This window comes from Podarcis gaigeae (genome assembly GCF_964106915.1).
Source record: "Podarcis gaigeae genome assembly, chromosome: 3".
Classification (NCBI taxonomy): Eukaryota; Metazoa; Chordata; class Lepidosauria; order Squamata; family Lacertidae; genus Podarcis; species Podarcis gaigeae.
Window position 1 is genome coordinate 20,089,251 of NC_139680.1, and position 72,089 is coordinate 20,161,339.

Sequence of the window (72,089 nt, forward strand, 5' to 3'; positions counted from 1 at the left end):
CAGGGTGGTTGGGTTTTGCAATACAATGAGACGCAGCTGTGATTCGCCATGAATAGTTTCTGAGCATCGAAGCACCTATGTCAATACTGGGAGATGTTATATATTGCTTATTTTACAAGGGTAAACTGTAACTGCCGTCAACTCAAAGGTCAGAAACAAAAAGGTGAAATTAGCTTGCGGGGAAGGGGACCTTTGTGGAAACATCTGCTGCAGGCAGCATCACCAAACCTTGCATTTCAATGGATGCACCTGCCCTGTGATGTATAGATTGTCCTTTAGAGCCTGATCTTTCTGAACCGTCATCTGTCACCACTGCTGTAAATGGCCACTTTGCTTATTTTACATACATTCTCTCTGAGTCATATAGTCACTATCCGTCTGACTGGTATTCAATTTCTCTCTGACCCTGCTGCTCACAGCTCCCTCCCCTTGCCACCCTATACAACCATGAATCTATACACCTGCCAACTTAGGGTAATAATCCTTTATGCATTGGTTGAAGTGGACTCTGGTCTGCAAAAGTGCATGGCACAATCACACATGCCAGTCTTTAAGGTACCACAATACTCATTGTGGGTTTGTTTTTCTTTCATAGCAACACACTTACATGGCTACATGGCTAAGAAAGGGCTCTGAACCACTCAGAAAGACTCCCGTGGATTTTAAAAATTGAATTTATTTGTGAGTAAGTGTGCTTAACATTGCAACGGTGGAGAATGGTCTTCTTATGAATATTTGCTGCGCTACAATGGCAGCTAATAGCAGCAGCATAAGGCATATATTGGCAGTGGTTGGAAAACTTTGAAATATAAGTGCAATGGAGAGAGAGGGACAAAAATGGGAAGCCCTCCAAGCACTTGGTGAATCAGCTGTGGTAAATAGAAGCTTCTCCCTTAGTGCCTCTCCCTCACCCTTTATTTGACAACCGTATGCTTCTGTCATCCCTGTCTCCCCCTCTCACTCAGAAACTCACAGGACATTGGTCCAGGCAACGAGATGCATTATAACTCTGTGCAGAACTGTTTCCATGTTTTGTAACCATGCAACCTCTATTACCCGGTCTCCAGATCGGGGTCTCTATTGCTATTTCTCCTTATAAGTGAAGTGCAGGGGAATGCTCAATGAAAACGTTGCTGACACATTGTCCTGATCCACAGGCCCAAAGGAATTTCCTTGTGAGAGGTTTGATGCAGGGATACTGAAAAAAGGGATGTCAAAAAACACCAGATTGATCCGTTCTACCGCTGTATTGGAAGAAGGTGGAAACTTACAAGGAAGCCTGCAGAACCTTGCTGCCATTACAGACTCCGGATGGATGCTGAAACAGCAAGTGTCCACCATGACTTTTGTGCAAAAAGATAATATGATAAGCATTGCTTATACAAAAAAACAAGCTATGGAAGCTGGCATCAATAGCCCAATTAACTCACCTCTAGGTTAGAGGCCCCTTCCCAGCAATCATCCATCTCTCAGATAAGGCAGCCAGTGTGAGAAGCCCTCCCTCTCCCAACAAGCTAAATTAAAACCTTCAAGCAAGCAGACAGGCAAATGTGAGCTTATTCTTGCAGCAAATAACACTTAGCCCCAGGGTTACCTTGACTACCAAGATGGTGCTTATAGGCCTTCTGGAACATTTTCACCTTTTGGTTCTAAATATGTCTCTACTTGCATATTTGCATGCATGTAATTTCACCAGTGGTCTGATTCCTCTGCAAATTGTTAGTCACCTTCTGGCTGTTCAGTTGCTGCCCTTCACTCCTCTGAGCCAAATACCCCAAACTAAGCAGTTCCTCACTGGAGAGGGCCATAACAAAACATTTTTCTAGCACTCTCTTTGGAACCACTTATACAGTGGTACCTCAGAACTCGAACGGAATCAGTTGCAGAATTCTGTTCGACTTCCAAAATGTTTGGAAACCAAGGTGCGACTTCCGATTGGCTGCAGGAGTTTCCTGCAGCCAATCCGAAGCTGCGTCGTATGTTCAGGTTCCAAAGAATGTTCGCAAACTGGGACACTCACTTCCAGGTTTGTGGCATTCAGGAGCCAAAACATTTGAGTCGCAAAGCATTCATCAACTAAGGTACGACTGTACTTCAGTGGGATCTGTCTCGTTCTCTCAGAGCTGAGACCCAACGAGGACTTTGCTGAAAGGATTTAGACAAAGCCAGCACCTTGCAAGAGAGAATTTGCACGCTACAGAACCATGTGAGGATGGTGGAATCAGCGAAATCCCCACATGCCATCTGGAGTCTGCAGAGGACCCTGAATGCTTCTCCACATAAACAGCCCTTTCTGGCTCACCGAATGCTATGAGATTGGTGGTCCCCATTGCTCACGACCACTCTGAATGCTGCCTGCCTAGAACGTCACTGCAAGGGCTGTGCAAATTGCACCACCTAAGTCAGGGGTCAGCAAGGCTTAAGCAGCCTGGGCCACTTCACTTCCCTGGAGATCTCTCCATGGGCCGGATTGTACGTGCGTTCCGGTGCGGAGGAGGTGTCTGCATGCGTGCACACATGTGCAGATGCTATTTCCAACGTGGAGGAGCTGTCTTCAGGAAGCCTATAGGAAGCCCCACCAACACCGCAGAAGTGAGTCCCCGAGCCATGCTGCGCCGGTTTAGCACAGCAGGTGGGGACTTGCCGAGTAGGCTGCAGAGTTGGGGGCAGCTCGGGGGCTAGTATCTGGCCCCCGGGCCTTAGGTTGCGAACCTCTGACGTAAGTGCATCACATACCATTGAAAGCGACACTCTAGCACTGGTATCTCTAAGTGTCTTACTTGGGGAACAAATGCTAACATGCCTTACTTATACAGTTCTCTGCATGGATTGCATGTACCACATGGGGGGGGGGAGGGAGGCAGCAACTGAGCATTCAATAAATCTGCCAAGCAACCTTTAGAAGGCTTTTCTCCAGCCCTCAAGACTCAAAAGCTCCCTCTCTCTCTTTCACCGACAGATGTCAGTCCAGCGAAAGGTATTGACTTCCTTCCTATGTGCCTTTCATTCTTTGGGACTGGCATGGCCGTGGAACAGCATGGTGTACCCCTACTGTGCAAAACATAGGGTATTAATCCAAACCTGGGGGGGGGGGGGAATGAAAATAAAACGAGAGAGAGGGAGAAAAATCTGATATTTTAGAACATGTATAATTTATAGATAAACAGTAGAGGGAAAGCAGGAGTGTTTGCAGCATCTAAGTAAAATCTAATTACCACTTTTCCCCTTTCTTTTTTTTCAGGAAGGAAGGAAGCAGACAGCACAAAGCTACCCAGCTGTGACTAATTTGGGAGTCCTCTGGTAACACTTAGGATGTTTTGGATATGCCTTCCATTTGTGAGGCAGAATATATTTGTGGCTCTCCCTGGCCAACACAAGGGTAAGGGGTATATTTCTGAGCAAGATTCTGATGTTTTTCATATATCTGCTTATGCTGTTTGTCATACATAACCTGACAGAAGACCTCCTGTATAAATGGCTCAGAATAGTATACTTAATGTTATGCTTTAACTTGGGTCATCCCTTCCTCCCAAGATATATCCTCTGTGCTCTGAATTAATTGCTTTTAGGAACATTAATTAGACAGAAGGCAATTAATGTGCATGTGATTATGGTCCGTAACATATGGAAATAGCTTCGCTTAGCCACAGGTTAAATCTCTCTTCCACCTCTTTTGATTTTGACAGGAACTAGGAGTTTTCTGATTTGGTTGGAAGTCTTGACCCATGATAACAAATGTGAGTGCCTATATCTCAGATCTCTTTCTTAAAAATGTCCAGCAAAACTAAGCTATTTTGTGCACTATCCAGAGGCAAGTCTGGGTTTGCCAATGAATGCCCACTCAACTGGGAGCTCCCAAACGAGTGTGCCATATCCAAACAGGTTCACCATAGTCACACTATACACTTGTAGGTATGCATTTAAAATGTCTTAGTTCTTCTAAAAGTTGAGTGTCTCAAGTGGCCTCGATACACTGGTTTTTAGCTGATCTCATCTCATGGAGTTGTATCCATTTAAGGTTGACTCAGAGTAAACTCAATGGAATAAATGGTCCTTGGTTAGTCATCTTCATGAATTTTGATTGGTCTGCTCAAGAGTATGAGGAACAGATACAACCCATGTTTCCATATAGTCAGCCACCGTCCGTTAACATTTAGCATGGGGTGGGAAACCTTTAAGCCCAAGAGACACAATCCCTTTGAGAGCAGCTTTGGTTAAGTACAGTGATTTAATTTACTGAAATTGGGAATGGTTAAATGCATTACTGTGTGTTTAATTCTGGAAATGTTTCCCAGTAACCCTCGTGTGATTGGTTAACTCTGGTCACATGGGAGATATATTTTTACAACCTGCGTTTTGTTTTCTGCATGAGTGACTTGACTGTAAGGGCTGCATGTTAGATAACTGTCTCTAGGCACAATAGAAGAGAGGAGTGCTAATGTTTCTGTGTGAATGAACATGACAGAAAGAAGTACAGAAGTTGATGTTCTCCAAAAGAAGCAGTAAGGACCATATAACACAGTAAAGATGGGTGGGGTATAAATATATTATTATTATTATTATATAAGGAGAAGTCTGCTGGAAAGAGAAAGTCGAAACCTCTCAGAAGGAACTGAACTGCATGGCCTAGCTGGGTAATGTCCAGAAGGCTGAGTACAAGAACTGAAAAGAGAGAAAGACACAGTTGAATGTTCATGGAAGAAGCTGTATTATCCAACTAAAAAAGAAAATAAGCCCATGGTTGGATAAAACTGTGAATGTAAATACTTTGCATATATTCTTTTTTAGCTCTGTGTTCTGCAAGTAAAAGCTTTTTGACTATTCTAACAAGTCTTTGAGCATTGTTTTACTTTCAAGAGTCAGCATTGCATAGGATGTTGGCTTCCTAGCTGCAATTTAGCTATTCTGCTAACAGCCTTTTGTGAGTCACATGACAGTGATAATAATAATAATAATAACAATAATAATTCATTATTTATACCCCACCCATCTGGCTGGGTTTCCTCAGCCACTCTGGGCAGCTTCCAACAAAATATTAAAAATACAATAAAGCATCAGACAGTAAAAACTTCCCTAAACAGGACTGCCTTCAGATGTCTTCTAAAAGTCAGATAGTTGTTTATTTCCTCGACATCTGATGGGAGGGCGTTCCACAGGGCGGGTGTTGGAATTCTACCTCGGTCAGAGGTATGTGCCATCGCTGTAGGCACCGGCTGAATTCCTTGTAGACCTCCCCCTGTGACTCCCGGCAGGAAAACTGGCGAGGTCTGTAATCGGCGATCCTTCCCAGATGTGAGAAGAACACACCATTCCTCCTCTCTCCCCTTTGGTATCCCCAGGGAGGGGAAAGAAACAGACAGAAATGTATCTACATGCTTTTATTTCTGTCTCTTACAGCAGTACAGAGAAACATGTCTGCACTCAACAGCAGAGAGAATAAACTCCACCCATGTACTTCCAGTACGGGTCACATGACACACACTGAGCTAACATCCGGTGCTCAGTACAGAATGGACTGCCCCTTTCTTCCCATGGCAACAGTCACAAACATCCTGTCTGGCTTTCCAACCACCTGCAGCTGACGAAGCTGCTAAAGCCTTTGCTTGCTGCCGCATTGGTCCTTTTTGGTAACAGCAGGTGCCACTACGAAGAAGGCCCTCTGCCTGGTTCCCTGTAACCTCACTTCTCACAGTGAGGGAACCGCCAGAAGGCCCTCGGAGCTGGAGTGATGGGCGGGGCCAAAGGCCAATGTGGGTGTGGCAATGGATCTGGCTTTTACCTTTGTAGAATAGGTTGCATTTCACCCATACAAAGTTCTAGGTTCAATCCCTGACATAGCCAGATTGGGCCGGGAATGTCCCTGGTATGTAATGCTGGAGACCTTCTGCCAGACAGTGTGGACAATAATGAGTCTATCTTCCTACACAGAGGAATGTCTGATGGTTCAGGAGGAATTTCTGTGGTCTGCTAACATTGCCCCTGTACAGCAACCCCCACTAGCATCTACTGTCTGAAGCAGCGTCCGCACTCTGCGTAATGGTAGAGCTGGCCTTAAGGGTCAGTCACAGAGAAACGAGTTAACTTTCATCTCATGGATTCACCTCAGTCATTTCTTTGTTATTTCTCCATCATTCTCTATTACTGGACTAGATCGTAAGCACAGCTATTTATCCATTTTAAATAAACAGAACAGTTTGCCTTTTCATCACAGTTCCTTTGACAGAGAAAGCATTGTGGATGGTATGCCTTTTTAAAAAGCAAAACAAATGTTTATTAAATTATCCAAAATATATACTTCAATACATAATAAATTTGTCTTTTTTTGAGTTCCCGCCCCATTTTCCATGGTGTTTTTATCCCTCCCCCTCGGCTGCACAATATCTTCTATTGGCCAAGGCACAGTCTGACCCCCTCCTTCTGTAATCCTCATAGAACCCTAGCCCAATGGTTGCCATTAATTTGACTCTGAATTGATTTTAGAATGCATTTCAATTCATTGATTGTGATTTTATGTAAACTGTGTTATTTTTACTGTTGTTAGCCGCTCTGAGCCCGGCTTCGGCTGGGGAGGGCAGGATATAAATAAATTATTATTATTATTATTATTATTATTATTATTATTATTATTATTATTATTATTTTATTATTATTATTATTTTAAATCATCACATCAATACCATATTCTTTCATTCTTTCCGTTGATCATATTTCAAATCCTGCTAGCTAGTTCAGCAAACTATTTCCTTAGATAGTCCCAAAAGTTCTGTTCTGGATGGTATGAAATTCTTGGCACTTCCCGAACCCTCTCAGTGTGAGCTAGAGCAGCTATTTATTTTAACAGTTCATTTGAAATGGTGCTCTTCTGTGATTGTGCCCTATTCATATGGCAATTCCTAGCTTTGATTTATAAATAAATAAATAGAAGCTTGTTCTTTTTTTTAAAAAAAAAAGATCAGTTCTCACAGGTTTTCCCTACTTTTTTCTTTTTCTTAATAAAATAAAATAAAACACTCTTCTGCCCGTTATACAATGCGATCTGGATAGAAAAAGAGCTTTGCCACCTGATGTCAAAATACATTAAACTATAAGAAAAAAGTGTGTGTGGGAGAGAGCAGGAGTGGGCGTGGGAATGAAAGTTAATGGTTCAAGACTTATCTTGAATTTTCCAAGGAAAGCCTGGATGAGCTCAGTTCCCCAGGGCTCTCCGTTCTCTCCATCCATTTAAACCTGATTTAAATACAGACCTCATTTTTAATGTTTGGATATTGCTAACATGAAAATCTGACTCCCTGCATTATAATTACGCTTTTAAAAGGCATCTGATTAAATTAGAGCACCAAACCCTTCCTCCTCACTTTAAAGCAATGGGAAGAGTGACAGCAATGGGCTCATCAGAGACGTGATGGCAGCAATATTCTGCATCAAGGCAGTGCAAAGGCAGTTAAAATAGCATCCCTTCCTGGTGAAGCAAAACAGAAACTACTCTGTTCTCTTTTAGGCAAAACATACCTACTGCAGAGTTGTGTCAGCCTCTGGACAGTCTCTGATAGGTACGGGCAGTTGGAGGATTTATTTGGTATCTACTAATCTGTGCCTTGTGGACGCGGGTGGCACTGTGGTCTAAACCACAGAGCCTTGTGCTTGCTGATCGGAAGGTCGGCAGTTCAAATGCCCACAACGGGGTGAGCTCCCGTTGTTCGGTCCCAGCTCCTGCCCACCTAACAGTTCAAAATCATGTCAAGTGCAAGTAGATAAATAGGTACCGCTCCAGCGGGAAGGTAAACAGTGTTTCCGTGTGCTGCTCTGGTTCTCCAGAAGTGGCTTAGTCATGCTGGCCACATGACCTGGAAACTGTCTGCTGACAAATGCTGGCTCCCTCGGCCTATAGAGAGAGATGAGCACACAACCCCAGAGTCGTCTGCAACTGGACCTAACGGTCAGGGGTACCTTTACCTTTAATCTGTGCCATACTGGATGGTAAGTTTCTTACACCCAGAGTAGGGGACCTATGTTCCTTTGGAGGTTGTTAGACTCCAAATCCCATCAGCCCCGATTAACAGGTCAATGATACAATGGGAAAAGGATTTGAGACATAATATTCGGACGGCAGATTGGGAAAGATTATGGAAATCAGATTTGAAATTTATGGCATGTTGTACATTGAAAGAAAATTATATGAAAATGATATGTACCAGTAGTATTTGACTCCCACAAAGTTAGCAAAAATGTATAGGACAAGTTCAAATATCTGCTGGATATGTAAAGAAAAAGAAGGTACTTTCTATCCTATGTGGTGGATTTGTAACGTAATAAAACCTTACTGGGAGATGATATATAATGAAATGAAGAAAATGCTTAAAATAACTTTTTTATTAGGAATTACAGGTACTGATATACCAGAGGAGCAGAAAAGATTTTTTATTTATTGAACAATAGCCGCCAGGATGTTATTAGCCAAGAGTTGGAAAAAAGGCAAAGTCAAAGAGAAAAATGGCAAATCAAGATGATGGACTATGCTGAGATGGCAAAGCTGACTGAAAAACTCAGAAACCAAGAGGATAAAAACTTTATAAAAGAATAGGAAAAATTCATAAGCAGATGGAAACAAGAGCAGGAGTTTGACTCACTTGTAGTGTAAAAATTATTATGGACAATAAGGTTTGATATAAGAACTGGAGTACGGATGAATATGCACTTGTAGATGTTTAAATAGAGACCCAAAGGAGGGGATGGGGGGGAAGTCCCAAGATTCAGAGAATCTCTTTATATAGATATGATTTTATTAGTTTGTGTTTATTTGTACTTTGTAGTTGTAAAACCAATAAAAATTATTTCTAAAATAAATAAATAAATACCAAATCCTGTCAGCCCCAGCCAGTAAGGCCAACTATCAGGGGTGATGGGACTTGGAGTCCAGCTTCACTTGGAGGGCTACCGTTTCCCTGCCCCTGTGTTATAACCTGGCAAGAGCCACTCCTTGACGTGAAAGCTGAGGGTGCTTTAGGTATGCTGCTAGAGCCCTCATACCACCTTCCCTAAGCCAGTATGCCCACGAAAGCACCTTTGTGGTGGTGGGGTTTAGAAATAAATAAATAGAGAATAGGTTTCCTTTGGTTTCTATTTATTCATTTGTTCCCTCCACACCAGCCACACAAAGCTGCAATCATACAATACAATACAATACAATACAATACAATACAATACAATACAATACAATACAATACGATGATCTTTATTGTCATCGGCCCCATACAAAACCATGAAACTGGAAAAATCTACATCAGACATTCAAAAATCAACAAGCCTGCTATCCCAGTTATCCCAGCCTGGTTAGCCCCCTAAAAATTCTGATACCCCATAATTAAATACAATATACTCCCACAGAGACTACCTTACATTGTGTTTAAAACCAAAATCGCATTTGGGTAGAAACTGTTTCTCAGGCGGCTAGTCCTAGTCTTTATAACCCTAAAGACGCCTGCTTCTTGGGAGAAAAGCAATGACAAACCTAGACAGCATCTTAAAAAGCAGAGACATCACCTTGCCAACAAAGTCCGTATAGTTAAAGCTATGTTTTTCCCAGTAGTGATGTATGGAAGTGAGAGCTGGACCATCAAGAAGGCTAATCGCTGAAGAATTGATGCTTTTGAATTATGGTGCTGGAGGAGACTCTTGAGAGTCCCATGGACTGCAAGAAGATCAAACCTATCCATTCTTAAGGAAATCAGCCCTGAGTGCTCACTGGAAGGACAGATCGTGAAGCAGAGGCTCCAATACTTTGGCCACCTCATGAGAAGAGAAGACTCCGTGGAAAAGACCCTGATGTTGGGAAATATGGAGGGCACAAGGAGAAGAGGACGACAGAGGATGAGATGATTGGACAGTGTTCTCGAAGCTACCATCATGAGTTTGACGAAACTGCGGGAGGCAGTGGAAGACAGGAATGCCTGGCGTGCTCTGGTCCATGGGGTCAAGAAGAGTCGGATATGACTAAACAACTAAGCAACAACAACCTTCTTCCTGAAGGCAGAAGCTGAATGTGATCATTTCCGGGGTGTGCACTATCCTGCGCTATCTCTGCAGCTTTCTTATGACACCTGGAAGCATAGATTTGATCCAAGGTGGGAAGAGTGCACCCAATTATTCTCTTTGCAGTCTTTACAACCCTGGACAGCATTGCTTCCCCGCTGACTGTGCAGCCCCCAAACCACACACACAGACAATAAGTTAATACACTCTCAACAGTACAATGGTAAAATGCCATCAACAGGTCCTTTGAGAGATTATTTTTCTGGAGGCTTCTCAGAAAATATAACCTCTGCTGTGCTCTCTTCATCAGGCCATGAGTCAAATGTTTTGGCTGCCAAACACCACAAACCTGGAAGTGAGAGTTCTGGTTTGCAAACGTCCTCTGGAACCCGAACGTCCGATGGGGCTTCTGTGGCTTCCGATTGGCTGCAGGAGATTCCTGCAGCTAATCAGAAGCTGTCCCTTGGTTTCCAAATGTTTTGGAAGTCAAACGGACTTCTGGAATGGATTCCATTCAACTTCTGAGGTACCACTGTATTGTAAATTGCTCTATGATCCTCAGATGAAGGAGAAGTAATAAAGAATAACAAGAACAAAAATAATAACCAAAGGCAGAGTGCCATGTAGCAAGGTGGAAAAAATAATTTCATTGTGTGCATAGGAGCCGATCCTTTGATAATTTATTTATTTTGCAACATTTACGTATATACCACTTGATTATAATAAAATCTCAAAATTAAAACAAAAATGATCAAACTATCAAAATTATCAATGAAACACAGTTAAAAAGAGGTATTTGAAAACATTCAATAGATAATTAAAATAACCATAAACAAAACAAGAGATTAAATGGTCCAACTGCATTGAAAGAATAGGCGGAAAGGTAGTATTGGATTATTTGAAGGGAAAAAATATATTCATGGACTGGGGATGCATCAAAAGAAATATATCCATTCCCTTTATACAGAGCAAATTCTCTGCCATCAATAAAAGCAAAGGTGTTGTATCTCTTTGATAGGGAGCATTCTTGTCTGGTAATAACTTTTGAAAACTGGAGTTCTTGAATATTACTATTATTACTAATGAAGTCTCTTGTCTAGGTTTGGCAGTTGCGAGGGCCATGCAAATGTAAGCTACTAATTAAACTGATTGTCTATTTGATGCCTGCAGATTCACTTATGAAAATCAGCTGCATTCCTGGCTTCATGATCAAATTTGTGCGGCATTGTGATTGCTGAGTGATGCTTGGGAGAAATCTGATTACTGCGTGAATGGATAAATAATGGCTCTGCCAGTTTTCAGAGGCAGCAGATATACACCTGACAAAGATAACAGGCTGGCACAGAAGAAGGAGGGTGGGTGGTCAAGCGATGAAGACTTAAAATGTGTGGAGGGCCTTCCCTAGCAGTGAATCCTGAAAACTATATGTTGTGCTGGAATCTTCCCCCAGCCTCACAAACATTTTCACAGGAACAGCTTCAAGGTTCTTGTAGTAATGTACAAAGTCCCGAATAGCCTATGTTAAGTTGTTGGTGCACATATCAGACGACACAGTGATTCTTCAAACAGCTCTTGTTTATTCACAGGCCCAGAACAGAACTGGGCTGAAGGGTTGGGCCAACCTGCTTATATAGAGCTCAACTACAAAGCAACAGTAACAACTTTCTGTAACTATCCAATCACTGAACATCACTTTCAATTCCTTATTTGCATATGTGGACCTGAGTGAAAACTATCTACAGTATCCCCCTGCTGGCCCAGTGTGAGAACTTCAGTACATAACAGCTTAGGTCCAGGATCGTCTTATCCTGTATTCCCCAGTTCAATCTCTAAGATCACCGATGGGAAATACTGTTAGTGTAAACAACATGTCTTGTCTTTGGTATTGTGGGCCCTGCTCTATGGAACTCCTGCAGGATGTGCCTACTGAGTTTCAAGTGCCTAGGCAAAACTTTTATATCACTCTGAATACTTCTCAGATGTTCTCTCTCTCTCTCTCTCTCTCTCTCTCTCTCTCTTTCTCTCTCTTCCTGACCTGGCTCCCCAGTTGTCAGGGACTGGCCACCTTCCCAAGAGCCCCCCAGAAGAAGAAGGTTTAGACCCTGATTCATGGTGGTGGGACACTGGGGAGCAGTCTGAGGAAGGGACAAGCTGGGAGGTGCTAGAAGCAGGCGGTTTGAGCTATCAAGGGTGGTTCAGAAGAAGGAGACCCTTCCAGGACAGGGTTGGAGGCTGAGAGTCTCCGTGTGAATGCAGATAGAGAGGAGTCATGGGCTGCCCCATGACAGTCCCAGTCCTGCTGGCTCCCCTCCCCTCTGACACCCCAGACAAGGAGAGCCCTTCACATTGCTGAGCAAGAGGCCAGACAAGCCCAGAAGAGGAGCCCCACCCCCTCGCCACAATCTCTGTTTGCTTGGGAGAGATCCAGAGTGAGCGGCGAGAGGAGAAAGGTAGGGGCAGTGGTCAGTTCCAGCAACATCTCCAGCTAGAGGAGACAAGCCAGAGGAACTCTGCTGTGCTGTTACTCTCTGGGAATAAAAGCTGATTGCATTTGCTGTCTTAAGTTCTTTCCTGCCCTGACAACTCCTTGACAGCAAAACAGAAGTTGCTTCTGATAACCAAGGAGATGGGCATTTCAAAACGGGGCAAGTGTCCTGAATGCTGAAGCTACTTAAGTTGGGATGGAACACACATGTGAACATTTAAATGATGGTTTGGTATAATAATAATAATAATAATAATAATAATAATAATAATAATAATAATTTATTTATACCCCGCCCATCTGGCTGGGCTTCCCCAACCACTCTGGGTGGCTTCCAAAAAAATATTAAAATACTATAATACATCAAACATTAAAAGCTTCCCTAAACAGGGCTGCCTTCAGATGTCTTCTAAAAGTCTGGTAGTTGTTGTTCTCTTTGACATCTGGTGGGAGGGCATTCCACAGTGAGGGCGCCACTACCGAGAAGGCCCTCTGCCTGGTTCCCTGTAACTTGGCTTCTCGCAGTGAGGGAACCACCAGAAGGCCCTCAGTGCTGGACCTCAGTGTCCGGGTAGAACGATGGGGGTGGAGACGCTCCTTCAGATATACTGGACGAAGGCCATTTAGGGCTTTAAAGGTCAGCATCAACACTTTGAATTGTACTCGGAAACGTACTGGGAGTCAATGTAGGTCTTTCAAGACCGGTGTTATGTGGTCTCTGCGGCCACTCCCAGTCACCAGTCTAGCTGCCACGTTCTGGAGTAGTTGTAGTTTCTGGGTCACCTTCAAAGGTAGCCCCACGTAGAGCGCATTGCAGTCGTCCAAGCGGGAGATAACCAGAGCATGTACCACTCTGGCGAGGCAGTCCGCAGGCAGATAGGGTCTCAGCCTACGTACCAGATGGAGCTGGTAAACAGCTGCCCTGGACACAGATTTGACCTGTGCCTCCATGGACAGCTGTGAGTCCAAAATGACTCCCAGGCTGCGCACCTGGTCCTTCAGGGTCACAGTTACCCCATTCAGGACCAGGGAATCTTCCACACCTGCCTGCCTCCTGTCCCCGAAAAACAGTACTTCTGTCTTGTCAGGATTCAACCTCAATCTGTTAGCCGCCATCCAACCTCCAACTATAGACAAGAATAGAACATACAGTATGTGTTAATCAGTTTCCCGAAGCATCTAATCAGATACAACTACAAATTAGATACAAAACATGCAGTCAACAGCCTCATACGGTGACTTTGATTTTGTTTGTGGAGAAGCAAATATTCCTCTACCACTTGCAGCTGAAAGGGTAGCTGTCCATCAACATTAACAGTAAGTAACACTCCCGGCCATCTTGATTGGTTGTTACTCTGATATCTATCGGTGAACCATTACTAAGAACTGCTATGGTAGCTGTAGTCCAAAGGATTATGGGTAATTTCAGCACATTACTGAAAAAGAGTTACTTGCCTGACTGGATTTGTGTTATATATTTATGACATATTGATTGTCAGCAGCTCTTACATTATATTCAAAGCTTATTTGCTTGATTTTTAGTGTCACTTTTTAGTGTGGCTTTATTAAATTTATTCAGAAAGCTATTAACCTCTAGAATGGAAATAAAGTTAGTGGGACTATATGATGTGTAGCAATAATGGATAAACAATTATATGTAAATGAATTCACATAGCAAAAGGTCCTGGAGTGGGAATGATGTAACCTCTGGAATAAATCTATTGCAATAATCTTTTTTAATAGCGAAACACATTTTAAATCCTGGTTGGCCTTTTGCCATATTAGAGGGAATGCAGGAGGACTACCAAGTGAGGCTTAAAACATGTTGATATTTAGATTTTTGTTACACCAAAGACTGGTTACGTGAAAGCAGCAAGGAACTTTAAAGAGGTTGATTACATACATTGATTGATGATTGGCTTCAGAATAATTTTCTATCCCTAGATAGGGGTGGGGGAGGCAAAAAGTGACAGTATTGACCCTGTTCATTCAATCAAAATGGTAATGCTACATAAAGCGGGGGTGCCTGCAGACTCCACAGACCAGGAGAGAATCTAAATGATGCCTAGCCTGTCTCTAATGTGTGTTTATGAATAAAATTGATTGACATTACTCCGCCCCTATCTCTCCTCCACACGCACACCCGTCTTATTATAACTGAACAAGAAATTTTGATTTTGAAAGCTGTTTCCCCTCACAGTTCCATTAGAATTATTCCCCTCCTTCATCCACTCCCTTTATTTGAATGTTAATATGGCATTGGTTGTAAAAAAAATAAAAATAAAATGGGGGGGGGTGAGAGAAGCAGATTGAATGTGAATATTATCCAAATGTTTCAGCTCCTGTACTCAATAAAAATTAGAGATGATTAAAAATGAATCTCATCTTTCCATGTATTTGAGTTTTCTGCAGAATGTATGGAAAGGAACCCCCTTCCACCAGATGTCACTGTAGGCACCATTCCTCTACAAAACAATTTTCCGTGCTTCCGCTCCAAAATTCTCAGAATTATGACTCTGGGTGGGAAAATCTGTCAGTTTCAGATTCTCATATTCCATTCTTAAGTTCAGTTTCTCACATTACCAGAATCGTATGTGGATTATTACTTTTTTAAAAAAGTGAAAATTCATTGAAGTTCATCAGCATTTCAGTGTGGCATTCTCTTAACAAAAAAGCTCAACAATTCTGGGGTGTTCTGGTTTTTAGTTTTTGAAATATGGCAATCCTACTTAACATACACATGCCTGTGTGTGTGTGTGTGTGAGAGAGAGAGAGAGTGTGTTTGTATGCTATTTCCCTCCCTAATATGTGTGTTTTTAAGCAAACATTACCCTAGTATATGCATTTTTGTATGTATAGCTTGGCTGGATAATTGCATTGCAACATCTGGAGTACATGGCTGGATAGGGGCCTGAAATTTGTGATTCAAGAACATTACAAATAAACATTTTGTGAATTTATTTGATTGTTGATCTTCATACAGTCTTCTCCAATATGCCAATTTAGATAAAATAGCTATACTCCATATTTATTAAACCACCCAGAGAACAGGGGATCTGTATTCCTTTTCCAATCAGGATTCCCCCCCCCCCCCCCGTATATGAAGGGGATGAAATGTGAAAGTTTGTTTTCCCTTGCTAAAGACTTTCCTGTAATCTAAGAGATGCCAGTTGTCTTTGTCATCTTGCCAACAAAGGTCCGTATAGTAAAAGCTATGGTTTTCCCAGTAGTGATGTATGGAAGTGAGAGCTGAACCATAAAGAAGGCTGATCGCCGAAGAATTGGTGCTTTTGAATTATGGTGCTGGAGGAGACTCTTGAGAGTCTCATGGACTGCAAGAAGATCAAACCTATCCATTCTTAAGGAAATCAGCCCTAAGTGCTCACTGGAAGGACAGATTGTGAAGCTGAGGCTCCAATACTTTGGCCACCTCATGAGAAGAGAAGACTCCCTGGAAAAGACCCTGGTGTTGGGAAAGATGGCAGGCACAAGGAGAAGGGGATGATAGAGGACGAGATGGTTGGATAGTGTCTTCGAAGCTACAAACATGAGTCTGACCAAACTGCGGGGGGCAGTGGAAGACAGGAGTGCCTGGAGTGCTCTGGCCCATGAGGCCACGAAGAGTCGGACACGACTAAACGACTAAACAACAACAAAGAGATGCCATAAAGTTAAAGGAAGAGTTTTTCAACTGCTGTAACTTGGCCATGAAATTTGGCCAAACTGTACAGTGTCTCGTGTAGATTCTACACACCAGGTGTTAAGATGGACAGGACAAATTGTTTTAATTTTATAAAGAGTAGGATTTTAAAACTTCAATATGGTGAAATGAAAGACATAACAACACAACTAACTTTGCATTAACTTAAGCAACTCTCTGTCTAAATAAGTCAAGCTTTCATCAGGTTAGCCCATAGGCAAAGAGACAACCTACTGCCAGTTTGGTGCCTTTTAAAAGTACCACATTAAGCTTTAAATGAGGTGTAGAAAAAGAACTCTTTGGGGCCTTGGAAATGTTTTTTTGCTTCATTGCTGCTTGGCAGGTAGGCTGGCTGGCAGGCAGCCTCTATGATCACTGAAAGCAGCAGAATCCCAAGCAGACAGTTCATCTAATGAGAGCAGAGATACATGATTACACACACAGACTGAGAATTTAAGATGAAATAGAGATTTCTAATGACAAAAATGTTTTACATGAAGTTATCTAGCGACTTCTTGACATTATAATACATTCATCCTGAATGGAAAATGAGTTAGGCCTCAATGAACTATGCCAGTATGGGTTCAATTTGTGTTGGAAAGTCCCATTCCGCTCTCAGCCACATGTCGCATTTAGGTTAGAGGTATATACAGAGTAATCCTAACAGGTCAGGTGAGGGAGTAGCTGTCAGGAGCTTGTCCTACACTCAAGTAGGACCCTGGTAGAGACACATGCCCGACTGGCATTTTCTCTCCCTCCTGGTCATTTGTTCGGGAGCTTCAAAAGCTTTCTTCAGCCTGAACATCACAGCGAATGATGCCAACAGACCGCAGCACACTTAGGGATCCACAGAGTGTTCGCAGTTTGCATAACAGACCTCAGCAACTCAGCATTTTGGCTAATCTACTTTATTTACATATAAACATACACGGAGCACTGCAACATGGCTCCCTCTGTCTCTAGCATCAGACTACAAAGAGAATGAAAACAAAGGACAATAGTCCCACTTCACGGAAAACAGTAACACAAACATCCTGTCTCCGTCACTTCCCACTCTGTGGAGTCAAAACATACACCGTCATGTGATAGACAAAAATCCCATGACTGCAATCATGGAGCAGGAATTCTAACAGTAGCTAGGGAGGATGAATCAATAAAATCCACAGCTCTCCTGGGCTTGCACTGATAGAGGTGTTCTTCCTTTTTCTTAACCCCTAAGTCAGTGCTTTTTCTTTTTTCTTTCTAAAGGTCTCCCCTCCCATTGATCCCAAAGGGCTCACCAAAACTCAGTTCCAGCACCTCTCAAGTGGGTGCCATTGACATTCTAAGAGAACAAGGGAGGTGTTCGTGGTAAGATCCAGCACCTCTTTTTCTAAAAAAATAGCAGTGCCAATGCAAAAATAAGAATGACTACAAAAGGGCTGCTGTTTACCCCCTCCCAAAATTCTGGAGTAATTTAAGTGGAGTGGCAGGATCTACTGGATTGAAAGCCTTCCCAAATCTTCCCCCAACACCCCATTCCCAGAAATACTCAGGTCGACCTCTCCCCAGGCCATGCCAGGTCGTGCAATATTTCCCAAGGCTGCAGAGGAGGAGGTGGAAGATAGCAGACAAAGGTAGGAGGGAGGGGGGAGGAAGTGGGTGAGCCAGTGTGTTGTGAGTGGGCAGGATGAGTAGGAGATTGGTGAGATGGTGGGGTGTCCCTAAATTTCCCTCCCAAAATGTGGGGTGGCGTATGCCTAAAGTTGATCTGAACAGCCAGTTTGTCTAAGGCCTCTCAAAAGCTATTAACTTTCCCTTTTTAGAGGATAAGTGTCACCGCACTATGAGTTAATTAACACGAAATGTCATTGACACATTATGTCATTGAGTCATTTTCATCTTCACTGTATAGATTTTTTCCCCTTTCAGTGAAAAAAACCTCCATACCCTAAATGGCAGTCATTTTTATACCACAAGCTGAGCAGATGGTGCCTTATGAACAACATCACTTTGGTTTGTTCACACAAAAGGTCCGGTCAGACCTTCATGAGTGCATTGTTTAGAGAAGAGGATATTGTTTGACAAATCATATTTATATATTTAAGCATGTAAAGATAGTTGTTTCATGATTAGCTTAATGATATTTACTGGAAGAAGAGCTGTTATCAAGACTTAGTTGAATGGCAACATACTCACATTGAAAGGTAGAAGCCGTTCTGGTTGTTCTTGAGCAGAATGAGAAGCTTAAATAAATATACAGTGGTACCTCAGGTTACAGATGCTTCAGGTTATAGACGCTTCAGGTTACAGACTCCTCTAACCCAGAAATAGTGCTTCAGGTTAAGAACTTTGCTTCAGGATGAAAACAGAAATCGTGCTCCGGCAGCACGGCGGCAGCTAAAGTGGTGCTTCAGGTTAAGAACGGACCTCTGGAACAAATTAAGTTCTTAACCCAAGGTACCACTGTATATCATGCATACAAGACTTTTGCAGCTTTCTCTAAGGAAACAAAACCCTCAGGTGTAAGGAGAACTTGAAAAGTAAACCACCTCAGCCACCATAGATCATATATGTTCCCCATGACTTATTGTTCGCCTCACCACACCAGAATGAAGACAGTTTTATTTTTATTATTTCTTGTGTCTCATCCTTCTTCATACAGAGGCAAGGGTGGCTAGCAACATCAATTAGTTAACGTGTTTATTCTTTTAAAATATCAAATCTCTTTTGTTATTGCTGGAAAGTTCTTTTGGCATACACAGCCACAGTTTATAGAAAACAAGGGGGGGGGGTCCTAAAGGACCGGAACTTTTTTCAGCCTGAGGGCCAAATTCCCTCTTGATCAACCTTTTGGGGGCTACATACCAGTAGTGAGTGTGGCCCAAAGTGGGTATTGCCAGGCACATACCTCTTGCTACTTCAAGGGGAAAAGATATAGGGAGATAGATACATTTCACCAGGAGTGGAACCATTAATTTGGATATTGCTCTAGAGAATTTTCCATGGCAACCTAGCAACAATCAGGACACTCCACCCCAGTTTTAGGCTCGTAGGATCACTTAACGCGCCCTCAAAATTCCTCAGGAGCTTTGTCATATTTGGGGCGTCCCCAAATTTGCTTCAAATTTTGATTGACACAAAATGTTGGTGGAAACCCTAGCATCAATGGAACCTATTTTTTTAAGGGTTTCAGACTCAGTTAAGTCTCTCTTCCATATAAAAGCAATTTTTGTTCATGAATGTTTCATGAGGCATTCACTACTTGATCATTTGCTTTCCTTGGTTTCAGACCAGCTGAATAGCCATAACAGCTGCATTGAGAAAAATATTCCTTCATCCACCAAAACCCAACCTCATTTGAGCAATGTAATAGTTAGGATATGGCACCTCCAGATAACCTGTTTATTGAGCATTCATTCTGAATTTCTTACACAAAGTTTATGCAGGGATTAGATTATATCCCTCTTTATTGAGCATTTGTTCTGATTTTTTTTGTGGGGCAAATATGACAACTATCATCCATCCAACATTCATTCAGATTTGTCTACAGAGTGTTTATACACCATCCTGTTATCCATTCATACCATACTCCATGCATTTCCCCATTACTTTCTTAACTTCGAAAGGTCCAATACTTTTTTAAAAAGTGGATTTGTTGCACTAGGGTGACTGGGAACTTTAATTCACAAGGCTAAATTTATGGAATGCCCTTGAATCCCTTCCTCAAAATAGTGACAGCCTGAAGGCAACCCCAAGATACTGCAAATAACCTATAATAAATGCAAAAAGGAAAAGAAAAAGAAAAAGGCTGGACATTGATCCAATAGTTCAGCCACTGAAAAGTTGTAAAAGCATAGCTGGTGAAAGTTTAGATGTTTAAGTGCAAGGTTTCTATTGATGATGAAATTTTCAGATCTTCTCATTCCAAAAAGTACAGCTTAGAATACTACTATTAAGCTCATTTAAACAATAAAACTATTCCATTATGAACACTCTCATTCAGAAGTAACGTTTTCCCTTGCGTATTATCTTGCCAAGTGCTAAGAAATGTGATAAAATGTTTGGTAAATGGTCACTTGAATGGGATCTTCATCTCCCTGGCTCCATTAGAGAGCTTTGAAAGCAACCAGTGAATTTTTTGTCCATCCAAATGAAAGTGAGCTTCAGTTTCAGTTTATTCAGATATTTTATGCAGGATAAGCAAGATCCTATTTACTAACCGCCTAGAACCTAACGATCTCTATAAAGATAGATTACTCATCCCTTCAGTGCATTGTTCTGTACTGTCAGGGGAATGGAAGATAATGTGACCAATTTTGCTGTCCACAAGATTTAATTTTTAAATACTCTAGATGTGCTTATGAGCTCCCCTGCCCAAGAGCACCAACAGGCCCCCAATCATATCACTTTCATACTTCCAGTAATTACACACAGTTTATTTGATCCTTAGAACTGACATTAAGCTTTGCAGCGCAATGAATGATAATGAATTCATTCTGGATACTTAAAAGGGTACTTTGACCTTGCAAAATCACAGTGCCATTTTTGTTGTGGTTGTTGTTCTGAGGCTTCTGAGCCATTATTCGAAAGAGAAGTGCATTAGCAAACATTTGCAAAATGGCAGGAATTTCAGGGGTTTATTTCTGTCCCAGAAATCTGCAGCTTGTTGTGAGAGTGCAACTGGGGGAAAAGAAAATTGTGGTGAAGTTCACAACAATCTTGAATTTAGTAACATGCTTTCTTTATCGACCTCTTTTGGAACCACCACCATTGTAGTGAAAGAACTTCCATTGCAGGGACTTTAGACAAATCATCTTGGCCTGAGGGGAGAGAACCAGAAGAAGCAGAAGTCTGTTAGCTGCCACCATCCAGGTCCAAAGAGTGGTCCTTCCTTTCTCCAGTTGCCACTGGAGAGGGTTCTGAAGAGCCACCCTGCCCAGAGGGGAGAGGAGGGAAAACAGCTCTTTCAGTGGCAAACCATTGCTTGTCTTCTCTGTTTTCTTGCACTGTGTTGGTGTGCATTGCTAAAATAAATTTTAAGCAAGCCATCTTGTGAGGGAAACAAGGACATAAATACTTTAAATAAAATAATGCTAAAGGACAGGAAAACCAGCTAAGTCCTTAAATGTTGCTGCTAGCAAATGATGGTGCGTCCAGGTCATATCATAACATCTTTCCTTCTATTCTTCTCTCCCTCAGATGTGGGGTTGACACAATTTCCCTTCTTGTTCAGGTGGATAGGCAGATAAACAGCATGAACAGACCTTTTGATTTCTTTTTACTATTACTCCTCTTTCTTGTTATCAAGCCATCAGCTGAACAAATAGCAGACATTAACCCTTCAACAGTAACAGGGATTCTCTGATAATTATATCAGAGGGCTCATGGCACAGTAAGATACAGCTCTCAGCAATGTCTTCCGTCCGTTGGCCCAGAGTAATCTCCAAGGTGGTGATATTGTTTACAGTTCTAGTTTCTGAAAGAGTCTAAACTGGCAGAGTGCAGTTCTGGGTCACCGGTCTTCAGTTGCTTTCTCATCTTCTCTCCTGCAGGTCTGAAACAGCAAAATGTCAAGCTTATTGAGCAGGCCAAATATCACATTAATGTCCTTTGTGGGGAAGGTAGCTTGCATAACCAGTCTCTAGAACAGGGGTAGGGAACCTTTGGTCCTCCAAATGTTGCTGAACTACAAGTCTCACACATTTGATAACATGATATCCATGAAGGATGCCATCCTATGGTCCATGGGGGGGGGGGTGTCCTGTGGGCCACAGGACAGATAGGATCTCCCTCTCCCCCCAAGGCCAGAGACAATGCTCTACAAGGTTTCAAACTGTCCTCTTCCAGCCCTACGTGGGAATTCCAGGGATTAAATGTGAGACCTTCTTCATGGAAAGCAGATGCCCACTCATTGAGCTCTGGTGCTTCTTCAACATAAACTCAATATATTTCAGGAAGTGGAGTCCTAAAATAATGTAACGTCAATCACAAAATTGTTTTCATCTGAAGTCTGAAAGTGTATCTGGTGCATTTTGCAATCCATTCATCACTGAACCAAAAGCAAATTGGAAGTCACTAGAACAAGATTTGGTCTCCCCCCTGCCCCCCGATTCTCTTCACAACTTCACTCAGCTTAAACAAGGAACTGTTTCAGAAAGCTGAAAGGTAGAATGTTTCTGCTTGATGAAACAGACATATACACACGTCAAATGGTTTCACCCAGCTGATAGGGCCATGATCTCAGACACACTGGATTTCAGTGACTGGTGTTGTGTCCCCTCAAAGTCATGAAGATACGTTGAAGTAATTGGGATATTACAAGGTGAAAATCAGGTTCCACACATCTTCACCATTGGAGAAGAAGCACTTTTCATTGTGCTGCAGAGTCCATGAAAGACTATCACACTTTCTTTCAATTAAACATGACAAGGACAGCACACCTCAAAAGAGTGCACATCTAATAGTCATCCAACCAGGTTGGAGGAAGCTCTGTGTGGGTCCATTGATGCTTCTCCCTTTGTGCCGCTGAGTGAAGAGCTGGAATCAAGACTCTTAAACAAAAGTGCTGAGAGTATGTACCATATGCAAATATTGGGCAGTGTGGGCCAAAGTTTGATGCTGCCTGAAACTGTCTGGCATATTAATAGGCCCCAGGAAAAAAATGACTTTGGTTAAAAATTAATAGCACATTGACAAGTATGATTTAAATCTTTCCAAATGCAAATGAGCCAGCACTGCCGAAAACCTTCAAACACTGAAGCACATCCCTTAAGGTCCCAGTGTCAAATAGCACTGTGAGGATTGAGAAGACAGTCTGCATTTTGTTCACATAGCGGGGTTGTCCTTGTGCTAAGAGCGAGCGAGCAATTGCGTTGCCCTTGTGTCTTTACTTAACCTCCATTAGCACTGCATATAGTAAAATGTTAGTGTTAAATAAACATTACTCCTTTGAAAAACAAATTAGATGTTGAATAGTACAGGGAGACCTGGCTGAGCCATTCTCTTCAGGCTGCTTTCAGCAAGCCTCTTGCTAGGAACACGTTGCTTCCCACTTTTTTCTTTATTTTATGGCAGCCAAAGAAATAGATTAACAGTTTGCTTAAGATGGCATTTCCCAACCTGGCACCCTACAGATCTTTTAAGACAGCAACTCCCACTATCTCTGATGGTTGGCCATGGTGGCTGGGACCGTAGGTTCAGAAAGGCTGACTTAGGGCCATACCAAGATAGGACCTTAATAAGTTCTCTTCAGTTTGAATAATGATATTGTTGTGTAGAGATGATACAGATGCCTCCTTGCTTAATTTTAACTTTTCTTAACACATCTCCCACGCTGTCACACAGATCAATCCATGATGATGCCATTTTGTGAAGATGAAACACATTGCGAGATTTGGAGAAACATACCCCATCAACAAAGGGACGTGGGTTAAACCACAGAGCCTAGGACTTGCTGATCAGAAGGTCAGCGTTTCGAATCCCCGCAATGGGGTGAGCTCCCGTTGCTCGGTCCCTGCTCCTGCCAACCTAGCAGTTTGAAAGCACGTCAAAGTGCAAGTAGATAAATAGATACCGCTCCAGCGGAAAGGTAAAAGGCGTTTCCGTGCACTGCTCTGGTTCTCTGGAAGCGGCTTAGTCATGCTGGCCACATGACCTGGAAGCTGTACGCCGGCTCCCTCGGCCAATAAAGCGAGATGAGCATTGCAACCCCAGAGTCGGTCATGACTGAGCCTAATGGTCAGGGGTCCCTTTACCTTTACCTTTTTACCCCATCAACAGATTTATCTCTAAAAGCTTTGCAAAGTAATAACTGATGGAACTACAACTTTCTGTACCAAATGTTGACATCACTTGATGCCAGATGATGATATAGCCATAAGTGTTAGCTAATTCTCAGTTGCTGGTCTTCCAACGATAATAATGGAAGCAATGGATAAATTATTTTGGGACTGTGGATCCAACCATAACTTGACTTTGAGGATCATATGGAAGTTAAGGTGTAATTTTACATCAGCATCACAGTGGAAGGATCGAAACATTGTGGCTGCAAATTACAAACCGTTCCTTCCAGAAGGTGTCCAAATAAAGTTGAAAGGAAGAGTAAGGGGTTTGAACTTAATCATTTGGTTCAGCAACATCTGCTTTGGGTTGCAAGTTCAAAATCTTAAGAACTCAGAAATACTGGTGCATGTGTGCACTAGGGTTTTACACCGGATTTGGCTGAGACATGAGTGCTGAGCCAAAAGAGGCTTACTGGAGTGATTTGGACCTCATTTGAGTCAGGTTGAAACAGCGCTGGATCGCTGCAGGCCAAGCTGAGTGGCCCAGAGTCATCTGGGACTGTCAGGATGTGGGGCAACAGGAAGGAAAGAGGGGCAGGTGTGGGTAAGAACAAGGCTGAGAAACTGCGAAAAGGAGAGACCTAGCAGGCAACAGAATAAGGTTGGGGGAGGGTGATTTCATGCCAGGCTCTTCCTCCTTCCCATCACTGCCAGGTTTCTCCTCTTTCCTGTTCTGGCCTCCGGATGCAGCACTACTCGGGATCAGAACCTGCACAATGTGGGTCACTGCACCCATTCTTGAACTAAAAAAAAAATCCTGAAAGACCTCCCCATTGCTTCAGGGAATCCATGGGTGGTGCCTGGGGTGGCATGGCATGGAGTCACAGATCAGGGTCATAGGTCAGATTGGTGTATTTGTGCGCATGCACAGCCCTGATGTGTGCACATATCTGTCTTCTTTCTGACAAGCTCCAAAGGACTTTTGTGTTCTAAAATGTTCTGAAACGTTAGCATAAGCAGATGCAAAGAAAGGCAGGAGTTTTGAATCTTGCAAGGTACAGTTCATAATGCAAGGGAAAGTATTCACTCATCTGCAAAAATGATAAAAGGGTGAGGTATCCTTCCCTTCTCTGTACATGGCTGCCCTATTTAAGATGGATTCAGTGGCGTAGTACTCTTAAATGTCTTTATAAACAAACATCTGATATCTTGGTACCTGATTTGAAGAAACTGAAATAGTCGCAACATAATTGTGGCCCCACTGGTGCTAATATGAAAACTGCATTGGCGTTTAATGGCAACCGTGTTTACTAGGAAGTAAAAAAATTCAGTTCAGTAGGATTTCAGAGGAAAAAAATAATGTTTGGAATCATCAGGCTGTTTGTTAGTGTTTAAAAAGTGCTTTAGAACCTTTGGAGGATAAAGGAGTCAGTTGAAGAGTCTGGAGGACTCTTATCAGCGATAGTTACTTCCATTTTCCTCTGAAAATCAATGAACTGAGCAATCTGAATGCTGCGATATTAAAAATTCAAATGCATTTAATATCAGTTTGAACAGATCCAGACTGAATAAATTAACTGACTCGTAGGGCTTTTTCTTTATTATTATTATTTTTGCTTAAAAGACCCACAATGCCTACAGCACTTCTTGGGTAATGCGATGTGGGGGCGGCGAGAGTATTGTGCCATCAAATATTTCCATAGAAAGAAAAATCATTTGCATTTCTCACATTTTTTCCTGCCAAGTTTTGTGTTTGAAGAGAAGAAAATCTATCAGGACTAGAGATCTAATTTATAAACTTAATTTAAATTGGTTGCTCCCTTTCAGTTCAACCCGTTTTTATTGAGTTTCATAATACAAGATAGGGAAATGCAAAGAGGTTGAAAGGGGATAATTATATACATGATTATTTCTTTATTGAACTAAAATAACAACAACAATGATATCATGGCAGAAACCACAATATGCGAGTTCAGAATATGCGGCCATTTCCATGGTGAGGGAAAGAATATTAAAATCAACCAGCTGAAATGTACCCATTTAAGAATACAGATAATGTTGTAGATCTATGCTGAGAGGCCTTTGCAGAAGTCATCGTATTAATTTTAAACCCATTTTAAATTCCATCAAAAACAGAAGAATGAAAGATTTTGTTCAAGAAGCTATTGATCTGACATAGGTCTGGGATCTGTGCATGAAAAAAGCATGATGTATGAAACTTGAAGAACCCACCCACCCCCAATAAAAAGTGGACAATGGTATGAAATTGGATTAAAAATCTTTTTTTACACACAATATTTTTTACACACTAAGAATTTTACCAGCATATTCTGGGAAGTTGTGTTGTGTAGTCTTTGGAAGTAGTAATGTCAGGTAGCAGTGTGTGGACAGCCGACTGAGGCCACTCTCTATTGTGCATGTGGGCAGTCCTAACTCCAGGTATCCAGCTTGGGGGGGGCGGCGAAGCCAGCTACCTTGCCAGGGGTCTAGTAGTCTCCAGCTGCCCGTGTATCCAATACCTGGTATCTTGGTGCCATCGTGTCCAGGTAGAATTGGATCTTAGCAGCTTTTCAAACTAAGCATAGCACACTAAGTTTCCAGTGGATTCCTGGTCTTTTGGGCCTGCCTTGGAGACACACCCTCCAGCCTAGAAAGTTTGAGTTCAAACGCCTTCACCAAAAGTGTCATGGACTTTGAAGAAGCATGAACTGAGGAAGAAAGGGAGAAATGAGCTAAGAGGAAGGTACTTTTGGCAAATCCTCACTGTGATCAGTTCCCACCTGGAAACCTATGCCCTCATTATGGAAGAATGTGCAGATCCAGAATTGGCCTCCACAGTCACTTAAGGACACATTGTTAAGACTACATTCATGGAAGACAATCTTACTCAGCTATGAGTGGAAGAAGAAGAAAAAGGAGGAGGAGGAGGAGGAGGAGGAGGAGGAGGAGGAGGAGGAGGAGAAGAAGAAGAAGAAGAAGAAGAAGAAGAAGAAGAAGAAGAAGAAGAAGAAGAAGAAGAAGTTATTATTTATACCCCACCCATCTGGCTGGGTTTCCTCAGCCATTCTGGGCAGCTTCCAACAAAATATTAAAAATACAATAAAACATCAGACAGTAAAAACTTCCCTAAACAGGGCTGCCTTCAGATGTCTTCTAAAAGTCAGATAGTTGTTTATTTCCTTGACATCTGATGGGAGGGCGTTCCACAGGGCAGGTGCCACTACTGAGAAGGCCATCTGCCTGGTTCTCTGTAACCTCACTTCTCACAGTGAGGGAACCGCCAGAAGGCCCTTGGAGCTGGACCTCAGTGTCCAGACTGAAAGATGGGGGTGAACATGCTCCTTCAGGTATACTGTGTCGATGCCATTAAGGGCTTTAAATGTCAGCAACAACACTTTGAATTGTGTTCGGAAAAGTACTGGCAGCCAATGTAGGCCTTTCAGGACTGGTGTTATGTGGTCTCAGTGGGAAGAAGAAGAATAAGAGACATCCTAGCCCTAGTGACACTGGCAGTTTTATTTGGAGGTCACGATGTAAGTGAAAGAGAGCAGGGTCAGAATCTTGAATGTGAAACTTGCCTACTTCTAAATTTCCTTATAGGTTACATTCTGTATTGTTTCATCTGAATCAGCATTCAGCAAGGCCCCCATGTGCGTTGAAGCAATTTCTGCACCTTTCATTGACTTTGTTCTTTATTTGAAATAGGCATCTCATTTTGCTTAGATACCAGCACTCCTTGATACATCCCCATAACACAGAGAAATAATTGGTTTGCAAATGCACCCAAGAATCCTTGATTACAGTTATATTTTCAATTTGCTCTTCCCATTTTGCATATATATTGCAAAATGTCTACTCTTTAGAACCTTTTCCCCTTTTGTTTACTTCCTTCATTTCTTTGGTACAATTGAATATTAGTTATGTTTCTCTTGTAGTGATCTGCATTCCTGTGGGGTGGCAGATATCACTGGATATTGGGTGGCTGTTCATCACTGCTTGGAGTAAAACTGCAATTTAGGTTTCCAAAGCCCTTGCTTTGTATTCTTGGATGCAAACGACCTAGGAATATCTATTTCCTCCTTTTACAAACTTCCGTAAAAGTCACCCTTAGCAGCTCCCACCTCCCACTTCTTTTTTTTAGTATGAGTTTTTACATTTTTAAGATACAAACACAAACAAAAAGAATGTAAAAATACACAAATATCAGAAATGACAGAATAGACTACATTTCCTAGCAAGGCCGATTTTACGCCTTAATAATTGTTGCTGTTTACTATTGTTGCACTGTGTATTTTCGATCTATGGACTGCAGTGTGTGATATCCATTTTCTCAATCAACAAAACTAGAAGATAGAAGGACACACCTGTTAAGAGAAACATTAAGAGGTCCATATTTCCCATATTTGGTAGTGCCAACGAGTCCTGAAAGTTTGTTGCATTTGTATCATTTATAAATCACCTTTATCATTTATACCTCACCCTTTCTAAATGGTACCAGAAGAATGTGGTATTTGGATGGATATTTATTCATTTATTTGTTTCTCATGACAAAATAGGTTTCTAAGCAGTTTACAAGGGAAAAAACCTATCATCCTGTAGAAATGGCCAACTTTGATTCAAACGAATTGTCTAAATACGCTTTGCAAAAACTGAAACGTTTCTCAGCGAGTGGTGAGAAATCAAAATACAAACATCTGTAATTAAAATACAGAACAGAACTATCCTATTTTTTAAAATTGGACATTGGCAATTAAAATATGCAGTAAAACATTCCTATTAAACCAACACAGTAATTAAAACTGAGACCCAAACGGAGAGATCAAGGGAATGCCTTGTGTAAGCAGGTGTGTCTTTAAAAGTCAGCAGAATGCCAATACAGATGGGGCCTGTCTCATTTCAGCAAGGGAGTACCTTCCATAACACTGATGCCATCACTGACAAAACCCACCTCCGTGTCACCACAAAGTTATCAACATTAGTCACTTTCAGTAAAACCTGATGCTACCTGGTCAGGTAGCATTGGTTTCAGAGTTATTGTGCAAATAAAAGGTGGCTGGTGCCATGGGCTCATGTTGGCCGCCATCTTTTCTTCCACATTATATCACTAGAAACAGCCTTACCTGATAACAGAACATCCAGAACTAACAGAACACCCAGTCTCATTTAGGAAGAATGAGGTGGGAGCCAGGCTTTCTAGTTACTTGATATGGTGTGTGTGTGTTTTAGGAAGCAATAATGGAGGGGGGGGGGAAATCCTTTAGACCAGCTGTATTGTAAGTTTAATGAGAAATCACTCCACCCCCAAAATTCAAATATCTTCTCCACCATGCACTGGAGCTCTCACAAAGGTAAGATGAGGACCTCTCTCTCATCATTCTACCATTCATTTCAAATGATTGGCTCACGCTATCCAGTAAAAACAAATATTCTAATTAGGAGACTTAAGTATGAAAGGGACTGATAGAGGTTGCTAGAGGGAGAAAAAAATTGGGTCGGAAATCCAGACAGGCACCAACAATGACACACAATTTTAGTGTACTTATGCCTATCCTTTCAAACGTAACTTTAGTTTTCCTACAAGCTCAAGGTCTTTCCGAGTTTTCAATGTCATTTTGACATTATTGAGAATAGATTATCATTCATTTAAATGTTGTAGTCCTCCCCTCAAGCACAAAAATTTTGCATGAAAAATCGAGTCAAACCAGTTCCAAAGTAGATTCACCTGGGGATGTGCTTTGGTCGAGATTTTTCTCCCCCTGCTCCCTCCCTCTAAATGCTTCTTTAATAAAATAATACAATTGAGACAGGAACATATATATTATTTTTTTAGCCGAAACATTAAAGGAACATACACCACCTTGAATCTGATGTGCACAAATCTAGCTGCATCAGCGGGGACTGAATGTAGGTATTCCGTTTCAATGTCTTTCTTTTACAGACATGGAGTTAAATAACGTGATGCTGAGATGGAGGCTTTAGGCAGGAATTGTGTGGCAGCAGCTCCTCTCCATCTCAGAATCTGCACCCAGCCTTTAAGGAAGACGGCCCCCTTCTTGAAGGACTGCTTGTTCCAGGTCCAGGGACAGTCCTGAATTTACAGAAGCTGCCCCACTTTCTGATTTGATCCCAGAATGTCCCGCTTTTCCTTAGGATGCCCCTATTTTAATTGGAGAAATGCTGGATGACATGGAGTTGTGCGACCCCTGAGCCAAGGAGATAAGTGGTACCTCGGGTTACAGACGCTTCAGGTTACAGACTCTGCTAACCCAGAAATATTACCTCGGGTTAAGAACTTTGCTTCAGGATGAGAACAGAAATCGTGCTCTGGCAGCGCAGCAGCAGCGGGAGTCCCCATAATCTAAAGTGGTACCTCAGGTTAAGAACAGTTTCAAGTTAAGAACGGACCTCTAGAACGAATTAAGTTCTTCACCCGAGGTACCACTGTACAGCCTTTAGAAGACATCTGAAGGCTGGCCTGTATGATTGTTAATGTTGAATACAGCAGCAACAACAACAATTGAATAGGATGTCCCTATTTTCATCAGAGAAATGTTGGACGGTATGAGTGTATAAGACACCCCCCTTGTATAAGACGCCCACTATTTTGGGGGACTCCAAATTAAGAAAACACCCCTCAGCACTACCCATGTATAAGACGAGCCCCAATTTTAAATCTAATTTTTTGGTTTAAAACCCCATGTCTTAAACATGGAAAGATACGGTAATAATGGTGATCAGGAGCTGTCAGCTGTATAGCAGACCAAGCTGGAAGGCACACAAGTCTGCAGTTTTTCCCACTGCAGTGAGATGTATTGCTTTCTCATTTGTAGCACTTATTTCTAAATTAGAATATATACATCTAACTTAGCATATGAAAGTGCTATGCATATCTGTATCCTAGTCTTTTTGGTGATGTGTAAGTAGCCACACAAATCCAAGCTCCTTTGCTGTGGGGTAGTCTTGTAGATGCACAGCTAGTTAGCCTCTCAAGGCAGAGGGCGGTGGAAGTCTGTAGTTGGAAGGAGAAAATGTCCAATTGCTTGGAGCAACAAATGGGCTGGACTCTCAAGCTCTTGTAGGGCTTGGCTCAAGTACTCGGGCCTATTCGCCCAAGGAGGGTTCCCAAGCTGGCAGGACAAGTTTCTCTGCAGTTCAGACATTTGACTGGCTGGACAATAGCTATGGTGGCTTGTAGGCTGAAGGCCTTCCCTCTGGTGTCTCTCAGCTGAAGATCCACTGTAGGCATGAGACTTATAAAAGCTTGATTTCAAGAGTCGTTTCATGTGTCCCCTATGCAATTCCTCCCTTAAGGGGATCTCGTAGAAAAGTGGATTGAGTGAAATGGCTAACCGCAGGTGCACTCCTGCCATGATTTCCATGAGGTCAGCAGCAGCAGAAAAACATGCCACAACAAGGGAAAGTCAAGTATGAATGTGTGTGTGAGAGAGACTATTTCTTCTCTCATTGTTTGTGTTTTATCATAATTCACATAGCAACCCCGAGAGGTTAAAAAGCTGAACATCACATATTGAACTGAATGAGAACTGGAGAGCACTGGCCTCTGACCAGTGAAAATAGCACAGGGGAAAAAAATGCATTATATGTGAGAAATCTGCTTTGCAGAAATGTGTATATTAGGCAAAATTGCATGTGGTAATGTGTATATTAGCAGAAATTTCAACTGAAATGCTGGTGAATTATTATTTTTTTTAAAAAAAATTGAACAATGGAAATGTGGAGAACTTAAAGCTGGCAAAATTAGAAACAGAGAAAAAACCGAAACTGAAAAATTTGTCCATCCCTTCCTGGGACGGGAGGGCTGAAGGGAAGCATACAAGGAAGTTGCTTTGTACAGAGTCACACCATTGGTCCCTATAGCTTGGTATCATCTGCACCAGGAATAGGCAAACTTCAGCCCTCCAGATGTTTGGGACTACAATTCCCATCATCCCTAGCTAACAGGACCAGTGGTCAGGGATGATGGGAATTGTAGTCCCAAACATCTGGAGGGCCGGAGTTTGCCTATGCCTGATCTACACAAACTGGCAGTGGCTCTCCAGGAATTCAAACAGGGACTCTCTGCCAGCCCTACCTGGAGACAGCAGGGATTGAAACTGCGACCTTCTATATGCCAGTCAGATGTTCTGCCAGAGTTTGTGTATGTCTTTGTGTGTAGGTGTCCTTTTTGGTGTGCGGTGGCGTAATTCACTGTTGCTTGGAAGCTGCCTTAAGCACCATTTGATTGAAAGACGAGGGTGTCAATCTTCAACAGAAATAAATGAGACAAACAAAGCTTTGGCCGCGTGCTCCTAGTTGAAGTTTGATGCAATAAAAGCTGAGCGAGAGCAAGAATGAAAAAGCAAATCAGTGAAGAATGCGCCGGGTCCTTGGTGAATGTGTTATCACCCTCAGTAACGAAAGCATTGCTAGCGAACCTTGATCTGTTTATTATTCCTATTCAAGTAATTAAGAGGAAATGTGCCATTGTTTCTGCTGCGGCACTATTCAGCTATTCACATTAAAATAAAGTAACTGAAAAATCTCCGCTTTTATTGAAACTCAGTAGGTTTTGGCATGCTATCACAAGTAGGAATTTCATTAAGGCCTGCTTTTAAAAACTTCCAAATCAGTTATTTTTATTTTGAAAATGTTGTACTTAAGGAAATATAAGATTCTGTGCTCGGTCAATAGATAAGTGCTTTGAAGGCGTCCCAGGAAGAAATAAAGAGACAGTTTCTTAAAGCAGACACTACGAATGCACTGTCTTCATTTAATGTTGTCTTCAGTTAAAGTTGAGTTTTTGTAGTCTTCCTTAATTATGGGATGTTTTGTTGAATAATATTCCATGCTCCATTTGTAATGCTCCATTTCTGTTTGCCAAATGGATTTTCTGATAATTTGCAAGTAAAAAGGTTAATTAACCGAGGAGCTAAAATTAACTGAAAATAGCTCTTTTAGAAATTCTGCCAGGGCTGTGCATTCTTTGCTAAATCTACCATCCTATATACACTTACCTGGGAGCAAGTCCCATCAATCTCAGGGGAATTGATTTCTTAAGTGGATTTGCATCTTATTGTGCCATAAATGGCATTTTAAAAAGCGAGACACATCTTATGTTTACAGAGACATAAACTATGGAGCTGACTTCCAAGGAGGAATGGGGAAGAAATTCCATTCAGTTCTCATTTTGATGTTTACCTGGCTACTTATAATGAGTTTTATTCATGTTTTTCGTAATCTGAACAATGATGCACAGGCAAAACATAGTTAAGAACCACCATGCACATTTTTAAAAACAAAAACAAAAGCTCTTTTTGACCAAGTCTAATTGAGGAAGACCACATCTCCCAAATATCTAATATATGGAAAATATAATTCCAGGGGGGGGTATTGAAACCTTGGGTATTTGCTATCTTATTGAGAATTCTTGATTCCAAGTACACCCAGTGGGGGGAAAAGTTCAAATATCATAATGGAGAAAAGTTTGTGAGTGGACTTGGGGGGGGGGGATAAAAAGGTATTACAAAATTAAAATTTCATTTTGGAGCAGATCGATGGAGACAAGTGTAGAAAATTACATTCACACACACCTCCCTTTTAGCAGTTATCAGAGTCTTAACGCGGCAGCTTCATAACATTTCCTAGTGAATAATAAATAAATGAATAAATAAACAATTGCATATCACAAGGAAACACTGATAAGAGGCTTCATACTCTGCGGAACCTAGAAACTCAAAGCTATGAAATCTTTGTTGCCTCCAGCGAGTTGCAAACGATAACCATCTTCTTCTAAAGGTAAAATACTTTCACGCTGATGATGATTAGGAGGAGCACAAATTTGTGCTGCAATCCTATGCACTCACCCGGAAGTATATCCCACTGAGCACACTGTGATTTGCTTCCAAGTAAACATGCACAGGATGGTACTATTAATGGTTTGTACTCTGTGATTTGATCAACACTGCAGAGGGCTTGCCTTTTCATTTCCTCACTATTTCTAGAAATGCACCTACCTATTTAGACAATGAGTGATGGATGAGGAGGCAAAAGTGATGATTCCACCCTCCCTGCAATCACCAGTTTATATTCTACAGCATAATAAATGATTATTTTAGGACTGATAATTGCAGTGTTATTACTGACAGATATTTCCAGTAGTTTCAAAAATATTTTGTGTTTTCCCCCCCATCCAATGTTCCACTCGATAATCTCTTATGGGAGTTGTTTCTTCCAACTAATTACACACTGAGCTGTGTTGCTTTTAGATCTATTTTTAGACATATTAAACCTACGCGTACATCTTAGTTCATTCGCCAAGTCATGCCTTGTTGTTACATCATAAAGCAAATCTCTCCACCCACGCTTTTGGGTGCAGGTTGGTCTTCATTATTGCAACTGCTATTTTTTTTTAAATAAAATAAAATACACTTTATAGACCACCCCTCATGTAAAATATCAGGACACCATGCAACCAGATGTCTGTTGGAAGGCTGCAAGCACACCCTGTTCTCTACTTGTGTTCTCCAGCAATTGGTATTCAGAGTCATACTACCTCTGACAGTGGAGATAGAACATGACCATCATGGCTTGAAGACACCAAAGACCTTATCATCCAAGATAGTTTCAAGAAACATTTAAGATCCCTTGTAGAAAACACTGGAAGTTGCATTTTACCAGCTCAAATTAACCAACCAACCAGTGCCAACATTGTATCCTCTGTCTGGTAGCAGTTCTCCAGAGTCCTAGGCAGAAATCTTTCCCACCAGTCACTGCTTGTCCTTTTAATTATGGAGATCAAGTATATGCTCTACCACTGAACCACCAACCCTCCCTATTGTATCTTATCAGAACTCATTTATCCACCCTTGAAATAGCTGAGATTTATTTTTTTAGGATGACCCCCTTCCACCTCCTCCACATGCTTTAGGTAAACTTTTGGTGGCAACTCTAGTAGACATTGTGGTAATCCAAGATCATTTGATCTGCTTTTGGGGAGTTTTGCAAGTTCCTGGACTTTGGAGGAGTTTTGCAACATCTTGCAAACTACAAACAGCTCAGTTGCTTCTTGCCTTGAAGCAGACTTCCCTAAAGCATAGCTGTCAACTTACAGATTTGAAAATAAGGGACAAGCAGCCTCAGAAATAAGGGATCAACAGCCAAAAAAAAAAAAAAAGGATTTTCAGAGCACAGGTATGTTCAACTTCTGAGCCCCTCCAAGCCAAAGGCAGAAAGCCCAGCCAGCAGCCAAACGAAGCCACAAGTGGCAACCTGGCAAAGGGTATGCAGCAAGGAAAAGCACCGTCACCTCTCTGCTGGGAAGCGCTGAGCAAAGGCGAGTCCCCAGGCAACGCGGCCAATTTGATCGGCACAAGGCATGCAAGCTCCACCCCCCAGTCATTCTTAGACTCCTCATTGGGTGAGCAACACAGCCAAGCAACATAGTTGGAGCCTCCCTCCTCCCTGGCTGGCAAGGAGGGAGGGAGAGGAGCTGCTTCCTTTGAAACCCGGGAAATTTAAGGGACATCATCAATAAGGGACAGCAGTGGGAAACGGCGCTGGGATAAGGGACTTTCCTGCCAAATAAGGGATGGTTGATAGCTATGTCCTAAAGTGGAGTGATCTAGAATATTGCTGGACATCAGTTGCCATCATTCTTGATCACTGGCCTTGCTCACCAAGGCTGATGGGAGTTGCAGCCCAACAACATATGGAAGGCACCAGGTTGAGGAATTCTGGCCTACACCCTCTTGAGGACTGAAACTGTGCACGGCATAGCAGAACTAAATGGCTGACTTCCAAGGCCTCATAACTTGTTTGTCACGGCGCATTTCTAGTTCCTAGTAATTTTCCCCGGCCTCTTAGCCAATGTTTGAGCTTACAAATGATGGCATATATGTGTGTGAGATGAATTGCTACTGATGCCCCTTTGACAAGTGATCACGTATTGAGAAGAAATTTTTTTTGCAGGTCCGGGAAGGAACAGATGGCTAATGCCTATTTCAGTGACAGGGAGGTGAGGTTATATTACTGTGATGATCTCAATAGCACAGAGTAAAACATTTGGCATATTATGCTCTCCCTTTTTTTTGTAAATACATTTATCTTTATGTTACAGAGATATGCTGTGGCTGAAACGCTTTACAGAACTGTGTCTGTGGATGTTGTACACTAACACTACCCCTCTCTCTCTTTGCATTAGGAGCCCAGAAACAAAAGGGCAAGACACAAAGTACAGGGTATAAATATTCCTGCATTATTAATTCTAGCTTAAGAACATAATTTTAAACACATAAACTTCTTCTTCCTCTTGTTGTTGTTTAGTTGTTTAATCGTGTCTGACTCTTCGTGACCCCATGGACCAGAGCATGCCAGGCACTCTTTTCTTCCACTGCAGTTTAGTCAAACTCATGCTGGTAGCTTCGAGAAAACTGTCAACCATCTCGTCCTCTGTCGTCCCCTTCTCCTTGTGCCCTCCATCTTTCCCAACATCAGGGTCGTTTCCAGGGAGTCTTCTCTTCTCATGAGGTGGCCAAAGTATTGGAGCCTCAGCTTCAGGATCTGTCCTTCCAGTGAGCACTCAGGGCTGATTTCCTTTAGAATGGATAGGTTTGATCTTCTTGCAGTCCATGGGACTCTCAAGAGTCTCCTCCACCACCATAATTCAAAAGCATCAGTTCTTTGGCTATCAGCCTTCTTTATGATCCAGCTCTCACTTCCATTCATCACTACTGGGAAAACCATAGCTTTAACTATATGGACCTTTGTTGTCAAGGTGATGTCTCTGCTTTTTAAGATGCTGTCTAGGTTTGTCATTGCTTTTCTCCCAAGAAGCAGGCATCTTTTAATTTCGTGGCTGATGATATTATTTGTGGAAAATATTCTAAACCACCTGTAGTGGCCACATGAACCTACACTCCAGGGAGGCCTTAATTCCACCCCTTTCCCCTTGGCACACCCCTTCAGGCAAGGAGAGAGGTTTCCCTAGCCCATGCCCCCTTGGAGCCCCACAGTTCTAAGTGAGTGGTGCAGGTCAACCTCAAAAGTGACCTATTTCCTACCCTGTGGTCTTCGCCACAGGTCTCATAGCCTTGTGTGCAAATGTATGGAATCACTATTCACCTGAAAAGTGCCTCAGGAATTATGGGGTGTCAATCAAATAAATAAATATGCTTATATCTTGAAACCATATGAATGGCAAATATTTTAAGCAACCAATATTTCAAGCAAGGTCCATTTGACCTGCTTTATGCACAATGTTTTCTGGGTAAAGGGTAACATTTTAGAATCATAGGAAGTGAGGTCAGTTTATCAAAGAAACTTTTCTTTAAAGTATCTTAACTTACATAGGTTACTTAAGTTAAAAAGAAACCATATACGTGCTACAAACTGTATGAAGATTTGGGGTAGATTCCCTTCCCCCCCCACACACACATATGTCATTTTATCAGCTGGAGCACCCTGCAGGAGGTCTGGATGAATTATCTAGACCCAGGACCTATTGACTCTAGCTAATCCTTGTATTTCCAATACTTGGCTTGATTTCCTTCTGCTTCAGTGTTATTGGAGTGAGTGGCAGGTTTATTAAGGTGGCCCAAAAGAATGCTGAGGATAGTGAGCTGATAGGGGCTTAAGCTCCCTGGCATTGTGAGCAACACCTACCACAATCGAGCCATGCTGTCATGTTTAGCTAGACTGCTCTTCAGAAGCAAGCAGGGCATCCTGGGCTAAGTGACCTTATTTGGTTGGTCATGAGCTTCTATAGTTACTTGCCTTATGGTGGGGGGAACCAACAAGGGGAAATGGCCCAGAGCTCAGTGAGTGGTGGTAGGACAATGGTGAGTAGTCATAGGGAGAAGAGGGAGAAGCCTGGGAACAGGAAGCGTCAGAAGCTGAAGAAGTAACCGGGCTTAGTGAGCTGGGAGAGTCTGTGGCAGAGGGGAGTCCAGAATCGGAGGCAGAAGCTGCAGCAGGAGAATGAGATGAGGGAGGCCAAGAGGCAGAGATGAGTCAGGCTAGTGAAGAGTCACTAGTGTCTCCCCCTCCTGCTGTGGCAAGCTGCCCTCCTTCCTTGTCTCCCAGAACTGCTTCAAGTGGGCAAGACCTACCAGAGGTGAGTTGCTGTGCTCATTAGGCCTGACACTCCTGTGTCAATTGTGTTTTTGCTGATAAAGAGTTAACTGCAACTTGCACGGTATGATTTACTGCTGGCTCACCTCTGACACAGCCTCAGTCGAGGGCCGGATTTAGGTTTGATGAGGCCCATAGCTACTGAAGGTAATGGGGCCCTTTATATGTCCAGCTGTCTTTTGTCAACAAGAAACTGTCGCTGTTGTTTTGTGTTGAATATATGCTATATGGTAATTTATGGACCTAATAGGTATCTAAAGCCATTTGCACATGCAAAATGGAGGCACCCTGTATACAGAAATGAGCAGACCAGTGATCTTTTAGGGAGCAGGCTAGCAGGCGGGGCCCATTACTTACAACATAGGAGCCTACACAACACAAAACACTGTTGCTGTATGTAGGTTTTATTTTGTTTGTTTTTTATCTTATATTTTGGAAATGTACATCCAGTTTTTTCCCCTTTAATTTTTTTGGGGACCCCCAAGAGAGTGGGGCCCTAAGCTATAGCTTGTTTAGCTTATATGTAATGCCAGCACTGTCTCAGTCTCCCATCCCAAGCTTGATGGTTCTCTGTTGAAGCCACAGACCTGGTGTAGCTGAAAACTTTGTTGTTGTTCTTTTAAAAATGATCTGCTTGTGATGCTGCTTACGCTGTCAAGGAGATGAGGGATAATCCTTCTCGAAACATTATTTATGATTAATTAAAAAGATATATTTCCTCGCTGGTATTTGTGTTGGATTCCTAAGGATGGATGATTATTGCTAACAAGAAGGAGAAATAAAACTCGTTAAACCAGCCGTGGCTGCAAATGTGGCCAGAATGCAAAGTCCAATCTACTCTGTTGACCTAGGCTTCTGTATTAGGAGGACACAAACCAACACACCCTTAAGCCCATTGAAGCCCCCTCCATTTCAATGTATTTTAAGCTTGTCTCTCTGGGTGTTGGATCACACCACTCAAATCAGGACGGTGACTGCGGTGGCAGCTTGTCACTGAGGAAACGACTAATGGAAATCATGACACAATAAGGCCACATTCATCAAAAGGGTAGCGGGGAGGTATTTTTTCATTATTAATGAATAAATGGAATTCCTATTGATTAAAAGTCAAAAGTAGATAAATATGGGATGGTTCTCATCATAATTACCAAAATTTATATATTTGGAGAACTAGCACTTCATAAATATTGGAGTGCTGCTATTAAGCTGAAACACATCTATGCTAAGACTCCATAAATAAAGACATTAGAAGCTAATCACCAGCATGCTTCATTATTTATCTCTGCTCTTCATTTTTTTTTTTTTTTTTTTTGCAAACTGAAAATGCATTTATTCATTACAATTCAAAACACAGATGTGCTCATTCTTTTGATGAATCTTTTGGGTGGGGAAAGGAGAGAAAAAATAAAGGTGGTTAGAGAATAACACAGAAAAGGGGAAAAAAACAGATACTCTCAGAAGCAGAGATGCCTTCTAAGGGATACATCTTGCAAGCCACGTGTTTGGTTTGATGGTGATGATTTGTGTCTGTTTTTTGTTTTTTTGTTTTTTTGCTGTGGCGCACTGGATCTCCCAGTCAAGGATAAACATTGCATAAAAGGCTTTATGAGGAGCCCCGTGCCTGCTTTTGTGCACACAGCTGTAGTTCTTTGTGAGCACAGGGAATTGGCTGTGGTCTTTCGATAATGAGCATGTGTGGGAGCAACATGCTTGCTTGCCTCCTTCCATTTTCTCCTACGTTTCAGCATTATCCAGATAGAAAGCCTTGGAAGCACTTCACTGGAAGTGGAAGGGACTGGGACGCAGTTTTAATTCTATCACAAGTTCCATCTGGCACACGGAGCTTTATGTTATGCCTTGGATGTTTCTCCTGATCTAGCTAAGGGCCAGATGCATGCAGAAGCTGGCTTCCATATGCATATCCCTAGCTGGGTGAGTAGCTGTCCATGCAAATAGATGCTGTGCACACATGATTTCCAAATTCAAACCATTATTTTGGTGAAATGTGTGCAAGAGACTCACCGCAGTTGTGGTAATTGGATGCTTGGGGGGAGAATTGGGGAATTGGCCAAACAATTGATGAGTGTTCATGGAATACCTTACAGGGCTTTGCACACACAGCCCTGGCTGCTCCATATGCATGGAGTTTAATCAGAGTATTTAACTCAGTTCCCATCAGTGTACATGGAAAGCCAGTTCTTGCTTTTTTCTTTTCTTTTCTGCTCCATTATGCACCATTTTGCATTTCTTGACATTTAAACCCATTTGCTCTTTTGCTGTCTGGAGAGAGCCATTTGGAGCTTTCTACAGTCCAGTTTATTAGGACTCTGTTCACTTTGCCCTGGCTCATACCCTACAACATTTCTCTGATGAAAATAGGGACATCCTATTCCATACCCTCCACCATTTCTCTGATGAAAATAGGGACGTCCTAAGGAAAAGCGGGACATTCCAGGATCAAATAAAAAACTTCTGTAAATCCGGGACTGCCCTGGAAAACAGAAACAACTGGAGGATCTGCTGGCTGCTGTGTACGCATGGATTTCAATCAGTGCTTAGAATGAACTCTGAGCCAAGAAGGTGCTTAGTCGTAAAGGATGGCATTGATACAGTGAGCATAACAGAAACACTGAGTTTATCTCCAAATTACAGACAGAAAAGTAAGGCTCCGCAAATACAGTAGTGAGCACACCCTCTAAACTGTAGCATGTTAAGTAGTCCCCCAGGAGGAATTTGTATCTGAATGCCCCACTTTTGAACCCCCAATTCCATTGCACTGAAGCATATTAGACCTTTGAACACATACACTGAATAACCTCAGCTATTTCTTCATCAACAAAGATATTTTGGAAAGTGATGGCAAAATGGCTGCCCATCTGTATGTAGAAAATTGCAGTGAATTTCCAAAAACACTCTCCTATCTTCTAGTAATGGGGTCAAGCGTGTCAGCGAAAAACTCTGATCACTTCTTTGCTGTAGCATGCAACACTGAACTCTCCGCAAAGGGTTGTGGTTGAACACTACTGCTGTTAAGTGAAAAATGAGCTTTTACAGGAAGTCATGAAAATGAAAGTAATAATTAAATCTTCATGTAACTTCTAGGTTGCATTGTAAGTGCTTAGCTGAAAAATTTGTCTTTAACTCATGGCCCGCAGCAATCACATCTGTTATATTTTAGGAATAGCAATTAATGAGGTGGAATATGGAGTACTGAGCTTAATTGGGCCTGTTTTGATTATGTGTATGTGCTGGGAATATTTCATGCACTTGTACAAATTGCGAGCAGGCAGCATAAGCCACAAAGCTCACCAAGCCTTTGTGGCTTGGATTATGAACAATAGAGATGTCTCTAGCATTGAGTATGCTGTGCTGGGAAATACCTGAGGACTTGATTTTAAAGTGTATGCATTCTAATTTGTCCAAAGCAATGGCCCTCCGGGATTATTAATAGGGCTCTCTCCATGCATGTGAGTGAACACTTTCAGATGCGCGATGTAGCAGAAAGACACTTTCAAGCATAGTTTTGTCTTGACTGCATTATTAGTAGACAGAAACTGTGCTGTGAGATGGGTAGCACAACTAGGTTAACCCAGAAGGACATTTGGAAACCTGAGAAACTGTCATCAGGGCCAGGAGTGGACCTTGGTAATATGCCTCCCTGTGCGAGGCCAACATTTGATGCCCTCTCAAGAACCATCATGGTGCTGGCTTAAGCTGGGCCTAAAGCCACCTCTGTGAGGGACCCTGAGAGGAATTTTCTCAGAGAGTACCAAGTTTCATAGGAGGTCCTTCCCTCATGAGTCATTCTGCTTTTAACCATTAAGGTTTTATGACATAAGCTGCAGCCTGTAAAGTCAAAAAGGGAATGGAATACAAAAGAGGGGTGGAGTGGAACGCTCTCTTAATTTTCTGCATTTAAGGCCTTGTGCTTCCTCCACAATAAAAATAAATAAATTTAAACAGCGTAAAAGAGGATCAGAGATAAGAAAGCACATTTGACTTGAACATCTTTGTGAATGCTACAATACAGATAAGAAGAAAGAATTCACATTGAAACATCATTTTATATTACAATGCAGATAGGTTCATCAGAAGACATCAGTATTAGTTTTTAACAAAGTAGATAAACTTACTATTTACTTTTTAAAAAGAGCTTTTCTGACCTGTTTAGTGAAAAAAATTTGGATTATAGCATGAAAATTAATCGTTCTGGCAATGTTTGATTCAATACTTAGCCTGGCCAAATCCACAATCCACATTCCTGAGACACTGTGGACCTTAAATAACTCTTAATTAGCTGAGATTTGCCAAACAACTTATCTCTAGAAGTTACTGTTGCTGAAGTTGTATTCTTAAACTAATACAAACATTTGTAAGCAGGTTACAAAGTCTGTAACAGATCTAATGACTTTAACCGTGCATTTACAAAATTTGTTTTATGTACTGAGGGTAAAAGTTGCATTTCTTTTCCAAAATTGTCACCGTTAAGGTAAGCAGGATATTGTTCTGATAGAGATAAAGCTTTTATCTCCACTTCACTTTCAGACATGGTGAGATATTTCCACAAAAATATCATTTTCCCCCTGCCAGCTGCTTAACAGCATTGAAGTGGACAGTTAATCCTGCCATACCATTGCCTACTGAAACATGAAACACATTTTCTGAAGTAGACCTCTTCTGGGGTATCATCTGTGCCATTCATTCCTTCCAAATTAGTATCAGGTGTGCTGTCATTATGCAGCCTTGCCCTCTTGCACCTAACTCCACCACATTTATGGGAGAGTTTTATTTCTATATTTAGGCTTAATGCAACCAATTTGGCTTCATTCCACATGCATTTCCAGTTTGTAGCAAAGTTCTGTCAGTTCTGTGAGGAGAGTTTCCGTGTTTCCTAACTCAACATCCATCATGGTATCTCCAGCTTGGATTACCTTGTTTCCAAATTAATAGCTATGCCAGCTAATATTTTGTACCACGTAGTGGACATTAACACAGAGAGATTGAATAGGGGAGGGCTATTTCCAGAACACCCTGTTTGTGGTCTTCCTACATGCATTTTTGTGGGGGTCCAGTCCAACCCACTGCAATGCAGGAGTTTCAGCTAGATCATACATGACAGATGACTGTCCAACCAGCCAGAGTCTAGCTCTTGAAAAATGATGCTGAGGTGATGAAAAGGGCACCCTAGAGATGCACAGAGTGTATTTTTCTCTACAGTAAATATATATGGGGCACAAGCAGGACTGGCCCACCCATGAGACAAGATGAGGCAACCGCCTCAGGGGGCAGGCTTCACTGGTGCAACAGATCTTGATGTTAATGTTTCTTCACCCTTGTTCCTGATGTAGCTCTTCCTTCACCCCTTCTTCCCTGACGGAGAGGGGACACCATTCTGGGGTCTGCCGCAAATACCAAAATGCCTTTGGCTGGCCCTGAGCAGAACTTTCTCTCTGTGGTGCCCCAGGTGCTCCTTAACGATTGTGCTTGGAGTTGGGTGAGCTTCCGTTGCTCTGTCCCAGCTTCTGCCAACCTAGCAGGTTGAAAGCATGCCAGTGCAAGTAGATAAATAGGTACCATTGTGGTGGGAAGATAAACGGTGTTTCCGTGCACTCTAGTTTCTGTCACCGTGTTCCATGGCACCAGAAGCAGTTTAGTTATGCTGGCCACATGACCCAGAAAGCTGTCTGTGGACAAATGCCAGCTCCCTTGGCCTGAAAGTGAGATGAGTGCCACAACCCCGTAGTCACTTTTGCCTGGACTTAACCATCTAGGGGTCCTTTACCTTTTTCTTCTTCTTTTTTAACCTTTGACTCTGCACAGACTGCCCTGCTGTTGTGATCAACATTCTTGACTATCGTGCCCTGTTTGCTAATTCCTGTGCATGACTGGACAGAGTAGGCAAAGAAAAGGAGTTTTCCTTGAGCTAATCTGATCAACAGACAACACAACCAGCTGTTTCTGCACTGGAAACTCAGGATGGGCTGCTGCCAAAGATGATGGATGTTATGCCCTTTTTGGCCCTCTTGTGCCAACGATGGATCAAACCAAAAGCCCATCTAATCCAGCATTTTGTCTTGTTGTCTGGACAGTCCAGGACCTCCATACACATTTCCCAGACCTGCACCCCAGGGAGGTCACTTGGGTGCTGCTAACACAGCGGTTTGACTTCACCCATGGTGGCACACTCCATTCTCTCTCAAGACAGACAGATACCAACAAGTATTAGCAATAATAACCTGTAACTTCTTTAAGAATCAGCTGTAGAGGTTTGTTTACCAAAATCGATGTAACACTGACAATTTATTGTGGAATGCTGCAGTCCTTGTATAATACCAAGTAGCTAATCAAATGGATGGAGGCGCTACATAATTAACCCAGCAGAACTCCCTAGGAGTAACCTCTTACTCCTGCAAAAATTATAATGAGCTATTAAATGGCCAGAAGTCTTTATGACCTTGATTATACATCTCATCCAAAATACAGCTGCTTTGGTGTCAGAGTGACCTGTTGCACCATGCACTGTGATTGTTTCAATAATGACTGTAAGGGACAAGTGTCACCCATGAAAGCCTTGCACTTTGCTCCCCATTGTCCCCCACATTTTCTTTAGGGAAAACTTTAGACAAAAAAACAGAATAGAAAACTATGATCTGATACAATGAGAAGAATAAAATAACCGCACTAAGGGTGCAGGAGGGAGGGCCATGAAGTTAGACATGGTATCTTCTTATCCTTTTCTCCTTCACAAAATGACAGCAGGTGTGTGTGGATTTATATGTTCCTTTTAAAGTGGAGTCAAAAATGGTCAATTTAGTTTCATCTTCAGTACCACTGAAAGTCTTCCATTTGACTTTTGAGCTTTCAACTCTTCCTTGAAGAATTTGTGGGGGGTTTTGTCCAACTTCTAGACACAAATCCCATTCCAAAAACTGCTGTACAAAACCCTCCCAGTGTCGTTTTTAAGGGAAGTGGTGATCCCTGAGCTAGATCACATGGTATTGCTCAGGGAATCTCTCAAGCCTTGGGAGACAAGGAAGCAGTGGGGTTCCTGATCTTCTTTGCCCAAACTGAGGGAAACCTCTTGACCAGAATAAGCCAAATTTTAGGCTAAGTTCCTTTATATACCTTTTGTAAGCCTTTCCCCAGTCTGGGGATAGGGAAACCTGTGGCCTTCGGCGATTTTTGAACTCCCATCAGGATGCTCAATGGCCAGGGATGATGGGAGTTGTAGGCCAGAAACATCTGCAGGATTGTGTGGTGGTTGGTGCCAATTAAGACTGGTAGAGCAGAAGGCAGGAAGACTAACAGTAAGGGAAGTCAGTGTCGGGAGTTCAGTCTACACTTGAGTAGGACCCTGGCAGAGACACATGCCTGACTGGCATGTTCTCTCCCTCCTGGCGAATTGTTCAGGAGCTTCAAAAGCTTTCTTCAGCCCGAACATCACAGCGACTGATGCCAACAAACACTGGCACACTTAGGGATCCGCAGAGTTTGCGCAACTTGCGTAACAGACCTCAGCAAACCAGCATTTTGGCTAATCTACTTTATTTACATATAAACACACATGGAGCACTGCAACATGGCTCCCTCTCTCTCTCTAGCATCAGACAGCAAAAAGAAAAAGAACAAAGGACAATAGTCCCACTTCATGGAACACAGTAGCACAAACATCCTGTTTCCGTCACTTCCCACTCTGTGGAGTCAGAACATATACTGTCGTGTGAAAGACAATAATCCCATTACTGCAATCATGGAGCAGGAATTCTAACAGTCAGAGCCAATGACAGGCAGAGAAACCCCCAAGTGGGTGCTGGCTGAGGGCAGGCTAAGATTGGTGAAGCAGAGCTTCATTTACCCTAAAAGACCACCTCCATCTCTACCCCTAGCCTACATGCTAAATTAGAGCCCTGCTATAAATACAACCACATGCTCTATAAGAAGAGTTTATAGCAGTGTTTCCCAGACTTGCGTCTCCAGCTGTTTTCAGACTACAATCCCCATCATCCCTGGTCACTGGTCTTGCTAGCTAGGGATTATGGGAGTTGTAGTCCAAAAGGAGCTGGACACCCAAGTTTGGGAAACATTGGTTTACAGACAGAGTAAGAAAAGGATTCTGTCTAGGTTTCATCTCATTCAGTTTGGAAATTTCCCCTGTTCACCGATAGACCAGCTTCCTCACTCTCAGTGCTCGGTGTCTTTGCTTGAGCTGTGCTCAATGCTTAGGGACAACAAAGTTTCATAAAGCCAGACCCAAGGTGGGGCTTTTGCACACCTTTTTGTCTGACCTGTGATCCGTGTCTAGGGCCTGAATTACTCTGACTCGTGATGGGTGTCTAGGACTTGGACTTCCGATAATCATGCAATTTGCTTCGCTATTTGCCAAAAGGTTCTTCCCCGCTGAGCATGCATGTTTTGAGGTGCAAATCAAAATCCATGGAAATGAGGCTCAGCTGTATTCCTTGTCTCTCCCCACTCCATCCTTTTTAAAATTCTTTGGGAACCTCTGTTTCAATGCTACTGTATACATAAACCTTTTTGATTAGTAAAAGTGTTCAGTGGGAAACATGTTTGATGTTTACAGAGCTTGCTGCAACGCTGCCTGAATTAATTTCTCCATATTGAGCCTGCCTAAGCAATCCAGCTTTTTAAAGTGGGTTGCTCTTTTGAAAGATTTTTGGGCTCGCTCTCTATCTTTCAAGAGGCTGTCAGTCACCATATAAAATAAAGGTTTATTCTTATTATCAGTGGTGAGCTCTAGTTGATGAAAGCTGATAGCGAAAAGGTCAAGAGACTAATCACTTCTATCCTTTCAACAGCTCTCTTCTTTCTGAGACAGGACTTCATGCAACAGATAAAGGTGTGGAGGAAAATTCTGGCTTTCAGATTTATCCTTGATATTCTCCGATACAGTCTGCTTCTTCTCCCTCGCCATCCCTAAAGCACGAAATGCCAGTTTGTCCACTAAATTGGCATCTACGTGATATTTTGCTCATATCAAGAAACATGAGAAAATAATTGAGTACAAATTTGAATAAGGTCACATCCAAATCAGGCATTTAAGGTGCTCTTATATGACTTTGTTATAGTTTCCCCTAAATAATCATGGGAACTGTAGTTTGTTAAGGATGGTGAGAGTTCTCAGGTATTCAGTGCTATTTTTCTAGAAAAAGAAATGCCAGAACTCACAATGAATACCTCCCTTGTTCTTTTATAATAAGAGGTGCCGGAACAAAGTTCCTGTAAGTTTTGGCTGAAAAAAAAGTCCTGCTGTTATTCCCCACACAGAGCTGCAATTTCCAGAAACCCTTAACAAACTACAGTTCTCAGGATTCTCTAGGGGAAGGCATGACTGTTGAAGTGGTATGGATGCTTTTAAGAATATGCTGTAGGTATGACCTGGGTCTGCATCTCTCAAAACTCCTGTTTCTGTTTCTCAGTGATGTGTCATCTTGAAAGGTATGTGTGATGGCCTGGGATTCGGAGTCAGATGCTCAACCTGAGGAACCCCAGCCTGCACAGGATTCCCCACCTCCAGAACCAGCTGAGCCAGGGCTGGGGCATGAGCCTGAAGGGTCCTCATCTGCCCTGTGGCATAAGGGTGGCCCCGGTCCTCACCTGTGCTGGATCCTCAGGTGCAGGCACCAGCTGAGTCTGCTCTGGCTCCTGAGGGGATGGAGGACCCATTGCCTGCAAGTGCTCCACTCTCAGCCCCGTCAGAGGAAGCTGAGGTTGCCTCTGGGTCCGATAACCCTCCAGCCTCTCCTGGGCTGCAGAGGCTCAGGGCAGAGAGGCGGAGGGAACTAAGTTCCCACAGGACGAGTGCTCACCTCCAGGCCAGGAAAGGTGAGTCACCTGAGCATCGGGGCCACCCTATGCCTCGGGGCAGATAAAAACCAGCCAGCCCCAGTCGCGGAAGCAACATTGGTGGTTGTCAGTTCCTGCCTGACCCCTGCCCTGCACCCAGCTTTTACTTTTACAGACTGCCTTCATATTGCTTCACCAACCACAGACTGGACTTGGACCTTGCCTCTTCATTAACCCCTGGGACCAGCACAGTATGGCAGACTAGATTAGGGATGATCTGAATGGTCTGGCATCGCCTGAAACCAGGGAGCTGATCACAAGTTCGCAATCTCAGCGAAAGACTGAGATTTACCTTTTTAATGGCATGGTTTTATGGTTGCAACTCACCCTGGAATCTTAAGGGTAAGTGCAGGCAAGAATTCTAACAAACTAAAAATGCTGTCTCCTAGAAGTTATGCTGTGATTCTCAGCTAGTGAATATCTCCCCATAATGCAATGCCCCCAAAAAATGCAAAAGAAAAAAGGAAAGGGTGCTTTTCATCGCTGCAAAAGAAATGTTCATACAATTCTTCCTCCTTTTCTGGCTATGCAATTCATGTGCAAAGCTCTCCCATGGAATTAGTGGGATTTTAAAAAAGCTTAACTTTGGGTTGGATCTTAATGGGCCCACTCAATGGAAAATAGGCTGCATCAAAAAGCTACTTATCCACAAGTCTAAGACCTTATAGGGGCAATCCTAGTTGTCTCTGTTCTAAAGTAAGTCCCACTGGGTTCAGTGAGCTTTACTCTTGTGTAAGAGTGCATATAGGATTGTAGCCTAGTCTTTAAAGTGCTTTGGGATTTATTTTATTTTATTTTTGGTCAAAAGAAACACAAAGATACCCTTTGCTTTTTTTGAAAGATTTAAGAAGCTTTGAAGAAATTGCTAAACCATCAGATGCCATTGTTTGTGGGTAAATGGCTTTCTGAAATAGCTTATTTTCCCCCCATTGAGATTAAGGAGAAAATATTGCAGCCAGAAAACAGGGTAGGTGAAATTGATTTCATTTAACAATAACCTTCCAGCCTCACTTCACGTCTTACTCAAATAACCTTTGTAACTAATTATAGTGGGATCTGAAAAATAAAGCACTTCTAGGCTGAAAGGTTTTAGAAGTCATCAAAATTATCCAATGCTCAATGGACCAAAAATTCTATAAATTATTATCTTGCACTGCCTTGCACGTATGCTTGCAAGTTAACATCAATAGAGTTGTGAGGGATAAACACAAGTATCATCAAATGTTCTATTGATAGTCAGAGGTGTTAATGGTAACAGAGGAAATCAATCATATCTAAACTTGCTTTCTTCTTTTCTCTTTGAATTAAAAAACAAGATAATCAGCATGTAATTTGTTCTTTGCAGTATTCCTCCGCCCCTTGCCCCCACTTGCTGTCCTTGGGAAGAAAGATGATCCTCTTCTCACTACTCCTTATCTTTTGGGGGATGGAATTTAACTCTGAATTTGCAAGATGTTAAAAAAAAAACTTTTGAGATCATCACTCAGAATTTCAGAGCGGTTGGTGGGCTCAGTCCATTACAGAGATCTGTTACTCGCTCCAGGTATCTGCAGAAATGTTCCTTCCTGTCTTTCGACCAAGCCTCTTTGAACTTTTTCATTTGTGATGCCAAGAATAAACCTGGAGTAAAATCACTGAGGTAACTGGTCTCGTTAAGGTCTGAACTATATGATTTCCCAGTGACATGCTTTAGGATAATAATATCCCTCCTACTTCCTCTCTGCTGTAAGGTAGCACATTGTCAGAAAGTGTAGTTAATTAAAAAGGAAGATTTATTGCAAAAACAGAGTTCGCTGGACAGATCTAACAAGCCGCCAACCTCATCAATCATGATGACCCTTCTGAAGACTGCTTCCTGTGAGACCAGAAGCAACTGAACTTTTGCTTCTGACATCTCTTGTTTTGCTTCCTGTCTTGGAGCCCTCCTATTCGCTGAGACCTTGGACTGGGAGAGTCAGCTCCCACCTCTTTCCCATTCCCTGAGGGGCTGTCTCTTAGCTCTTTCCCACCTGATAAACTGCTTCCTTCTCTGTTCACAGCATTTTGCACTTCTTGAGAGCATTGGCAGGGTTCTGGCTCTCTCTCAGTCATTCCCTTATCAATCCGCATTCCAAGGGGTGGGGGAGTTGGCACTCGCCAATGCTCATCCTGCCTGGCAGTTAACCCTCTCTGTTCCTGGCTGCTTCCTTAGGCTGGTTGCAAACCTTCCCTGGGGGCTGGCTCATTCATGACACACATGGGAGAGAACACTTTGCAGGGGTGGTGAAGGGGTGGTCGATGTTTGCCCACCCTCCACTTCTTGCAAATTATTTCTCTCAGCTGCTGTTCTTTCAACTGGATTTTGACATTTGTTTCCATCATAATCATACCCTGGGGACAAACAGCGGGGGAGTGGGGAGAGGTGGGAGACAGGGAAGGATCAAGTAAGATCCCTCTGTTCTCCTTTAGGAATTGCCCCCTTTCAATGTTTATTTACAGTGGTGATACAGTGGGAGAAGCTCACCAACACAAAGACTACTCTAGAGTTCTACACTAAGATATGAATACTCTGGTTAGAACAGGACTGAAAGCTCAAACCACATATTCCAGCGTACATAGGGGGAAAAATGGATGGATTGACCTTTTCGTCTCTATCACCCACTCCTGTCTGAAAGGATGTATCCTTGGACCTCATACTAGAGATGGAGCTTGGGGTGGGCAAATCTCTCAATACTGGATTCTGTTTTTCATTTCTCTAATCTTAAATTTAGTTCAGCTCTCTTCAGCATCAGTGTGTAAAGTTATTTTTTTAAAGGTCTGCACAAAAATTTATATATACTATACACATCTTGCAGGCAATTTTCACTAAATATATGGCATTGTTGTTATTTTTGCCTGTATATGCATTGTTGTATCCTTTCCCTTAATATATATTCCTCAGTTATCCAACTGGTTCAATAAAATGTGGCATATAGCTGCTTTATCAGAATTGATGTATTATAGAAGAATCTATAGAGATCAGCAGTTTAAAGGAGGTTATAGACTGTGGAGTCTATGTATGATGTTCTTGAATGATAAATGCCAGGACAACACCCAGCCATATCCTTAGTTTGCTTTGTTGTAAATGCATTTATGATGTGTGTTATTTTTATTGCTTCCCTTTTCTGTTGTTCAATCTTTTCCTCATGTTTATCATTATCATCACCATCATCATTTTAAAAGATGAGAAAACCCACATTGGTTGGAGAACACTGCAAAATTAAGATAAGTGCAAATTTTGAAGAACAGCTGTGTTTTGGTTCATGCACTGGTTTTGGAAGCATAAATTAGGTAACTTTGTTTTGCAATGGAAGCTGAATAAATTTGTCCCTCATCTCTACCATGTCTGCTTTCTTGTTGTCAATGCAGGCAATGGAATCCTGGTTGTCAGGAAGACAGTTTACATATTACCTGTGGGAGACACTTTTTGTGAGCTGCTTCTGTACAGCCGAGACAAATGTTGGTCACAAGAATCTCTTGCAAACACCAGTGGGAAATGTTTCCCCATCATGTGTTTCAGCATTTACATGTAGGGATGGGGAGAGGGAGAGAAACTCAAATCTGTTCCTATTTAAAGGTGAACCTGCCTAATTCTCACTTTCTGAAACAATGTACAGTATGAACCAAAACACAACCAATCTTCAAAATCCAATTTTCTTCTAATTGTGGAATGCAAGTTCTCCACACAAGTTATGGGTACAAAACAATGCATAACATAAGGTCTAGTGTGCATTAAAATATTAGTGAAAATAACATACAAAATGGATTAGTAGGTGAAGTTGCTTTGCAAAATTATGCATATCAGAAGAAATTCACATTAAAATGCTGTTGAATTTTCATGAAGACTTTTTTTTTAAAAAAAATTGCAAACCAATGCATAAATGTGGAAAACTGAATTTAAGATTAAAAAAAGAGAGAGAGGAACTGAAAATGGCAGATTTGCTGAGCCCCTGTTTACATGTTGGCCCACATTTGTGGGAACTGCTCAGATAACCCTATGAAGAACTTATGACACCAAGAGGGACTTGGGACTGAGTCTCCTGTCCTCTTCCCCCAACCTCATTCCAATCATTCATGGTCCCATCTGCATGGTCCCATTTGCACAAATGAGCTAGAGGGGAGAGAGGTGGTCTTTGACTTCAGAAGATGGCCTGCTTTCATCTGCCATGCCACACTCTTCTATCTTAGAAGCCTTCATAAGCAAGCAACTGCCTTTTGAGTCTAGATATAAATGGTGGGGACTGATTGCTGGGTACTACTGCCACCAGCTTTGAGGCTACTTTGATATATTGTTAATCAGCCTTTGATATATTGTTAATCAACCCCCTCTCAGCCTCACTGATGGTGTTTGCACCAAGGGAAAGCAGAGCAATATGATTGGCACCAGCTTGGCTGCAGGAGTTGCTGGAAGGAGGTGTACAAGACTATCTAGATTTGTGTAGGGTTTATTCCTTAGTCTTTTTTTCTCTTGAAGATATCCCGCAATGAATTTACATATTCCATTCCATTAAAAATTCCTTTACCTGGGAACACTAAGGAAGAGGGCATATCATTGACTTTTGTCTCACCTTGTGTTTAAAAGAAGCTCTTCCATTTGTGTCTGGAGCTACAAAACTGACTGTCCAATCTGTACATTCATGTTTATTGTGCGTCCTTCGAGATGGCTGCTGTTGGGGACACCACGAAACTGCCTGACTCCATGCCCTATAGGACCGCTGACCCCAACAAATAAGATCTGTAATTAACTACTGTTTTCCTCATACTGTATTTCTAATTTGCAGTTTCGCTGTGATGCTGTTGTCCTACAGTTTCTGCACTGCTCAGCTTCTCTTTTAAATTGGAAACATAACCTAACATTTCATGAGAGTTACCAACGTTTTCTTATCCCACCACCGCACCCCCCCTTTTTTTTTTTTGCTTTTTGTGAATGCGATTCAGGCCATGATCTCATTGGGGCTAAGCAAAATGCTGAGTACTTATATCAGATCATGGAAATTGGTGGATTCAGAAATACCACAGTTGTTTCACCTGCCACTTTGCTGCTCATTTTGAGGTTATGCGACTAGGCTGTAAATAAGGAGAAAATGCTGACTGAAGCAGTCACTTCAAGAAAAATTCTGGCATGTTGCAATCAAGTTCTTTCAACCAAATAAACGCTTGCTTCTTTTTTCCTCATCAGGAAGCATCATTTCAGTGCCTTGCTGGTGTGTGTGCTTTGCCACATCACACAGTTGGGTATGCTTTTGAATTTAGTTCAGATTAGCCCTCAGCCCTTAGCTACAGATTCAGGAGTGTGTCCCCCTCCATGTTTGTTGTATAAGCAGAACCAAAGACTCTTTATTTCAGATGCTTTGTGCTAAGAAAGGGGTCTATCCAAAGTGATAAAATTACAAATAGATGTTAGCCATCTGACGCACACACAACACATCTAGAAAATATAACCCACATATACTTTGGGCCTGCCCAGAAACAACCATTTTCATAACGAACAACCTTGGAATCATATCATGAGCCATAGGTATGCAGCTTCCTATTTGCACATTATGACAACCAAGCAGTGTATGAATCTACTGAAGTAAAATAATTAGATAAATAGATAAACAAGGTTTTAAAAAATACTTAACTTTATTCATTCTCTGGCATAGCTACTGCCCCTTAGCTCATGTTATCTGTTCATAGAAAACTGCCATTAGTCTAAAACTGGGGTAAAAAAGGGTTGTCTCTTTCTACAAAGCCATTGCTTTGGACTAGGAAAGAACGTTGTCTACAACCCCGGAAAGCCACTTCCAGTTAGCATAGAATACAAATATTCTAGCTCAGCAAAAGGCAGCTTCCTGTGAAGGAAACAAAGTTAACCCCACACCCTTTTCTTCCTCAAGGTGAGAGATCAGCTCATCTGTGATCCATGGTGCTATACCGATTACTATCTCAAATTACTAAGGACCATTAATCAACTTCATTTATCTTTGAAATCACTCCTGTGTCTTTGAGACTTTTCAAAGCACATAGTCCTCCTTCTCGAAATGATTTCACTCAGTGCATAATGACTTTGGATTTTTCCAGAGAAACAGATTTTGGTAGCATTTCAACACCCCACTAGGCATGTAGTAGACAAAGCCAGAAGTTCTCAGAGCTCCAGTCCATCTAAGGAGGTCTACATGCAACAGGTGCTTTCTGCAGAACTCCAGTATGAAGCTCTATGGAATGCCTGGTATTTGATGACTCTACAAGAAAAACAGCAGGTCAGCCCATTATCAATTCAGATACCTGGTGATGCATTCAACTCCCAAATGCTAGCTGGCAGGAGTTCCACATTGAATAAAATATTGAGGGGCAGGTAAGCCCCATCCCACATAATCAATCACATGGCATGTGCACACACACCATTTGAATGGCAATGTCCATCAGCTTCAGGAGATGGCCCCCTCAAATATTTTACTGGGGGGCAAAGGGACCTCAGCCCCAAGGAGTTGGCTGCTATGAATTATACTTTAGTGACATTAGAACTGAGTGAATTGTTAAGAACTTATGCATTCCATTTCAAACCTAATTGGATTTAAGGACACTTAACTTTGGGGGTGGGGTTGTGCCCACTAGGTAGAAGCAGATGGATAATCAAATATAAAAACAGCATTGATGTGTGTGGGGGGGGGACGACTTCACCTGAGACTCAAAACCACCTTTCGGTATTATTTGCCAAAAAACAAGTCTAATATGGCTGTGACATATTAATAGAACAGAGATTGTGTTTCCCCTTCTGCCCCCCTCCCCTTTTTAAATCAATTTACTCAGGTGACAGCTTAGAGTCAGGGAAAAACCGGGTGGAGGAAAAGTTGTTAAGACAGACCCTAGACTTGCAGCAGATGGGATAAACATTTTTCTTCAATATTCGTTCTGACATTTTTTTTCACCTAAGCTTTTCAATCAGTATCCCACTGAGTCTTGGGGATAAATTGATAAAAAAATAAATAATATAACACTGTTGAAATAGAATGTGGAGTAGGGTGTGTGGGTGGGTGGGTGGGGGGTGGGTGGGTGGTGTTTTTAAAGGAAAACAAACAAAGAGTCGTTGTTTTCTATCCAATTTTGTGAGATGTCCCTGAGAGAGAAGAAAAGAAGGCCGGAGAGGGAATATTAGAATAAACTAAAGGGAACTGGAGAAGACAGGTCATGAATGCATTTATTTAATTTTCTTTTTCCTGCCTTTTTATTATTATTTGAATCATGTTCAGGTTTCAATCACAGCTTAGGCAGGTTAAACCTGAAAATGAAAAATGGCTGAAATAAATAAGGTTGCTAGGGAATGGCGTTTCACTGCGCAGGCAGTAAGAGAGCAAAGGGCCTTTGCTATTGAAGAGCAAGTCTGAGCACGACATCCTGGAGTTGGTAACATTTATACATGCAATGTAATGTGGTGATCTGTCTTTGAAAATGGCAATTCAGCAAAACAGCTAATTTATGGCACAACATACTGTTCCCTGATATCATCCTTGCAGTGTCTGTTATTTTCATAGCTGGAATATACAAGGCCACTGATCTGGCACAGACTGATCCTGCACTGAGAGCCAAATTTGATGCGATGTCCATTGTGTAAAATCCTATGTAAATAGCTGCCATTGGGGAGACTGAGTAGCATATGGACTACAGGGGCTGAGGAGAGAAAGAGTTTAATCCTCTCCCTCCTTAGTGTACAATGGTTCTGATGAAACCTCTCCCCTCTGAAACTACAATTTTCATTGAGAGGGATGCAAGGTTGCAAGCATTAGCAGAAATCATGGGCATCGTATATTCTGTATAATCAAACTTCACAGGGGCCATCAGCCTGAGTTATTTCTGAGTTCAACCCTGAATTTATGCAGGCTTGCCACACGACAGGAAAATCCTGACATGTCCTGGTTACTGGGTGCAAAAAATGGTGTCTGGGAGGAATTTTGCCAAATTGGCAAAATGTCAGTGAAAATGCGGATTTATTGCAACACGATAGGAAAAGCAGTGGAAACAGTTCCAAAAGCTAAAAATCACAATTTGGGGGGAGGTTTCCCAAATGATAGGGTTTGTTCCCAAAGAAAGTTCAACAATTTTTCTTTTAAGAAAGTGCTCAACAATAGTTTTGGGGTCTTCTTCCACTTTGCGGGTGTCAGCAACTTAACTTTTTGAAATTATGTTTTCATATATGTCGGAAGCTGGCCTGAGTGGTTGGGGCAACCCAGTCAGATGGGCGGGGTATAAATAATAAAATTATTATTCCTGTTGTGAAATGTTGTTGTTGTTGTTTAGTCATTTAGTCGTGTCCGACTCTTCGTGACCCCATGGACCAGAGCATGCCAGGCACTTCTGTCCTCCACTGCCTCCTGCAGTTTGGTCAGACTCATGTTTGTAGCTTCGAGAACACCGTCCAACCATCTCGTCCTCTGTCGTCCCCTTCTCCTTGTGCCCTCCATCTTTCCCAACATCAGGGTCTTTTCCAGGGAGTCTTCTCTTCTCATGAGGTGGCCAAAGTATTGGAGTCTCAGCTTCACGATCTGTCCTTCCAGTGAGCACTCAGGGCTGATTTCCTGAAGAATGGATCAGTTTGATCTTCTTGCAGTCCACGGGACTCTCAAGAGTCTCCTCCAGCACCATAATTCAAAAGCATCAATTCTTCGGAGATCAGCCTTCTTTATGGTCCAGCTCTCACTTCCATACATCACTACTGGGAAAACCATGGCTTTAACTATATGGACCTTTGTTGGCAAGGTGATGTCTCTGCTTTTTAAGATACTGTTTTTAAGATACTGCTTTTAAGATACTTGTTGTGGAATATATGTCCCTATTTTCATCAGAGAAATGTTGGAAGGTATGGAAATGTTCTCTTAGACCCTTTGATAATTTCCAAACGCTTCTCATTAATTGGCAGATAATGGTTGGAGAAATGGAGGAAAATTTCATCACAACACACACCTCTTCATTGTAGGCAAACTCCTTGTCCTAAAATAACCCAGAATAAAAGAGAATGTGATGTTTTGCTGTAAAATTTGCGAATCTCAGTGTTACACACACACACACACACACACACACACACACAGGCACGCACACTAGCTGAGCTTTCTAAGACAATCTGCTACTCCTACCTGTACATTATCTATTTACTCCTACACATAAGTGCTACAGAAAATGAATAAAGTATTTTAGGAAAGGAAAATCCTTTTCCATCCTGCAGAGCAGAGATAGGGAACCTCAGGCCTAGGGGTTGAATACAACCCTTCTGGAATCTCCCCAGGCGACATCCCTTCGTAAATCCACACCCCTTTTCTCTAGGCTCCACCCCCTTACTGGCCCTGCTCTGTGTCTTCACTGAGTGCTTTTGCATGGCTGTGCATGTTCTCTTGCTTGCCTGTCTGGATGATAGTTTGTGTAGAATCATGTTTATTTGTAAAGCAGGAAATTGGCCTACAGTGGTACCTTGGGTTACAGACGCTTCAGGTTACAGACTCCGCTAACTCAGAAATAGTACCTCGGGTTAAGAACTTTGCTTCAGGATGAGAACAGAAATCGTGCTCCAGCGGTGTGGCAGCAGCAGGAGGCCCTCATTAGCTAAAGTGGTGCTTCAGGTTAAGAATAGTTTCAGGTTAAGAACGGACCTCCAGGACAAATTAAGTTCTTAACCTGAGGTACCACTGTACTGTACAAAGAGAAGAGTCACAACCATTGCCCCACCCACTTTTTCCTCTGGCCCCACCTACCACTGACGTGCGGCTTTTGTAAGTTTGCCCAATGTGGTTTCCAGGTTGAAAAAGGTTTCCCACCATGATACAGAGGGAGTGAAGAGACGGCATCTATTGTGTATAAATATTCCTCAGGAAGAGCAGAGGAAATCACTCTGCTGAAAAGCAAATGTTCTAAAACGTGGCGTTTGCTTGTTCACCATCTTGGATCCCCCCCCCCCCCCCCTTGCATGGTTCAACAGAACAGGAAGGGCTGGAAAGTTGTAGATAATTTTACTTTTCATTTGTGTGGCATTTTTTTTTTGAAGGTAAATTGAAATTAAAAGATAAGGTTAGAGTTATTTTATTTCTTCCATTCATGGAAACTTTCAAATAACCCATTTGTTCCAAATGCTGGGAAAGAAATTAGACCTTTTAATCAATGGAATTGAATGCATCAAACAACTCACATTAGCAGCATCCAAATAGAGCACTTTATATTTCCACTTGTTAGAACCAGAGTTAGAAAGCCGTTTCAAGAAGATGGCAAAATGGTGAGCCCTGAACGTTCTGACAGTGAAGATTGTTAGTATGAATAATTGGCAATTTTGCTGTTTTAGATAGACACCCCTTCAAAAAGAAACCACCACTCTTCTTTATATATAATGGAGTGTTTTCCAGCACTCCTATTTCAAAAGAATTTGCACACAAATACATCTCAGCTTTAGAGCAGGTCTGTACAACCTGTGACCCATCCAGCCAAAATCAGCCTCACCGTCATACAGGACAGCCTGCTAAATGACCTGACAGTATTTTACGCCACCTAGGACTTGCAGTCCTAGCTTCACCAGAAGTATAAAAGGGTGAGATCCTTTTTTTAGCCTCTGCTAGGCCCCCATACACGGTGGTTGGGCTTCCTTTAGCTTCGTGGCCTTGCAGTTTGTGCATCATAAAGTTGTTTGTAAAATAAGCTTTCCTAAAAGCCGGAGAAAGCATTTACTCCACTTCACTGTGATGTATAAAGGGACGTGGGTGGTACTGTGGGTTAAACCACAGAGCCTAGGACATGCCGATCAGAAGGTCAGCGGTTTGAATCCCCATGGTGGGGTGAGCTCCCGTTGCTTCGTCTCTCCTGCTGCCAACCTAGCAGTTCAAAAGCACGTCAAAGTGCAAGTAGATAAATAGGTACCGCTCTGGCGGGAAGGTAAACGGTGTTTCCGTGCGCTGCTCTGGTTCGCCAGAAGCGGCTTAGTCATGCTGGCCACACGACTGTACCCTGGCTCCCTCGGCCAATAAAGCGAGATGAGCGCCGCAACCCCAGAGTCGTCCGTGACTGGACCTAATGGTCAGGGGTCCTTTACCATGATGTACAGCAGTTAAAGACTAAACAATGTTTAAGAGATTCATGCAGGTCTAAAGCCCTGTTCAGGCATTGAAGGGACATGTAAGGGCATAAAGTGAGAAGCAGGTACTGAACTGGATATGGCAGTTCCATACCCCCACCCCAACATCCCCATCAGTGCTGGTTCCATCCCCGAATCTTACTGCATTGAACGGTAAAGGGGATTTTTTGCCTGTGGAGCTGAGAAGCTTTCCCAGGGTAGAGAGTGGCCAGCAAGGGACCTGATTCTGGGGGGTGGAGCTACAGTAGTAGATATTGCCTCCTCCATACATCTCCTCAATACTTTATTTTCCCCAACCATCCTTTGGATGCTTGCACAGGGCTTACAACAACCAAGCAGAACATTTATAAAAGCAGCAGGAAGTTTCATTTGCTCATAATTCATTTCCCTCTGCATTGAGGGTTGCATCCAGTCCTGTCAGTGTCAGAACAGAGCCTCTGAAAATCAAAGTGCTTAGGTTTGCTAAGATTAATTTAACATCCTCGATTACAGCTGGGCTTCCTCTGGGTATGACTTAGCTGAGAGACAAAATCTGGACGGCTCGAATCCAGATTTAAATAGCATTTGCTCTCGTTTAGTGGTGGCAAAAAATAAAACAAAAACAAAAACACAGCTATGTCTTCAAGAATGAATGCCCTTCATTTGGAATTATAATCAGGGCAGTGGGCGACCAGATGGCATGGAGTTTTGTGCTGCAGGAAAGGTGGGCTGGAAGGGAGGAATATTGTAATCAAAGTACTTGCACCTTCCCCTACTTGACATACAACACCACTTTAAACAGCAGTTTTCTATTAGAGAAAAGAACTACAGCACTTTGCCACTCGGTGATTTACATAATTTTAAAGAGCGGGAAATGTCAATGCTATTTTACTATAATTGTTGGAAATGATTAGCTGTACCATTTATACACTCCAGGAAAAAAAGAGAGCTCCATCTTTTACTCTTTAATATTAATGGGAAATAATTAAATGAGTGAGAACAAACATTAGGTGTAAAACTGAATGCACACTGCTTATCTACTCTATGGTAATTCTGAAGGCTTGACTTCGTATCTGGAAATGGTGGGCACCTGTTTGCCCCGTGTCTGTCTGTATTTCAGTATTTACAGATTTTCTGGGGAAATCAGTCAGCCAGCACAAGGAAAGGCCATGTGGGAGTTGCTTTAAGGTTGACTTCTTGGGTCTGTAATCATGTATGAATGAACAGCTTAAGCTTCCAGTTGTGCAGTCAGATCCTTCTGCACACCGAACCCTGAAATTGGGCAACTGGATCATGCTGAGATGCACAATAGTGTCATGAATTCCACCCCACAATACCTTATCCACAGCAACTGAATTACAAACAAATGTATAGAGAAAGTCTTTTCTTCCTGGTCATTAGAGCTAGGGACTATCTGTGTTACTGAAGTTGCAGCATAATCCTACATGTGTCAACTCTAAAGCAGGTCCTGTTGTTTTCAATAGTTCTTGCTCCCAAGGAAGAAGGTTTAGGATTGTAGCCTTCACATAACTATTCTAGACAAAAGCTTTCACTGTTGAGAAAAAGCTAGCATGATTTTTAAAATAAAATAAAATAAAAATAAAACCATGTTTTCAAGGTGCTCACATTTTTCATTTACCAGACTCATGAATTCTGCAGTTGTTATTGACAGCACTGGAGTTAAGGATTTATCTCTTGTGTTTTTGATCTTCCAAACCTAGTGCTTTTCCTGGATAAATCCTTTATGTTTCACTATACCTTACTGAAGGGGGGGACTCAACTTACTCATCTCCTCACATCATCTTTTCTGTGATTCCTTGATCCTACCTCCAAACTTGGCTGTCGTAGGGTGGGTAGGAAACATAATATGGTGACATCTGGATATAGGGCAAGTCTTACACACTGTGAATTGGGAGGGTCAGAACGTTTATTATTTTTGTTAGTAGCAGTAATATGCCATTAAAATTAAAGGTGAGTGATTCTCTTCATTTTGGTTTCACTTGGTTTCTTGTTTTTCTGATCTAACATTGAGCTCTCTACATATTTGTCAGGGAGGATTCGGAGGAGCAATGGACAGAAGAGGCAGAACAGGGGCTTGGGGATGCTGGAGAGCCCCGCAGCCACCCAGAGACAGAGGAAGCGGAAGAGGGGGCAGCGAGTAGCCAAGGAGAGCAGGGGCTCAGGGATGCTGAAGAGTCCTGCATCCACCCAGAGGCTGGGGAATGAAGTTCAGACTCAGGAAGGGAGAGGGTTTTCAAATCAGCACAGACAAGGATGGAAATGAAGCGTAAGGATCAAAGACATCTAGGAGATTCCCACGCCTACTTTGTTGGTGCAGGAATCGTAGGAAGCCACTCCCTGAATCTGACTCAACAGGTTAGGACGCGTAATTCTGAACTGTAGCTGTTTCTTGTATATACATGTAATAAAGACTGTAAATACCATGCTGACTGTGCCGGAGTGTTACTGCGAAAGGAAAACACCACCTTTACAATATTCACAGGTTTGCGAAAATTCATCAGCATTTTAAAACAAGTTTCTCCTAATATACAATTGTTTACAAAGCAGTTTTCTTTAATACAATGCATTTTTGTATGTTACTTTCACCAATATATGCCTTTGTTATACACACTTTATCTTAGTATGTGCATGTCTGTAACATTGCTTGGCTGGGGAACTGCACTGCAAAATTCAGAGAAGTGAAATTTTCAAAGGGAGGCTGTGTTATGGTTCACATATTGTTTTAGAAAGGTAGTGTTAGACAGATTCACCTTTAACTGTGATCTGATCCAGAGACAGACAAGTGGAACTCTGTGTAATGAGGCCTTCCTGGTTGCTCTTCCTTCCCCACTGCAACCTTCTGCCCCCCCCCCCCACTGCCGAAAAAAGACACTCTTGAGAGTTCAGGGACCCTCTGGAATGGCACAAACAGGAGCCACATTAGAAGAATGTATTTGTCTTGCTCAAGAGGAAGTGCCATTTGGCTCATGCAAAATATCTCTGGATCCAAGCTACTATGTATTAATATTAAAAAATAATATCAGGTGTGCAATCAAATCTGAAGATGAATTAGAAAGGAAAGGAGGGGGATCCGTAAAAAGGTAGAAAGCTGGAGAAGGTGCTTAAATATAATAGGACAGAAGGTGTTTGGATATTAGGGGGAAAGGGATTCCAGAAGTTTGGAGCAACAATGGTGAAGATATACCAACAGAGAATGCAGAGGTTTCAACCTGGTGCCCTTCAAACATTTTGGGCTACAACCTCTGACCAACGGCCAGTGTCAGGATCTCAGGCAGACACAAGCAAACTCCCATAAGAATGAATGAGTCTCTGGCAGGTTTATGGTACATTTATTTACAAATAACACAAAAGGAGCAGCACCAAGCTATTCACCCTTGGTTATAAGTTGCTCAGTCTGAATCTCTTCAACACGGAGTATACCAATGTCCCGTCCTCCTTCCTTTGTACTTCTGTTGCATTTTAACCCTTTCAGCTCTCCTGGAGTGGGGATGGAATTCTCCTCCACTCGCAAACAAAGTGTCTTCTAAACTCTGCCTCTCTTCTGGTTGCATAGCAACCCCCTCAAGGCCATCTGTTCCCTCCCCTCCTGACTGCGAGCCTTCTGAGGCTACTTCTCTATCTGCGGCTGGAAACTCTGGAGGAAGGGTGGACAAACTAACCCATTCTTGCTCTGACAGTGACTGCATTCTCTCATTTCTTGAGTCAGAGTCTTCCCAGGCATCTGACTCAGCCATGTCTCTGACAACCAGGGATGCTGGAGATGATGGGGTTATAGTCCAAGACAACTGAAGGTTACCATGTTGGGGAAAGCAAAGCAAAAGGGCTGAATCTTGCAGAGCGATGTTTCTGGACTACAACTCTCACTAGCAAAATAAGTAGTAATAGTAATACATTTGCAATTAATAAATTTGCAAATCATCATATTGGCTGGGACTGATTTGGAACCCAACAGATAGAGGATAATGGGTGTGCCAGCCCTACAGGAGCACGGAGGTTAAAGGAGGAACAATAAGCACATGGGGAAAGAGGAGAATAATATGAGGGAAATGGCAGTTTGATATATGTAAGTAAGCCCTCTGGTCATTCCTTCCTTACATATTTATTTGTTTTAAAAGCTCTAGGTGACTAGAGCCGGTAAGTTAAAAACAATTAAAACAAAAATGACTGAAAGCAGCAAAATGCAAAAAGACAAAGAGCAGCCATTAAAAAGGAGAAGAAATCCCCCACAGCAATAAAAAAGAACTCAGGGCAGCAAGTTTAAGTGCAAAAAGTCCCATTCGTTTTCCCAAAGTCCTTCTAGACAGGAAGCTTTTAGCCATCTGTTGGAGGACTTTTTAATGGCTGGGGAGGCAGACAAACCTTCTTTGGGAGAGAATTCCAGGGCTTGTAACATATGGTTTCATTCACCTTGAAGTAGTTAGCATCTTTAGGCCTCAGTTCTCCATCTGTATAGTGACTTGTCTTGCAACAGGGATGAGGAACCTGCTTCCCTTCCAGATGTCGCTGGACTCCAACTCCCATCAGCCCCACCCAGCAGGGCCAATGGTCAGAAATGGTGGGAGTTTGAGTCCACCTGGATGGGGATGAACATTGGAGTTGCTTCAGAATCTACAGACAGCCTCATTCAAATAAAACAAAACACATAATAAATGAATATGTACCCTCTGGGCTCAAGGAGAGCTGTCGTCTCTTTGCCGCAGCTGTTTGTGTGCCACCGCCAGCATAGAAATTGGTCTGGTGCACACTTCCCCCAGCACTACATTTCCATGTGAAAAAATGCTTCACCTGTTGGATCTCTGTGTCAGGCCACTGTTAAAGGTTCAGGAACAGGGCCAGAAAGAGGGGGAAAGGTGGTGCAGCCCTAAACTCATTTGTTGAATCAGTTAAATATATGCCTGCAGTACAGTAGGGCCATCACAATAACACAACCTTGCCTGGTTATCAAGTTTGAGACCAGAACTTCAAAATCCTCATACAAGCAATGTCTTCTTGAATTTTAGTGAAAAGTATACTTAAAAATAAGGACGCGGGTGGTGCTGTGGGTTAAACCACAGAGCCTAGGACTTGCCGATCAGAAGGTTGGTGGTTCGAATCCCCGTGACGGGGTGAGCTCCCATTGCTTGGTCCCTGCTCCTGCCCACCTAGCAGTTCGAAAGCACGTCAAAGTGCAAGTACATAAATAGGTACCGCTCTGGCGGGAAGGTAAACGGCGTTTCCGTGTGCTGCTCTGGTTCGCCAGAAGCGGCTTAGTCATGCTGGCCACATGACCTGGAAGCTGTACGCCAGCTCCCTCGGCCAATAAAGTGAAATGAGTGCCACAACCCCAGAGTCGGTCACGACTGGACCTAATGGTCAGGGGTCCCTTTACTTATACTTAAAAATAAGAATAAAGAAAGTCACCATGGGATAGTACTTACTACCGCTTCAAGACTCCACCTAATTGTGTGCGGTCAGTGGGCTAGGGGGACTAAGCTGCTTCCCGAAATGATTGACTGGTGTCTGCTTCCCAAAGACTGGAAAGCTTCTGCTCAGCTTAGGAAGGGAGGAGTGATGCACACACGCAGAACATCAGGACATTGGAACATCATGCGTGCAATGTTGCCCCCTCCATCACCCTCGCAAGCTGGCACCTCTGGCCCTGTTTCCCTACAAAAAAAATTCCACTGCATGCCACTGATTCAGCCATCTCATTCTGTGGCATGTTAAGATCAGCTCTTACAGAGTTTCCTGGGAAGAGAAGAAGAAGAAGAGTTTGGATTTGATATCCCGCTTTATCACTACCCTAAGGAGTCTCAAAGCCGCTAACATTCTCCTTCTCCCTCCTCCCCCACAACAAACACTCTATGAGGTGAGTGGGGCTGAGAGACTTCAAAGAAGTGTGACTGGCCCAAGGTCACCCAGCAGCTGCATGTGGAGGAGCGGAGATGCGAACCCGGTTCACCAGATTACGAGTCTATCGCTCTTAACCACTACACCACACTGGCTCGCTGTTAAACCACTCTGTGAACTGAAGCTTTTAGTGGGAAACAGGGGTTTCCAAACAACTCTCAGCATCCTTAAACTATGTTTCCCAGGATTCCCTGTGGGGAGCCATGACTATTTAAAGCGACATGATCTTGCTTTGAATGTATAATGCAGTTGGGGCCTTACTGAAACCATGATATCTGCCATGCATGCAGTTTTAGTGTTATCATCCATGCTACTTCTCTGAAATTGTGTGTCTTCTATTTAGGGAATTGTGTGTCTTCCATTCTAGCATTTACAATGACATTTAAAGTTACATTTTGTCTCTCCCCAACTTTGGTGTGATTTATTTTTGACTGTAACATAAAGCCCCTTTTGTGTATTTCAGACTTCCTCTATATTTAACACATAGGCCTTCATAAATATTGGTTTTTTTAAGCATACATCACAGAAGGGCACTTGCATTTTAAACTTGAATCTCCACAAACACCCCAAAGTGGCCTGGTGCATCTCTTTAATGATTCATTCAGAGGTACAAAAAAATATTGATAAGAATAATATGACAGTTCATTGTAGCGTGCTAATGCCCAAGGCTTAATTAAAACGAAAGCTGGTTGAAGGATATAAAAGGGTTTGAAAGCATATCACACCGAAGTTCTTTCCTAATATATTTCCTGTCTATCACATTGATTATTGCAGGGTGGGATGACAGGTTAATTATGTACTTGCAAAAGAACCGATACAAAGGATATTACAGTTTCAAAAGCAAACCCTTATAATCATTTTATCTAAACAGAAGATAGCCTCACCTTGAAGAAAGTCTACATTTAGAGAACATTTCACAGACAGCAGCATGCCCCTCGCAGTGAGCCACAACACTGACTTTCTTGGAGCCTGGGGAAAATGCCCTCAGGTGGATTTTTCCCTCAGTTAATGGGCCCCGTTATCCAGCAACAGTGGCAGGCGGCAGCAGCAGCAGGACTCCAAGCAGCTCCAGGTGGCTAGGGCCTGCCATTTTTATTTCCCACAATGCCCCAGAATGATGCTGCATTGGCAGTATGGTGTGTGGGGGTGTGGGGGGGTGTAAATAGATGAAGCTGCCCAAGGGTGCTGGGAGTGTCAGGGTGGGACCTGCCAGGGTGCTGGGCCCCAGAAACTAAGGATGTTGGGTGTTGAAGCCAACCCCGAATCCTGCACATCAACATGGCTGCTGGCCACTACCCCTGTTGAGCACCCTCTTGTCACCTGCTCATTGATCATGTGAAGGGCTTTGCTGGAATATTCTCCATGTGCCACTGAAGCAGGTTCAACTATTGTTTCACTGGTACAAGATATGAAAACATTACAGTGGTACCTCAGGTTACATACGCTTCAGGTTACATACACTTCAAGTTACAGATTCCGCTAACCCAGGAATATTACCTTGGGTTAAGAACTTTGCTTCAGGATGAGAACAGAAATCGTGCAGTGGGGGCGCAGCGGCAGCAGGAGGCTCCATTAGCTAAAGTGGTGCTTCAGGTTAAGAACAGTTTCAGGTTAAGAACAGGCCTCCAGAACAAATTAAGTTCTTAACCCGAGGGTTCTTACCACTGTACTTAGAAGACACCTTCCTTTTCAAGTACTAAGTATGTGGTGTACACAAAGGACTTGATCTCATTGTGTGGCATCTTGTGCCTTTCAGACTCACTGAAACCATTACCATTATTTGATAGTGAGTAGAGTTACCCATGGTTGTGAAGCATGAGTGGAACCTAACCATGAAGAAGAGCACTGCTGAAAATACCTTCCTATTCTTCATGTTGATGTCTAGCTTTATGGGGAGTATGTGTCAGGGACTGGATGGATGAGGAAGACTGGTAGGAGCCACCCACCCAAAAGCCCCCCCTCCCGGGGGGACACAGAAGATTATGACTGAGATCCTAGATCCTGGTGGTGGGACACTGAAGAGCAGTCAGCAGAAGGGATGAGCTGGCAGGTGCTAGAAGCAGGGGGTTTGAGCAACCAAGAGGGGTCAATAGAAGAAGGGTCTTCCAGAAGAGGGTGAGAGAGTGAGAGTCACAGTGTAAGCACAGACTCAACTAGAGAGGAGTCAGGGGTTGGTTCTGCTGCATAGCAGCAGGACAGTCTCAGTCTCGCTGGCTCACATCCCCCTCTGACACCCTGATCAAGGAGAGTCCTGCACGCTGCTGAGGCCCAGAGGAGGAGCTCACCCCTTTGACCCAGCCTTTATCTGCTTCTGTGGGATCCAGAGTCAAAGGCTAGAAGGGGAAGGGCAGAGCTAGTGGTCTGTTTCTGCAAAGTCTTAGCTGGATTAAGGTGAACCAGAGGACCTTGCTGTGTCATTTTCTTAACAAAGAACTAATTGCATCCCAGGCCTGCCGTTTGCGTGCCAACATTGCTTGAACACATCAGCAATTCTATTGAATAAAATATTGGGGGTGGCAGGTAAGCCCTGCCCCATATAATCGGTCATATGACATGGCACACACGCACCATTCAATGGCAATGCCCATCAACTTGGGGGGTGGGGCTGGCCCCCTTAAATATTACATTGGGAATGCGAAGGGACCTTGGCCCCTAGGAGTTGGCTCATATGATTCTACAGGTAGAGGGGTGTCGCCTTCAAGCACAACCCAGGGTCTTCCTTCGAAAGACTGTTTACACCTTAGCCAGAGAAAGAGGATAGACCAAACAAGCTGAGGAACATCCAACTCACTACTTAGCAAATGCCCCATTGTGATTTTTGTATTTGAAAGAAAGCAGTCGTATGCGGATGACACTATAGTAATATTCCGTTGCTTTTGCGGGCTGTGCAGTAGCAGAAAACACGGGCTATGTTCAAGAAGGACCTGAAGGAGGGGGGCCATTTTCAAATTGTTTCCTCTCTTCTAGAAGCATATCTGCTTTTGTTCATTGTGAGCTATTCAAGTGGTTAATCTGTACAACGGATGTTGCAATGCCAACTGGGGCATTAATACGCTCTTGTATAATTTATTTATTTTGTCTTATTGTTAGTGTCTCATTCTCAGCTGGAAGACCAAATAGTATACTACTGTAAAAAAAAATAATTTAAATGCAAGCCGTAATTTAATGGTAGTGCTGAAGCATTCGACATAAATAGGCTTGATTTTCAGCACTGAGCGGTTTCATCTAACAAACCTGTGAACCAATTCCACTGCAGCGATGTGGGTGTGAATGGGAAAATATGGGGGGGGGAGCAGTATTCTATTTACACTGAATAGAGGAGGTGGCAGTTCTTTATTTGAAACTGATTTGCATAATGCTTCCTTCAAATCAATCCAAAGAGCAAAGGTCCAGAAAAGAAATACTATTTGAGCTTAATTAGCCTGTTTTTGTGGAGAAAGGGGACAATTTTGATTAATTCATTTGAAAGCTTTGTCAGATCATAGTATCATTCCAAATCCCATAATTTCCAACATCTACAAACAAATGAGAACAATCCAGAACTATTTAATAGAATAACAGATTTGTCATTCTCCCTCTCTCCCTCTCTCCCTGTCCTTAAAAACTCTTTGCCAATCATTATTTGTGTCTCTCCCTATGCAGCATTCGACCAAAAGGGGGCAGCACCCCATCTGTCATTTCTAGATTGTGTTGTATGCATTAATGACATTGCCCTCTATAATTCCCTTCCCTCCAAAGTGTGTGCAAGAAACATTAATTACAAATCAGGAAGTCAGCCATTTTGCATAGAAAAGCAAAGTTGCCTGAGCTTACTTCACTCCCATAGGAGAGATTAACTGGAATCTTTTGAAATTTGATCTTACAAAACACTGAACATCTCCTAAAAGCAGATTAGTCCTCAGTAATATTCATTTACACGCAGAAAGCAGAAAGTTATTCCACCCTTTAAGGTGGTTTAAGGAATAAATGGGATTTAAATGGTACTACACGAGCATTAACACACGGGGCTGTGAGTGTTACACGTTCCTCTCTAAGTCATTGATAAATGATGAGTCCCCAATCATTTGCCAAATGTGTCCCCCAACTTATTGCCAAAGGCAATACCTTTGTATCAACCTCCTAGTCGAAACCAGGTACAATCGGTGCTGCCTTGGTCGTGCAATGGATCTTGGCAGGAAAATAGGAAAGAGCATTGGAGCCCCATCACAAGGGTGAGAAGATAATGCAACTCTGCCACCTATCCACCTCATTGCAAGGAAGATGGTGCTGACACCCATGAATGTTGACATGACAATAGCTCTATCTAGGGGTGTTTTGAGAATTTTCAGGGCCAACATGAAGAACCCTGGTTTTCATTTCTGAGTTATAGTGGATGCAGGACAGCAGATGAGATGTGGGACCAGAGAATGGTCTTTAAGAATATTATGTGGTTCAGAAGAAGAAGCTAAGGGGAAACCTGACCCTCATCAATGTCTGAAGGCCACCTGGAAGCCCTAGCTAAGTCACTCTGATCTTCTTGAAGAACAGAAAGGATATATGTGTGATGCGTAGGGATGGGGGAAGAAGGCCAACTCTGTTCGCATTTAAAGGTGACGCTATCAAATTCACACCTTTCAAAACAAGATGTGAATTGAAAAACATCATAAAACATGTATTACTGGATTTGTCCCTTGATCAAGCAAACCTTCTGAGTGTGCTTTTCCAATATTGCTAAATGCTAAAGCATGCCATTCCAAGATTTAATGGTGGCTTCCTCTAAATACTTCAAGAAATGAGCAACGATCACTCTTGCTTCCATGAACAAGAAGCAAATTCATTGATGATGATGATGATGATGATGATTGCATCCTTTATTTGGGGCATTCCAGACTTTCTAAGGAACCAGGGAGGTTATAGACCAGGGATGGGGGTCTTGTGGCCCTCCTGACATTGTTTGACTTCAACTCCCATAATCCCCAGATAGCAATGACCAGGAATGATGGGAGTTGGAGTTCAATAACACCTGGAGGACCACAGGTTCCTCAGGCCTGGAGTAGGCAAAAGATTTGCCTTGTAATAAGATTAGGCTCCTCAATAATGTTACCCTAAAACTCACTGGGGGATATTCCTACCATAGTAATATGTTCCTTTTCTTGCCCTACATTTCCAGCTCTAGGGAGAGACTGTGTAAAAGAGCCTTACCAGCATGTTTGCCACCTAAAAACTATTTTAAGTATCACTTCTCTGGTCTGGACAGAGACAGAGCATATTGGTGCTGTATCCCAAAGTTGGTTGGGAAAATATTGTACTTCATTTTACATCTCTCTAAATAAATAAAATAAGAATTCTTAACAATGGGGAAAAAAACATGTCCCCAGAGTCCCAAAAGCATGGGATTTGTGTTCATAAAGAAGAGGATGTGCTTGCACATTTCAGCCAATTCCCTCCCCCCAAAAAAATATATATTTCAGAAAACAATTTTTACAATTGGATTACAGGGGGGAGGGAAATCAGCACAAATAACATTTCAGTCTCTCATATGAAAACATCCTTCTGCATTTGTTTTCCTTGGGAACAGAATGAAAGTAAATGAAGACAGATAGATGTCCTGCTGAGCAAAATGTTCAAACTATCTATGCATAAAGAGTGTATTATATATAAAATGATTGCAGCACATTTAAAATAATGTGTGGTGCATATGTTTCCTTAAAAAAAAAAAGTACATCATTTTTCTTCATTTTAAAAACAAGCGGCTGTGTCCCTGCTCACTCCCCTTATCAATCCCTACTTTCCCCTCCTATTAACTGCCTAAAGTTTCTCCTTCCCACCCCATGCTACTACTAAATTCACTTTCCACCCTCTAATCCCATTTCTGAAGCTGCTTTACTTTTCTGTCCTGCAGCCCTGCTTTCATTTTCACCTTCCCCTCCACATTCATGCCTCACTCTCTTTTCGTGAAACCCCACCTTGTACAAAAAACAACCCCACGGTAGCCACCTGCACCTTCCTCTTCCCATATGTTGCAACTTCCAAGCACCATTTCCATCTCCCTCCTTTTTTGCAACTCCCTCTGCACCCCTTTCATCCCCCCCTTTTCCTCCACCATCCTCCTTACTTTCATCAGCCTTCTCTTGAACACAGACCACCTCTGTTTCCATGCCTCCCTCTCTCTTATTCTGTAGCCCCCTCAACTATGCTGGTATATCTTACTGTATATTGGACATGGGTGGTGCAGTGGTCTAAACTTCGGAGCCTCTTGGGCTTGCCGATCGGAAGGTCGGCGGTTCGAATCCCCAAGACAGGGTGAGCTGCCATTGCTCTGGCCCAGCTCCTGCCAACCTAGCAGTTCGAAAGCACACCAGTGCAAGTAGATAAATAGGTACTTGTGCGGCGGGAAGGTAAACGTCGTTTCCGTGTGCTCTAGCTTCCATCACGGTGTCCCGTTGCAGTCGTCTTTGACTGGACTTAACAGGCCAGGGGTCCTTTATGTTTACTTTTATGATGGTACCTCGGGTTAAGTGTTATAATCATATTATATTCGTACAGTGGTACCTCAGGTTAAGTACGTAATTCATTCTGGAGGTCTGTTCTTAACCTGAAACTGTTCTTAACCTGAAGCACCACTTTAGCTAATGGGACCTCCTGCTGCCGCTGTGCCGCTGGAGCATGATTTCTGTTCTCATCCTGAAGCAACATTCTTAACCTGAAGCACTATTTCTGGGTTAACGGAGTCTGTAACCTGGAGCGTAGGTAACCTGAAGCATATGTAACCCGATGTACCACTGTACTGTATATTTCAGATGAATAGAATTTTATGAGCAAACCTGCCAGTTCGCCGGTTCAGTTAGGGAAGTTTTAGTTTGACTGATGGATGTACATATAATAGTGTTTGCTTGTTAACAAAACATCTCTTCTAAATGACCACATTATATCTGGAACTTCATGTTGAAGATAAGGCATGATACTAGGAGTGAAATATGTTGTGTGATGGTACTTTGGAATGTTTGGGGACTCCAAATCTTTTGTTCCTCTCACATAAGGAAGCCGAGGAATGGAAGACGATTTTTTATTTCAGTGTCTGCCCCATTTCACTATACTCAAACCCTGGGAGAAGTTTGAGTAAAGTGGAAATACACTGAGGCAAAAATT